The following is a 72,089-nucleotide window of genomic DNA, read 5'->3' on the forward strand; positions in this document are numbered from 1 at the left end:
GGACAGGAAATATTCTGATTAACACTCATGTCCTCTCCACAGGAGGGAGTTCAGTTCGGCTATACAAGAGCACAAAATGGAAACGTGTCCAGTACAGGACTTTGAACAGAGGTGAGGTATCTGGCTTTGTCCCCAGCTGACTTGGAACCCGGAAGTAACCAAACCATGGCCAGTTTTAATGATTTCTGCCCATGATAACATCTGGTATATGGGCAAGGGCCAATCTGTTGCGAAGACATAGAAAATATCTCTGTAATTCTTACTGACTTATTCTGTAATAAAACTAAATTGTACCATGACTATATTGCATTATGCTATAATACTGGCTTTAACAGTAAGATTCAACTGCCTTATGTAAATAAGTTATATAATAATTCTCATATTGATGATCAAATATATGGGAAGATGGAGTTAAAACCTTTTCAGAATGTAATACTGATGGAAAATGACTGAGGAAGAACTGGAAGCTAAAGCCTGAGGAAGAACTGGAAGCTAAGCCTCTGCTGATTTCTTTGCTAACTAGTTCTGCACAAGTTTATTACAAGGTACAAGTAACCAAATTAGTACAAATATATGAAAATGTATGTCATGCCTACACAGGATGAATTGGTTGCTTCTTTAAGTTTATCCCTACCCACACTGGATCCTCCAAATGTTAGGTATATTTATGCTAACAACTATTGCTATATCTGTTACATAAATGTTATCTAAATGTGGTGCTCAGAAAAATATGAATACTTTAAGAACAGATCCTAGGTCAAGGGCTACAGGTCTGGAATTTGTGGGAAAGAGATAAGTCAGCAGAGCTGGGTTACTCAAACCCTGCACAATCCCAAGAAATGCCTACTTCAGGATTGGCCCTTGGCCAGCTCCTGGGAATTAAGCTCTGAGCCTTTGGAATATTCTGCTTGATAAGAGTGCTTTTGTATGTCTGAAGCCTTGGGCCACCCAGTACCCATTTGATCAGGTAGTTTATGCTAACAGTGTGCTTTATGGTGAATGCCTATTTTTGCTCTGGGAGGCTGGGGTTCAAGTAGTTGAGGTCAGTCATGCCTATGTACTAAACCCCGATAAAAACTCTGGACACCAAGGTGCAGGCGCACTTCCCTGTGGGTACACTTTTCATGTGCTATCACACATCACTGCTGGGAGAATTAAGCACCTCCATGTGATTTCCCTGGGAAAGGATACCTGGAAGCTTGCACCTGGTTTCTTCTGTATTTTGCCGCATGTGCTTTGTTCCCTTTGCTTGTTTTAATCTGCCTCCTTTCACTGTAATAAACTACAACCATGAGTATAATCACTTATTCTGATCCCTGTAAGTTTTTCTAGTGAAGCATGAAGCTTGAGAGTGGTCTTGGGGTCTCCCAATGTAAGGGGTAAGCAGGGAATAAAGGCTACGCAGCGGAGATAGAATGTGAGCCGATACGTGAAAGATGGGTAGATATCCTAAGGAAGAACAGATAATTCAAAACAAGAGGCAAGTTGGACATGTAGAAAGTCCTGTACTGCAATTACGAATCTTGGAAGAGAATAAAGAATTTCATTTCACCTAGAAGTCTGTCTTATGGCTTCCTGGGAATCTCTTTATGACTACTTTCTAACCCTGGCAACAAATAATATAAAACTACATGTTTTATTTCCTAAATTACGTTCCGTAAGTTTGGAAGCTCATGGTGAACAACGCTCCAGTTCATTCATCCTCCCTAAAACAGCACTGAAACTTATTTCTACTTTGAATGTTGATAAGTTGTGAATTTTGTCTTTCATGGAATCTTGTTCTTTTATTTTTACAGACTAAACCCATAAACACGGGCCTCTGTTGACTGTCACTTTTTTTGAGAAAATTCACAAACTGTGCCACATGATAGAACATGTACTATAAAAAGTTATTCCACATTAGCTGTCACCAAAACCATCTGAATTCCTTTTGTTTGGCCAAGGCTTTTTGCCAAGCAGCTAAAAATGTTCTATCATGGACACTTGATTTCCTAATAAAGCTTCTAGTTCATATCTATGAAAAAGCTGTGTAAATTATTTCCATTATCGGATCCAAATTTTCCTGAGGCTCTAATCACACCAAGTTCTACACCACAAAAAACCCTCCTTTGGTGTTTCTTATCACCTCTGCCACTAGTCTTTTCTCCGACTGCCTCTTAGTTTGAAGAAATTCTTTCTTGGCTCTCTAGCTCCCCAATCTAATACTTTGAGCTGTCAAAATGAAGACCTTCCAGAGATATTTCAGAAGTTTTTTTTTTTTTTTCTCTGAAACATCTGGCTAACTTCCCATAGATATTCTTCTTCTGCATTATATATGGAAAAATATAAAATAGGAGTGAAGGGGCAAAGTAACTCTATAGTAGGTAATCAATAGAAGAGTACTTCTCTTGAGAGAGTGCTGAGCTCAACCGACTCTGATTTGCTTTCTATTTAAAGTGTCCCTCTCAAGGACCTAACAGTTCTCTTGAGTTCACAAAAGTAACAAGACTTGGAGGATCATAAGCCAGCTGGCTAAACAACAGACTGGAAACTCCAGAGCTATTAGTTCTCTTTCTTGTATTAAAATATTATAATCTGGCTCAAGTCCAACAACCTCCTTCTGCTTTTGTGTCCCCAGGTGTGGGATGGTGCCAGGACTACTAACCTATCTCACTGGGTTGCCTGAAAGATTATTAATAAGGGAAATTTCAAAGTGTTCTCCCAGCATGAAGCATTATATGAATGCTAAGTAAAAACACATGAATGATTTTAAAATACCATGGTGAAAGTGTGCTGTAGTAGAGACTCTCACATTTTGTGTTTACACTAGCAAGAATGATAATGTTGGCATATAGTCTTTGTGAAAGTAACAACAGTCAGCCAAGGGCTTGTCTTGAATCTTCAAGCAAAGCAGTACGCCATGGGTACTCTCAGCTACAATCCGTCTCTCAGCCCAGCAGATACATTAAATGTATGTACGAATTAGTTGAAATGGAGTTAATTTTACCTGAGATTTTGCCTAATTGTGTGATTTGCTCTGTTCTTTAGGCACCTGGCACCTGACAGATTCTAATTTTAATATTCTAAAATCATTAGTAAGATTGTGCTATGCTTCAATTCCAAATGCCTTTAATCACTTGGTATAATCCGTCTCAACAATTTATTTTCTATTTTTAATAATTTTTGACTCTAAGGAATGAGTGAGAAGTAGCTTCTTTGCCCAACATTTATCCAGAGCTCCTTTCATGAGAAAGATATGAAACTTGAAATGAAGCAAGCATAAGCAACTATAGAAAACAAGAATCTGCCTCAAAAAATAAATAAATAAAACCTAATGAAAATATAGGATCAGATAATCTTTATACAAGTCAAATTCTCCTTTAATGACTCCTTCATCGTTTCTGAAACTGAACAAGTTCAGAAGGATTTGATTCTGAACTGTATCTTTACAGAGCATTGGGAATGATGCTCTCTTCAGTCACATGAGAGTCCCTAAAATGACTCCCTTCCATTCAGTGCTCAGTCTCCAAACTGCACCACTGAGGACCTCAGCTGTGGCAGATAACCATGCTAACAATGTAAATGTAAAATTAAAAAGTAGCAAAGTGTCTGCACTCTTCCTGCTCTCTCTGCAGTCCCACCTCCTCCAAAAGGGGACATGTTCTGTTCATTCATCATTTACAACTTGCTTCCATGATTCCAGAAAGTCAATACATGCTCCCAACCCAAAGGAGAAAAAAGGGAAACTGAATTCCCTCTAGTCTGTACATGCGCACCGGCGTGCACACACACACAGTACAAACATATTTGTTTAAACGTGAATATGTATAAACAAAAGTTGAAATTTAGTAAGAGAAGCAAGAATCTGAGCCAAAAGTGTAAGATTAACTATTGCATTTCTGTTGAGGTTGGGGTGCAGGGAGGATCCCATGGGGAAGAGGAGATGGGTAGTAAGAAGAAAAGGAGACAGTTAGTGGGAGGTCTGTGAGCTCCTCATCCTGGATATAGTGCATCTGCCCAGAAAAGTCTGATTACACCTAAAAGCACAACTTAGCACTAATACAGAGTTCAATCCATTTTTGATATTTGGCTGCAGACAGCTTTCAAGCTCCACCAGTCCCTCTTCCACTTCTGCTCTACATCTAGGTAAGCTGGTAGGAAAGCCCAGATGCTCCTTCTTTGGTGCCAGCAAAAAGTTCAAACATGCAAGCCCCAGCCCATGTGAGGGAACCTTCACCTCAATCCCTGCCCCCAGCCACAATTAAAGCCAAGCCAATCTCCTTTCCCTAGTCTCTCACCCCATTTTCAGACCTGTTTGCAACCTCCCCTGTTCTCCCCAGAAAGCCTCAGTATGTGAGTCATAGACCATTTCATACCCCCTTGGTGCACGTATGGCATCATCAGTTACAACACCCGAACCAAATTTGGGGTGAATGGAAGAGTACACCCCGTCTCTGTGGGGGACCAGAACAAGCACCATCTAAGCTAAGCGTGGTCGTTATTAGTTGGGTGAACTATTAGTAGTGTGAACTGAGGTTCGAGTCATTTCTACTTCCACTATTCAGTCCGGCATTTTATGTGTCAAGGAAAAACTCGTAACTAATGTTCCACAGCATCGTCCATGTAAAAGTGGTTGTAACCCTTTTTATCAGAAGTGACTATGGGAATAAGGACCCCAATTTGTCTATGGGGATAGCACAAGTCCTTCAGTTCAAGCCTCCACTCAGATATCTAAAGCCTACTGGGCAGCCCAGCATTTTGGTACCAACTCCCCACACTGTAAAAACACAGGGAATAATGCATACAATAAAAGATTTGGTTAAATAAAATGTAAAACTAAGAAGTATTTTATCATATCATTCCACATCACAACCTACCATATAATATTTTCTGTACCAATTATTAAATTATTTTTAAAGAATTGATGGACCTGAGTAAACACAGAGATTATTCAGAGCTATTGAAAATCAAGGAAAATGGGCTTTTATGAAAATCTCAATCTGTATAAAATCTAATAAAAGCAGAAAAAAGTGAAAAAGACCGAAGAGGAGATACTTATGAGACACCCAGTAGCGCCTCCTGGATCTCCAGCTAAGAGTGTGTACAAAGAGGGGAGAATACAAAGGCAGAGAGAAATTGGAAGGGCTGACCCCAATGCTGTCTGTCCCCTCCTTGTGGAGGGTAGAGTTGCAGAAGTTACTGCCTTTTTTGAAAACCTGAGGTAATGGTGGGATTGAGTACATAAATCAGGAGAGTAATACAGCTCACAGAGTTATAAGCATCATACAACTTTATGTACTGAAAGTGCTTCCTAAACCTGAACACTGCATAATTAAGAGTTCGTTGTGGGGGCTTCCCTGGTGGTGCAGTGGTTGAGAGTCCGCCTGCCGATGCAGGGAACACGGGTTCGTGCCCCGGTCCGGGAGGATCCCACATGCCGCGGAGCGGCTGGGCCCGTGAGCCATGGCCGCTGAGCCTGCGTGTCCGGAGCCTGTGCTCCGCAGCGGGAGAGGCCACAGCAGTGATAGGCCCGCATACCGCAAAAAAAAAAAAAAAAAAAAAAAAAAAAGCAAATGATTATGAATAAATAAAAAGGTTGCAAACTAACTGCCAGGGACTAGGTCCAACTTGCATGCCTCATTTGGTCAACATACTGTTTTTAAAATTTTTAAATTGGAATGCCATTAGGCAGAATATGTATCTCACAATCACCATGTCACCACTCTTCCTCATATTACACCGTCCCAATTCACACATTTACATCAAATTCCTGACCCCTACAGGCAGTTGCATTTTTCACCTCCTAATGTACAATATAAATGATTAATAGCAGAAATATCATAAAATGGTATGTATATGGTTACTTTTAAATAAATGTCACAAACATGAAATACTAAAGGGGTTTAGAAGAGGAATACAGAAAGAAGAGGTAATGAATGGCAGGAGTAAAAGAGGTGGGGAAGCATGAATCATAACTGAGAAGATGTGTTGAGAACATGGAGACTAGAAGGAAGAGGTGAGGGTGAGATTTAAGATTTGATCAAATTGTAGAAGGGTTTGAAAGTCAGGTCATATTAATCAGAAATCTTGACTGAAAGTGACAGAAACCCAAACCAAAATAGTTTTCTCAAAAACAGAAATTTACTTAAAAAAAAAAAACTAGAAATTTATTGGCTTCCCCAATTGATAAGTAAAGGGTAAAGGTAAATTCAGATATGGCTGGATCCAAGCACTCAATGATATCAGCCCTTTTTCTCTCTTTCCTTTTCACTCTTCTCACTCTAGCAGTCACTTCTGATGTTTTCTATGTACTGGGTTTTTTCTGTCTTATTGCAGATGGGCTATGACCAGGAGGCCAGGGATCTTGGCCTTTCAGGAGACTCTACTTCTCCAGTTTCACAACCCAGGAAAAAGAAAGAAACTCTCCAAAAATTCATTTATGGGTTCAAGGGAAGGACTCTGAGTCTGGAAAAATGGGTTCATGGATCATATGCTAACTACTGTGGTCAGAGGAAAGCAAGTCCAATAACAATAATGATGTATGTGCACTGGACGGTCATAATAAAGGAAGGTGCTGAAATGGCTCGCCCAGGTGCTCTCAGGCTGCGGAAATCCACTGGAGGTTTTAAACCTCAAAACCACATGACCAAAATACTCTCTTAAGAAGTTTACATGATGAATTGGAGGGAGAGGAAAAGGAATATGGAGAAGTGAGTTAGGAGTCTCATCCAGGACCAAGGACATAAAGTTCAACTGAAATAGAGGACAACTAAAAATAGACAGATGCAAGAACTATTTAGGAATAAAAATTAATAGAATAGGACTTCCCTGGTAGCACAGTGGTTAAGAATCCACCTGCCAATGCAGGGGACACGGGTTCGAGCCCTGGTCCAGGAAGATCCCACATGTCGCAGATCAACTAAGCCCATGCGCCACAACTACTGAGCCTGCACTCTAGAACCCATGAGCCACAACTACTGAGCCCGCATGCCACAATTACTGAAGCCCGTGTGCCTAGAGCCCATGCTCTGCAACAAGAGAAGCCACCGCAATGAGAAGCCTGCACACCACAACGAAGAGTAGCCCCCGCTCGCCGCAACTAGAGAAAGCCCTCACGCAGCAAGGAACACCCAACGCAGCGAAAAACAACTAAATAAATAAAATAAACTTCTATTAAAAATATTTTTAAAAATTAATAGAATAAGGAAAATGATTGGATATGGGAGAGAGGTTTCATCAAAAGTGTCAGTTCTGTTTTAGATACTGGTTATACAGCAGACAAGACGTCTGCATCATACAGCTTACACTCCTCTGAGGAATATGGAGGTGGAACATATAAACTGAGTAATAAGTAATATAATTTCAGTTCCTAATAAATGCTCTGAAGAAAAACAAAAATGTGTAGATGGCATAAAGAGTGGTGAGTGGAAGGTGCTATTTTAGGTAAGGTAGTCTGGGAAGGTCTTTAAAGGAGGTGACACTGATGCAGAGAGCTGAACTGTGACAAGGAAGCAGCCACATAAGGAACTGGAAGAGAAGTGTTCAGGAAGAGGGGCCAGCAAGTGAAAAGGCTCCAAGACAGGAATCAGCTTGACTGAGGAGAGAGCCAGAAAGACGAGTGGACAAGGGGAGAATGAGAGGAGAGGAGATCAGCATCGGACAAGGGCCAGATTTGGTAGGGTCTCCCAAGCCATGGAAAGGAGATAGGATTTTATTCTAATTGCTATGGGATTTAGAGCAAGAGACATGATTTCATTTGGGCTTTACATAGACCACCCAGGCTGGGCCGTAGGCAAGAGTGAAGCAAGTTATCATGGTGGCCCAGACGAGGACATGGTGGCTTAGGCTGGGATGCTGGCAGCAGAGATGGTGTTAGACAGTCAAAGAGATTCAACATGTTGTGCCTGAGTGAAATATAGCATTACTATGAAAAGAAAACTAGAAATGGTTGAAGAATTTTTTCATACTTAAACCTGAATACATCTAGTACTCAGGCTATGTCTAGACCATTGGGTGATACTCCCTGTTCAAGAGCAAAGGCCCACGAGTGCTTCCTTCCAACTACATAGAGTGGGGAGACATGTGCCTAAGAACTGCTTTTGACTAAAAGTTTTAACCAACAGTGGAAGACTATTGACAATAGCTATTTCTGATATAGGAAAAGCCCTAAAGGACGCCCCAAAGAAAAAGAAAGGATGAGAAAGGAATATAAAAAATAAATCAAAATGAAACTTTTAAAAGAATATTATTTCACAGAGGAATTCTTGAAAACTTCACAGAAAAAAAATGAGCTCCTTTGGCCTCTGGCTTTCACGAATTTTGTACAACAAAAAAGGCACGATTCCCTATCTCTTCTTCACTTTCTTCTTTCTATTAAATTTTTGGTGGCTTTTCAGAACAAAAAAATATTACAGAGACATTTCTGTATATAAAGAGTAAATGTCTACAGATTTTCTGGAGGGGTTTTTTGGCAGAATGTAAAAAATAAAACATACTTATATGCTTTATTCATTCTATTAGTTAATTACAGAAATTTGTCCTATATAAACATAAATATGTAAAAATATTTATGTAAAAAGGTATTAATTACATATATATTTTATCTGAGATATATATATATTTAGTTAAGAATCTGAAATAATCTAAATAAATAATGACAGGGGATTGATATCAACACCATAGGTAAGTTTTCTGTATCCTTGTTGTGTTGGATTATAAACACATATGGGCAGGAGAGGAATCTGGAGAAATCTAACAGAAAGGCCCTTCCGGAGTTTCACTGGGTTAGGAGTCTCATGGAAAAGGAAAATTTTTCACCTGGTACCTAGTTTATGACCTAGAGTGGGGTCACTGAATTGTGAAACTCTGGCTTTGTCAAAAGAAATCCCTGGATCATTTGTTACTTCAGACCTCAAATTCCAGTACTGAAAGGCAAATAGCCAATAAAAAAAGAAAGAACCAGAAAATAAATTTAAAAATCCTGTGGAGCAATAGGTTCATCATTCTGGATTGAAGCCAGCAGATTAGCACCTTGAGAATGAAGATGTTCTGTCACCATATCTGTTTACATTTTGATCTTGGAATCATCTGTATTTTGCAATGCTGCTTTTCTCAGGCATTCTTGGGCCCTACCAGATATCTATTGCTATTTTGGTCCTTGACATGTCTAAAAGTTTTTAATCTCAGTCTTCATTAGGTTTAAAGAAGGGACCCCAGGGGCCACAACAAAGAGGATGCAAAGAACTAGTTGTCCCTGACTGCCTCAGTTTTATATTGAAAGAGAGAGAGAGACAGAGAGAGAGAGAGAGAAACAAAGGCATGTAAAAATGAACAAGAACATTTTACAGTTACATCAGTGGCTGTCTGTGACACCAGCATCCTGTCTCCTTTGGGCCACCTCTGAATTATTTTTCACAATTAATGGGAGAACTGAAGAAACAAATGGCAGAAAATTTAATTGCAGGTGCTAACCCTGAATACGATGCTTAAGGCAGAGAATTTAATCTGATGGCTTCATGTACTGAACCAAAATAGAAAGAAAACACCATGTGTTTATATTTTAATGATTTTCATTTTTAATTAGTGACTTCAAAGATTTTTAACAAACCTGAGTTTGGCCCCTCAAATACCATCTAACGTTAATTGAGTCCAAATTTCTCCAGTATTGTAAAGAATGCATTCAGGGCTTATTTCCCTTTGATTGACAAACATCTTAGTACCCTGTGACAAAATCCACATTAGAACTTTTAAAAACACAAATGTGTTATAAATAAGATTTATATTTCAGTGACTCTGGTTTAAGATTTATTTAAAAGGTAACCATGTCCTCTTGGTTATGATGACATTTGTACCACACTCATTTGGCAAAATGCTCCAGAGATCATTTATGTTTAACAAAACACAGTTGGTGCAATCAAAGCTGTATTTTAATGTCCTCATTTGCAGTATTTTCTCATGACATTGGCCTCTGCTTTGGACACTGAGAAAAAAGAAACAAACACTCCACATCCTATTTTTTTTTCTGTTTCTTCTGACATTTAGTAGTGTGCCATGATTTCAAAATATGACTTTTCATTTCTTTATACATGATGGTGTAGGCTCTTGCCTGGAGACTTTTTACATCAGTGAGTTTCCCAGTCAAGAAACAGTAAGAGGAAACTAACACTGCCATGGGAGTAGCCTCTGGGTCTGTCTAGGTGTTTGAAGGGAAATTTCCATCTTAATGACAGAAATGTATCCAATTCTTACATTAAAAGGAAGACTGGGGGCTTCCCTGGTGGCGCAGTGGTTGAGAGTCCGCCTGCTGATGCAGGGGACACGGGTTCATGCCCCGGTCCGGGAAGATCCCACATGCCGCGGAGCGGCTGGGCCCGTGAGCCATGGCCGCTAAGCCTGCACATCCGGAGCCTGTGCTCCGCAACGGGAGAGGCCACAACAGTGAGAGGCCCGCGTACAGAAAAAAAAAAAAAAAAAGGAAGACTGGTGTAAAAGATCCAAGTTCAGTGGGAACACAATCATCATTTAAGCTGTGTGAACAATTGTCACCAACATGATTGGTACACCAATGACCTCATTGGCTGAATAAACAATTACCCAAAGGTCATGCTGCTCCTACAGAATCATGATGGTCAAAACAATGAAAGTAATAACAGTTTGACACTGAAACTCCCATAGCACAGCTTGAGAGAATTTAGTTTGAGAAATACAGTGGTGACTGACTGTGGCCATTAGCTTTTTCCTGTTGTGTGAGATTAATTTGTGACTGAGATTTATTAGCCTAAAGGAGGCTGGGGTTGATGAGATTTTGCTGATATACTGCGTAGAACACACATCAACTCAAAGAGAAAAGATGAAAAATTAAAATGATAAAGTTGCATTGCTAGCTTGTTGCTGAAGTAATTGAAGTGGCTTGTGTTGTGCTGTGCTGTGATGGGTAGAAATAAAATATGTACAAATTTATCTAGATCATCCTTCTGAAGAAAGGAACTACAAAATATTTTCCCTCTCTATTAATGTGTTGCGGAAATCTCCCAATTCTTTTTTGACAGTGATATTGAAGCAAAACGAAAATGAAACCCATTCAGAATAAGCTCCAGAAGTGAAGCCAGCTATTATCCATGGAAATAGGCATAAGGGTTAGCGTAGATAATTGAAATACGAGCATAATGTAAAAACAGCGTTTTGTCTGTTAGGTGAAACCACAACTCCATATAATTTCTTTTTAACAGAACTGAAATAGAAAAATGAATTCAATTTTTTTAACCCAACCAACTTCCCCTCTGATGAAGATTCTAATTATCAGTGAAATGCCTAAAAAATACATACAGACCAGAATATTAAAAAAGGAATAAAAAAGCAAGGGCTATGACATTCATAAAGCACTAGAATAGAATATCAGCTCCACAAAAACAGGGATCTTTAGCTCACAGACATGTTCCATGTGCCTGGGGTTGTGCTGGCACATGAAAGGTGCCCAGTGGGTCTTTGCTGAATTAACAAAGTGCACAATCTTCTGCTGCTGAGAACTGACCAGTTAGTGTGGATAAGACCACAAAAATTTCTTCACTTTTGAGAATCATCTGGCCAATAAATGTGTCACATGGAAATCTGGTGCTCTATGGAGTGTCCACCAGAACAGGACCCTGGATGGTGGACCACAACCCAAGTCTAGTGGGCATGGATTTCCCTTGTAGGCAGTGTGACTGGCGAAGTGACAATTCCCCCACACCGACCACCTCCAGAGTTGCAGGGCTTTCAGAGTTGGGAGACCTTCTCCCTCTGAAGCCCACGATGATATTCCAGGACTGTTCTACACCACCTCGATTCTTTAGTTCTTCAGTTACTCGAAGATGTAACATTGACCAGGTATTACAGGTCCTTCAGAGAACTGAGCAAATGAGAGTCTAGACATCACTGTCTTCTCCACCCTTTTTTTAACCTAGTATTCTCATGCAACTGAAACAAGGTTCGAATCAGCAAGAGGCCATAAGAGGGAAAAAAAAAGCACAAAAAAAATTTTCAGGGAGATTTATAAAAGCTAACTTGCTTCACTTTAGTGAGTGAAGGCAGAAACTGAGTGCATGTATGAGAATCCAGCTTTTGGAGGAGGCATGGGAAAGGTCTTTCTTGTACCAATGGGAATCATTTCCTCCCACTTCAGACTGCCCTCCACATGACACTGACAGCAAACCAGCAGTCTCTATCCCCAAAGTGCCTTTACCTTCAACGCCCCAGGGAAAATTGCAACCTTAATCCTGAGAAGACTCTATCACCGTTTTAGTATCTATTTTATTTCAGTTCTCCTCACAGGAGCCTGTGTTCCAAAGTGCACCCCATTTCCTGAATGAAGACTCAGCTGGCATTATGGCCCTGCTCTCTCCCAAGACAGCCCCGATGACAACAGGGAATACCTAAGACCCTTCTCTGCATCAGTCTCTAGAAGGGCATCAAAGTCTCAAACTGCCCAAGACTAAAGAAGCTTCTCACCAACAGAGGAATGGCTAAGAGTGCCGGTTCTGGAAATTTATTAGCTGCGTGACCTTGGGCAGGTCACCTAATTATCGTGAGGCTTATTCTGTTCATATGTTAAGTGGAAATACAACAGGAACCCTTCTGAAGGTTTTTATGGTGATTAATTGTAAGATACTTGGCACAGATAAAGTACTGATACATGCTACAACTTGGATGAGCCTTGAAAACATTATGCTAAGTGAAAGACACCAGTCGTAAAGACCACACACTCTGATTCCATTCATCTGAAGGTGCATTATAGAGAAATCTGTACAGACAGAAAGTAGATTAGTGGTTGCTCAGGGCTGGTAGTTGAGATGGAGGGAGAGGATGGTATAGCTAAAGGGTACAGGATTTCTTTTGAGGTGATAAAAATGTTCTAAAATTGACTGTGGTGATGGTTGCACATATCGATGAAGAAACTAAAAACTGTTGAATTCTACACTTTAAATAGGAGAATTGTAAGTATATGAGTTAGATTTCAATAAAGCTGTTTCTAAAAAGATACTTAGCACAGTGCCAGCCACCTATCTAATATTTGAAAAATGTCAGTCATTATCATTTATTAATTCACTCAACAGGTATTTATTAAGTTTCTAACGTAACTCTGGCACTTCTAATATAACTCTGTTCTTCTTTTTCTTGTTCTTCTTATCATTCGTAGATACCATTTTTACATTTGAAACTTTGCATGTGTGTGAAACATGCAAAGGTTTTAATAATGCAGGAAAAGTCCATAATGTTATTTTGACTAAACTGCTTCCTTGAAAAGGTAAAATTAATTTAGATGAATAAACTGTTTTAGATGTAAAGTTTTTACCTGAGAAGTAGTCACTGAAACCCTGGAACCTTATAAGCACCTTGAGAATACCAACAAAAAATGTCTTAATCTATTCAAGACTAGAGTTAATTTATTTATAGTCAACTTAGACAGTTTTCTAAATGAGAAATACATAATTTAGTGACACCAGAGCAGCTCTGCTTCTGTAGATTTTAGCATTTCATATTGAAAAACACAGAAATAAAATTCTCCATTGAATGGTTTAAGCCCAATAACAAAATCTAAACGCCACATTTGAATCCCAGAAGACATGAGACAATTATTCTAAGTAGCTCTACGAATGCCATCATCCTACTATACTTCCCATGACTTTCACAAAATAATCAGATTCTGCTTCCTCTTGCCCTTCTCTCCACCCGCAATCACTCTCACGTCCATCTTCCACCGAAGACCGCAGGTAACGGGTAAAATTTGTAACCAAAAAAATTAAAGAAAAGAGAAGGGAAAAAAGGGCTCTAAAAATCTATGTCCAAATGGGAAATTCTTTTACAAAAAACATTTGGATGTGCTTCGGCAAGTGCAGAGATTTAAATGGTGTTGGGTTATTGCCAAGGTGGCATGCACTGGGGCCCTGAGCACAAAAGAGAACAAAGAAGCAAACTAAAAAGTCAAAGCAGCCAGCCGCCAGATCGCTCCCTGTGAATCCTAACTCTATTTTTTATTTCAGATCAGATAGGCTGCTCACCAGAGCGCTCCCTCAACTTTCTAGTAAATTCTCAGAAGCCAGGGCCAAATGGAAAGCATTGAAGGCACCTGTAAAACCCAATTTCTCCCAGAGATGCCCTGATACCTTGGCAGTTGCAGTCGGAACCCAGACGAAAAAGTAAGTCTGTGCTGGTGAAAGATTTTTATGTTAAAATACTGCTCTCCGGGTGTCCTCGCTTTTTCCATGAACACTCCATGGGTTTTTCCCTTCACACTGTTTTCAAACAACCAAGAGCCACTGAAATGAGGAGGAAAATTGCCCTAAAAATATAGTATTCCAGGCAGTATTTTTTCCTTATGGACATATTCAGGATTCCTTCCCAAGCAGATTCTGAAGCAAAACAAAGTAAAGAAATTGCAAAGACTAAAAGAGTAGGAATTAACTCAAGGTCTATGGACAAACGTCCATGGGGATCACACTCATTTCTTTTCACCTTGAACACATGGCTAACTTACTTTGACTGCTATATTAATAACACAGTAAATTTAAATCATTAAAAAATTTTAAATTCTTTATAGAAGAAAACTGGTAGTTTCATTTTCATAGATAGACCAGTCTATATAAAGCAAAATAATAATAATAACAATAATAATAATCAGAGTGAGTTTTTCCTTCTATTAAGACAAATTTTTTTGATAAATTTCCTGTGTTACTGATATAACTATGTCCTTGTAAACAGAACTACATTTATTTTAATACACTTATTTGTCAGGAATTTTTTTTAATTGAAGTATAGTTGATGTATAATATTATGTAAATTACAGGTGTACAATATAGTGATTCGCAATTTTTACAGATAATACTCCATTTATAGTTATTATTAAATATTTGCTATATTCCCCATGTTGTACAATATTCTTGACAAATGCCTTCTTCCTACGGTTTTAGCCTTATGATAGCTTGCTAGCTCAACCCTAAGTTTCTTGAGGAAAGTGACTGCTTTTTATTACTATTTATTTTTATTCCTCTTCCCTCACACAGTATCTGGCACATAGTATGCTTCAGAAATTGCTTCTGAAATAAGTGAATTATCATCTGAGTTACTGATGTATACTTGGCATCATTTTAGAGATCTATGATCAGTTAAGGCAACTTCTCTCATGAAACGTCAGCTTAAACCATTACAAACTTTCATAGATTGATGCCCAAATTATGATTGAGAAGGAATTTACTATGCTTCCCCTTTCATTAGGTTTTGACAGTTGCTGGGAAAGAGGAAAGTCATTCATGGCCATTTTATTCCATTTCAGCAAAATATTTCCTGTTACTTTGGGGGATTATAATGTGATGAGATTATCCTAGCTGGTCTATTAACTCCCCTCAAAATTGTACTTGCCCACTATTTCCCATTTTACTCCCAGATCCAGAACCCCACTGTCAAAGGAACCCAGAACAGGGTAGATAGATATGCAAATACAGGCCCTTCCTCTTTGCTTGCAATCGAAGCTGCTGGCAGTGAGCCTGGAATGAGTGAAATGCGTGCCCAGGGCTCCTGACAATTGCCCACATTCTGTCTCTCTTTCTCTTTCACATGCTTCATTCTTTGCTTTCTGTTAAGGATATGTATTGACTTTGTGGAACCACTGCAGTGAGCTGTAAATGATGCATTTAATGAAAAATCCTTGCCTAGCACTCTGAAAGAGAACACAGCAACGCAGGGCAATCATTGCTGGGCAGTGATGGGTGTTGGAATATCACATTCATCAGTTTCACTGGCAAGACAGATGTAGTGATTGGCAATATTTCAAGGGTGTGTAGTAAAAATATTAACTAATATGTTAATCATATTCATTATTTGCTGTTTCTCCTGTCCCTATCATGGTAATCATTTATTCTTTAAAGATTGGTGACTCTTTTGTCTGAATGCCCTAAATCCCATATCCTGAAAAGATGCACGAAAGTGTTTTGAGTGGCTACTCTTTTGGAGGAATTATATTAAAATTTTGATTTCCACGGAGCTCTGTAGTTATTGCTACCATCCTTGTATTTCAATACTGAACTTCAGGTTATTGAAAAGACAGTTTTTCTTCCAGTTTCTCTTTCTTTCTATTTCTCTCTTAAAAACAAACAAAATAAACAGGACTTGGCCTTTTCTGACAATGCCGGGAAGTACAATCTGAGTGACAAAGTCCAACTGAAATAGGCACCTGATGGTGACAGAGAATCTGCATGGCACAGCCTGGTTTGAATGAGACTGGAGGTGCTCCCCAGGGCCCCGAGGCTCCTGCCCCATCCTTTACACCAACGGTGGAGGAACGTGCTGTCGCTGGATTTCATTTTCTCCGGGATGACCACACATAGTGCCCTGGCAGGCTGAGCGTGCACTTCCTGTGGGAGCCTGACTCGCCTCCAGCAGCTGGTGTGTTAAGAGACGACCCCCGTTACTGAACAGCCCTGAGACAAGAGCGACAGGTGCAGCCAAGAACCGCCACAGGGGAACAGCCCAGGACTCTTGCAGCTAGCTCTTCGTCCTGCCATCTGGTGAGCTGGAGCTCTGCAGGCTTGGGGAGAAGAGCTGGTTTTGTGAGCCTGCAGGTGCACATGCCAGCTCACCTCTGATGGAGCAGGCTATCTAGTTGTCCCCCACGCTAGATAGAACTCACAAACATGCCAGTCACCTTGTGTTCATATTACCTGAGACTGGTCTCCCTGGAGACAGGATCTTCCTGTGATGCTCCAGTTTTGAATTACTTATCTTCTCATGAACAGTCTGTCCAAACTGCAGCCCATTATTTGTTCTTAATTGACATTACTATTCACTATATTAAGAAACAAACTTTCTAGAGGGCTTTTTTTGGCATAATCCGACCACTAGAGCACATTTCCAAGTGAAGACAAAAATATTCTCTATATGATACCTAAAGATTTGGCCAGTTCCGATGGGGAAAAAAAATTAGTCGACTATGGTCTGGGGGTCGTCGAAATGAAATAACTGGTTGACAGGATTTTGTTGTTGTTTGTTACTTTGGCTTGACATAGAGTATGAGTTATAGAAATGGTCACTCATTTTTTTCTATTTATGTCTAACTTTGACAGGTTTCCTGGAGTCTCCTGAGTGGCATGCTGTATCTCCAGTCATCCTAGAGCATGCCTGACTCTTCAGAGAAACCTAATTAAAACTGTGGTTAGAAAAATCTTACTTTTAACATATCTAATCGTAGAAATGTTATCATGTGGAGATCCATACAGGATGACTAGGATCCTTTTACATCCAAATATCAGAGGATTCCTTGTGTTTATAATTTTTTAAATTTAAATAACTCCCTCAATTTCCTATCACTGGATAAATTATAAAAATAATTCATATATAATTTACAGATTTATATTTTTTCCAAAACTGTATTTCTAGAAATATGCTGCATCCATTTCTTACAAACTCAGTATGCTCATATTCTATTTTATTTAAGTCATCACTTGCTTTATCTGTACTTTTCTATTTGTTTTACCCATCTTACTAGTACTTCTGGAGTCTAATAAATCACCATGGTCTTCCACATTTAAGCTATACCAAGCTAAAGGGATGTTACCACCTCAAATGTTGTTTTCACGTATTGTACTTTCTCTTGAAAAAGAATCTTCTTTTGGTCACTCTACGTGCCTCTTCTTTCTCTGATAATCTTGCCTGCTTGACTTGAAAATATTTTGCTGTGTGATACGTGGGGAGATGGGGTGTTGTTCCTCCTGACACTTTTCCTAGGTGAACGGAATCTCCTCAGGAGCGTTACGTTGGCTTCCTGCAGAAACCTGCTGTATAAAACACCTTCTATGACATCAATACTCTGCCCTAGTTTTTCTATTTCCTGAAGCTTTTTAAGGATGATTTGAATGTCCTCACTCTAAATCCCTCAATTTCTGTCTTATAAGTACTAACCTTCTTTGACACTTCCTTGTGAAACTTTGCTGGTTTTCCCTGTAAGAAATTCAGCCTTTATCTCCCCATTGCATCGTCTCCCTTGCCACATCCCTCTAGCTGCCTGTCTCTTCCTGCTTTCCAAAACATTTGTTCTCCTGCAGACATTCCTTTACGCAGGCAGATAAGACAAGAAGCGGGCCCCCCAGTTATCACATTTCACTCCCCTAACAGAGAATCGTACAAAATCCAGTAGCAACTCATCACTACTTGTAGCCTGTAGCAAAATGTGTCATTAAATTTGCCCAGATTTCCCATAGGGCTCAACATAAAATTTTCAACAAACAAAATTAAAAATGTGTTCTCTAATAATTGCTTGTGAATGTCCAATATTTTTTCTACATCTTTATTTCAATTTCTATTTAATTTTGCCTCTTATATCACTCTAAACTGCATGCCCAAACTCTTACTATCCTTGCCCTGGTTGAAAGAATTTTCAATACTTTCCATTTTCTTACATTTTTAGGATTTCTCTCTTTGTCTGAGGATCACACAGTCAGTTTTCCTGGCAAAATTCTTACATTTCATATACTGACTCTTCTTCTTCTCCTATTACTAATGGGATGTATGTTAATACGGGATTTAGGCTACCCAATACTTCTTTTCCACCTTTACAATCCATCAACCTTAAATGAGATAACTGGTTATCTCCCTGGCTTTTGCCTCTGAAAAAAATCCAAACTCCACAATATGACAAGGGCTATAACACACCTCTCATTCTTGTAATTTTTTCCCTCTCCACCGTTGAGAGTAAAGATGGATGCCTTTCACTTCTGTGTGTACTCTTCATACATTACAGTAACTTGGCTGGGACCCACAGCTTTGAATGATCTTAAAGAAAAACTGTGTTTGCCGGATCCAAAAGTTGTTCTCAGTCTAAACCTAACAGAATTCCTTCCTTTGGCACCTTCCCTTGTTTTTTTCCTAAGACAAGCATCAGTCATCTGTCTGCCGCCACATAAACAAGATCTGGAGAAGTGCTTAGAAACTTGTTTAACACTCTTTTGTATTGTCAAGCTTTACAGGAAACAGAAATCTCCCACAAATTCTGGGTAATCAGCATTGGAAATATCCATGAAATCACATTTTACTACCTGCCTTATCCTCTTTCTCTCTACAGATCATCTCACTTCCCTCCCCTGTGCCATGAAGAACTCTGAATGTTTGTTCTTCCCAGCTTCAAAAATGCAGGAAAAAAACAATCTAAGTTAGAATTGTTTGCCATCCCTAAGAACTTGATCACATTGCTAACTTGGAGATGAGAGTAAATGATATTTCAAAAGACAATGTCAATAATGTTCTTTGCAGAACTGTTTCAATGGCAGGAAACTAACTGGCTTCCTTTAAAACACACACACACACACACACACACACACACACACACACACACACACACACACACACACACACACACACACACACACACACACACACACACCCCTCCATACACTCAGACCCTCTTAGAACATTCTCTCTTGGTGATTATGCCTGTCTAAGCCTAGAGTATCTGGGCTTGACTTTATGAAGTAAGCTGGGTTTACCCAGTGAAACCAGTGGGATGATGACGAAAATCCCCAAAACCGGGTGCCTCTCAAGGAAACGGAGTCAGGACAACAAGGTCTAGCTGACCTTCCTCTTATGGAGACGCTACCTCTTCCTCACTCTCAGAGCTTGAAGGTTTCTTTGCCATGAACTGCTTTACTTCCTTGGTCTTTCTTCCATCATTTCTCCAACACCTTTAATCTCAGAGTGCGGCTCTTCCTGCTCTGGAAACGGTTCTTAAAAGTACTTCATTATTCACATTACTAACTCTTTCAGCACCATTTAATCTATTTGTTTTCCTCTCCAGTCAAGCACCCCCTTCTCTGCTTGCAAATCAGATGGATTTGCCGTTGCTTGACTTCTTTTCTTTCTCCATCAACTTCATCCTATATATAAATCTTCCTTTATTGCTCTTTGATTCCTGTTATTCATTCATGATCAATTTCTTCATTGCTTTCCTATACAAATAAATTTCTTCTTTGAAAGCCTTTAGTCTCATCCCGTCTTGTAAACATTCTGTCTCTCTTGCTGAATTAAGACATGTTCCACCCTTCTATGACTTTTTAAATAGAATTTCGGCTTGTATTTTTTAATTTTAACATATTCTAAAGTGAACTTATTCTTCCACCACAGATATTAACTAAATTTTCCAGATTCTTCAATTTAATTTGACTTTTATCTTTAAAATATAAGGAAAAATGCAGTATTCATTCAGAGGTTAGGAAATGTTTTTCAAAATCCCTTTATTTACTACCTATATCTAGTAGATACTGTACTAGATATTTGAGATATTCAGATGATGGAAAGACCTACTGTCCACACCCTACTGTGAAGCTAGATGTACAAAGAAACAACTGCATCCAGTGAAACACGATGGACCAGAGAGGTGGACCCAAGAGGTCTCCATTAGTAGGAAGTGATCAAAGAGGTCTCAAAAGAAGAGGAAGTGAAGTGCTGAAGATGGAGCTGAAGTTTGCCAATCAGCTAGCCACAGAGAGAGTGGGAAAGTGGACAAGAGAGGGCCATTGGTGACTTAACTCTAACCCCAACCCTAACCAGCCCATTCCTAGCCATAAACTTAATGCTACTGGCAAGCGTCATCAAACCACACGCCTAATTTCCCAGTGCGCAGGAACGCGCAGGCTAAGCACTGCCCTTACCCCACACCTGGCTAGCTCAGCTTCCAGCAGCTTCCCACCTTCCTGAATCACCTGCCTTACAGTTTCTGTAAAGGCATGCATGACTTAGGTTCCCAAGGCTTCCCCCCTCTTTTCCTGTTTCTCCTCCCCTTTATTCTTATCTCGGGGATTAGGGTCCCATGTTCTACAGATTAATCACGTTCATTGTCTTGGGTCTCCCACTCCCAGCTCATGACTGCCAAAGGTCTCTCCTTTCCTTTCTCCCATTGCGGACCTGTCCTTTCTGGAGCAGTGGATCCTCAGCTCCTTTGTTCAGCAGGAACTCCCTTACTGGCACTGTCCTTGACAGCTCTTCTGGCTCATCTTTATGGTATTCACTGCCCTTCCATGACTCTCTTCCCTCCCCATCAACCCTGTATTTTTTTTTCCCCCGTATTTTCTGTGGCCCCTAGTACTATCTCGCCTTCCACCTCTAGGTGGCGCTGTTGCACCGGTAAGGGCAGGTGGCACGAGCTTCGTCCTTTGCGGTTTCATTCCGGACTGCCCTCAGCTGCAGATAACACGCTTCTTCCTCACAAAGACTCTACACCACCTATATAAAGAGATCATTGCTGTGCCCTTGTTCGCCACACCTGAAAGACTTCTGCTAACAGTCTATTTACTGGAATAATTTCTTAAACTTCACCCATAATCCATTTGTCTTTGGACTCTGGTAAAATTAGTTAACCTCGCTAAGCCTCACTTTCCTCATCTATGGGGATAATAGTAGTAGACACCTTAAACTATGATGATACAATTTAAACGATATAATGTATACAAATGTTAGGCACCATCTCTGTGCCATAGTAAACAAACAATAAATGCTAGATATTATTATCACTGGTGTCATCGTCAACATCATCAGCTCTGTCACATACAAACTGTAGTCCTTCTTTGTTCTGTAAGTGAAAAATTCCTGTAATGTCATTCTAATTCCCTCTTCCCTGGGGTTTGATTCTCTATCCCCAAATACTCTTCTTCTTTTCCAAAAATATCACCATCCCAAAAGAAGCCTCAATTGCTTCAATCCCACTCTTTTATTTCTGGGAAGAATGGTGAGAATTTTTAGTCCTAAACATGCTAAGTAGAATCACAACAAATTTCTCCTGAGTCCTGTCCCTTTTTCTCCTATTAGATCTCCAGAATAAATCCATATTCTCTATTGATCTAAAGCTCACATCAAACTTCTTAGTGGGAAAAATTTGGTTTATTGAAAAATATTTCCCTTGGGTTCATCCTAATTGATCCGATCGTCAGGGAGCACAGCCATATAACCTCTTGTTGGACGGCTGTTCCTGCCCCTTGTTAAAGAGTCCTTGCAACAAATGTACCTTTGATGCCATGTTTATGGTGCTCTCTTCCTCTTTCACAAACTTCCCAGATTTTCTTTACTTCTCTATTTATTCTATTCCTTTCTACCTATAATACATGAGAGGCAAAACAGACAAAGCATCCATTCGGAGTGCAATCATCCCCTTCCTTTTCCTCCTCATTCTCTGATTCCTCACCCTTCCTCACCTTCACCCAGCTCTTCCACATTCTGCTGTCTTCTCCTCTTGAAGTTCCCACTGTAATGGACTCTAACCTAGCTAAAAAGTCAGATCCAAAAGCCTCTGTTCCCAAACAGGACACTCATACAGATAACTGACCCCCAAAAGTTGTAAGAACAGGACCCACTGCAAGCTCTAACTGCCTTCGTCTACTCCTTAGGCCACTTTTGCAATTTTAGTAATATCTACAACCTCTTTCTGGTACATCTCTCACAGCTGAAACTGTTTTGAGATCCTGACCACACGGGGAGGTAGTTTTATCAGATGTTAGATTTATAGATGAGAAAATGCAATCAAAAGAAAAGAAGAACTTTGCCTAAGTTCCATCTGATAATAGAAACAGCAATACCTTCATGATCCCACCACTTTTCCGATAAGAAAAAAGGGGCCCTTTTCAAATATTCTCAGTGGGATGGCTCAGTGCACGCTGCCCTCATGTGAAAAACATTCAATTTCCATTCTTTTGTCTCTCTCCCCTCTGTGTATCCCACACTGACAAAGCTTGCTCCTCCTTGCAAGAGCAATAATCAGACTGATTGGTTCTATAAAGTTGATTTGGTTCATGAATCCACATGAAAAGGAAAAATACCCTATATTCACATGGAGAGGAAAAATGGTGTGACTTTGGGCAAGTTCTTTCAACCCTCTTTACCTCAGTTTTCTCAATAATAAAATAAGAGGGCTGAATTTGACTATCTCCAAGACCCCTTGTATTGGAACATTCTGCGATATTATTATTTTAGCAATGATACAAACGATACTGAAGACAATATTTCAATCTCCTTTCTTGACAAACACGATATTAAGTGGGATTTATCCCAGGGATGCAAGGATTCTTCAATATATGCAAATCAATCAATGTGATACACCACATTAACAAATTAAGGAATAAAAACCATATGATCATCTCAATAGATGCAGAAAAAACTTTTCACAAAATTCAACACCCATTTATCAAAAAAACTCTCCAGAAGATGGGCATAGAGGGAACCTACCTTAACATAATAAAGGCCATATATGACAAACCCACAGCAAGCATCATACTCAATGGTGAAAAACTGAAAGCATTTCCACTAAGATCAGGAACAAGACTAGGATGTCCACTCTCACCACTCTTATTCAACATAGTTTTGGAAGTCCTAGCCACAGCAATCAGAGAAGAAAAAGAAATAAAAGGAATACAAATTGGAAAAGAAGAAGTAAAACTGTCACTGTTTGTAGATGACATGATACTATACATAGAAAATCCTCAAGATGCCTCCAGAAAGCTACTAGAACTAATCAACAAATTTGGTAAAGTTGCAGGATACAAAATTAATGCACAGAAATCTCTAGCATTCCCATACACCAACAACAAAAAATCAGAAGGATTCCAAACAATCCAGTTAAAAAATGGGTGGAAGACCTAAATACACTTTTCACCAAGGAAGACATACAGATGGTCAAGAGGCGCATGAAAAGATGCTCAACATCACTAATTATTAGAGAAATGCAAATCAAAACTACAATGAGGTATCACCTCACACCAGTTAGAATGGGCATCATCAGAAAATCTACAAACAATAAATGTTGGAAAGGGTGTGGTGAAAAGGGAACCCTCCTGCACTCTTGGTGGGAATGTAAATTGATATAACTATGGAGAACAGTATGGAGGTTCCTTAAGAAACTAAAAAAGAACTACCATATGACCCAGCAATCCCACTACCGGGCATATATCCTGAGAAAACCATAATTCCAAAAGAGTCATGTACCACAATGTTCACTGCAGCACTATTTGCAATAGCCAGAACATGGAACCAACCTAAATGTCCATCGACAGATGAATAGATAAAGATAAATATTTTTCATAAATAGGTAAATATTACTCAGCCATAAAAAGAAAAGAAACTGAGTTATTTGTAGTGAGGTGGAGGGACTTAGAGTGTGTCCTACAGAGTGAAGTAAGTCAGAAAGAGAAAAACAAATACCGTATGTTAATGCATATATATGGAATCTAAAAAAAAAATGGTACTGATGATCCACGTTGCAGGGCAGGAATAACGAGGTAGACATAGAGAATGGACTTGAGGACCTGGGGTGGGAGGGCGAAGCTGGGGCGAAGTGAGAGTGGCATGGACGTACATACACGACGGAATGTAAGTAAGTTGGCTGATGGGGAGCAGCAGCGAAGCACAGGGAGATCGGCTCAGTGCTTTGTGATGACCTAGAGGGGTGGGGTAGGGAGGATGGGAGGGAGGCTCAAGAGGGAGGGGATATGGGGACAGGTATATGCACATGGCTGATTCGCTTTGTTGTGTAACAGAAGCTAACACAGTATTGTGAAGCGATTATACTCCAATAAAGATCTATTAGAAAAAAAAAGAATGACACAGCCCAAAGACATGATATAAACTGATTAGAACCAAATGGGTCCAAGATGGCGGACAAGTCGACTTCCACTAGACCTTGAGCCTCAGTAGACGCTCACTGTAACACATCAGCAAGCTAAATGACACGCCCACAGGCGCCATGACAGTTCCAAGACTGACCATAAGGATTAAAACGTGGGCGGTGGCCCAATTCCGGGAAATCCCCGCCCCTTCCTGAAATGGCTGGAATACTCCTCCCACTCATTAGCCTATGAAATTACCCACCCCTATAAAAACTGACAACCCCATACCCTGGTGCCTTTTCTCCCCTTCTGAGGTGGCCCACACTCTGTCTGTGGAGTGTGTTTCTCTCTAAATAAATCCATTTCTTACCTATCAAAAAAAAAAAAGCATAGAAGCACATGTATAACTCTTTTATTAATAATAGTGGGTCATCTTTAATGTATGCTTACTATGTGCCAGATGGTGTTAAACAATTTTTGTGGGTTATCTAATTTAATCCTCATAAGAACCCTATGTAGTTCTATTTATGCCCACTTTACAGATGAGGAAATGTAGGCACAAGATTAAATAACTTGCTCAAGGTCACGGGCAAGTATCCAAGCCAAGGTTCAAACTCAAACAGTGAGACTTCAGGAGCAGCCACCACATTCCACTGCTTTCACTTTCTTAATGCTTTTCAATGAAAGAAAAATATGTAATTAGTGGCTATTAATTTTTTCAGATACAGCACTAATCCTCTAATTTAAATCATGTACAACTTTGCCTTTAGTAGGTTATCAATAAGCACTTTTAGACCTGTTTCTTGCAATTATTTGTTGCATAAGGACTTCAAAATAATGTCAAGAATAACAAATAGTTTTTACTTACAAAGGGGCTGGCAAACTGAGTTTCCTTCATCTGTAAAACCTCTCCACATAAAATTAGTCATCCTATTTTATACCTTATTTTTAGGCTGCTTTATGTTCTCTTAACATTTGGTGCAGTTGAATATCAAAAATCACAGCAATTCTATGTCTGGGGAGTTACTTCCTAGAGGCTCATATTCAAATATTAATTTATAGTCCATGCTAATTTTAGGAATTAGTGCTTTTTTAAATAACATGCACCTTGCCCAGCTTTTAAAGGATTTGTGTGAATAAGGAGTGATCATTATGCATATGTGTCATGCTGAGTGTCCATGTGAGTTGAACAGTGAATATATTTTAAACATTTTTTTCTGCCATTTACTCTCTTCTTCGAAAAAGCATCAAAACTAAATGATAGGCCAAACCCATATGTTGCTAAAACACAGAAATCCCCACTCAGTTACTGAAAATTTACATTTTTTATATGAAGATACAATGTTTAATATTATTACTACTATCATTTTTTTTTTTTTTTTTTTTTTTTGCAGTACGCGGGCCTCTCACTGTTGTGGCCTCTCCCGTTGTGGAGCACAGGCTCCGGACGCGCAGGCTCGGCGTCCATGGCTCACAGGCCCAGCCGCTCTGCGGCATGTGGGATCTTCCCGGACCGGGGCACGAACCCGTGTCCCCTGCATCAGCAGGCGGACTCTCAACCACTGCGCCACCAGGGAAGCCCACTACTATCATTTTTGAATTATTAAATCATCTCACATGACACCTGCAATACACGTAACAATAACGAAAGTAAAAAAGAAATCAAACCTGTTCTTCCAAGACATGCCACTTAAAAGTGAACTATAAAAATGAAAAATTTTAAATGATGGTTTTGTTTCAGCAAAGCACAATCTGGATGTCTCAGACAAGGTTAAAAACACACACTATGATTTCTGTGCATTCATGCAGCGTTTCACAATGGGAGATGCTAGGGGCCCTTCCAGGAGTACTATCTGAGGGACTGCCCAGAAAGCTTAATTTAAAACCATCAGCCTCTTCATTGTACGCAGAATGACATAATCAAAGGACATACACTCTGCCTTCACACCACTCAAGCTGTCACGAATACTATATTCAGGCCAAGCTTTGGGATTTTATAACAAAACACATTTCTGTAGTTGAATCTAGGACGTGACACAAACCATAACTCATGGAGTCTGGGGCATCATGTACCCTAATATTTAATAATAAATCCAAAATAGTAAGCATGCTGGTTATCCTTCTGTATTAGTTTTCTATTGATGCTATGACAAAGTACCACAAGTTTAGGGACTTAAAACAGCACCACTTTATTATCTTACGGTTCTGGAGGTCAGAAGTCTCGTGTGTCACTGGGATAAAAATCAAGGTGTCAGCCGAGCTGTGTTCTCTGCAGGATCCCAGGGAAAATGTTTCCTTGCCTTTTTCAGCTTCTGGAGTATACTCCCATTCCTTTGCTCTTGGCCCCTTCCACCATCTTCAAAGCCAGCAATGGCCAGGAGAGTCCCTCATATCACATTACTCCGTCTCCCTTTTCTACTTTTAAGGTCACTTGTGATTACATTGAGCCCATCTGGATAACCCAGGATAACCCCCCTATTAGCACACTGAATTTCCCTTGCCATGTAACCTAACATAGTCACAGGTTCTGGGGATTTGTGCTTGGACATCTCTGAGGGACCATTATTCTGGCCACCACACCTTCTAAAGAATTAAAAGGAAACCTTGATAAAATGTCCTGAAGTTCACATGAGAAGTTTTCTTCAGACCTCAGAGAGGAGACATATTCTAGGCATGAGGTTTTCCAGCTGTGCCAACCATCAGGTCCACCAAGTTTTTGCATCTTCTCAGACATTTCTATAATCAGAAGTCATCTTCAACCCCAGACATGCTCTTTTTTCCAATGCCAATTAATAAGGGACACAGGAGAATTTTTGTAGTTTGCCTACCAAAATCCAGCACTAGCCAGGATCAATATTTTGCAATTCCTCATGTTCTCTGATGCCCCACATCAACTGTTTTTTATTCCATTCAGCAAACGATTATCTCATGCCAACAAAATGCCTGGCACTGTGCTAGGTGCTGAAATATAAATACAAAGAGAAAAAACGCAAACCATACTCTTGAGGAGCTCACTGTGTGTATAGTGCATAAGCATAGATGCATGCATGTGTGTACGTGTATATGCAAGTGTGCCTATTTGTGTGCATTTGTATATGTGGTGCGTGCTTATGTGTGCATGTGCATGTGTGTGAGAGAGAGAGAGTATTGTTGAGTGAGACCGGAGCATCCAGAACAGGCAGAAAAACACATTATTTCAATGTACTGTTGATACACACACTATGATTCTTTTCTATCTCTACGTCCCTTTTCCAATCCTGCTGCCACATGCCTGGTCCAGGCCATTATCACATTTTGCTTCAGCTACTGTGAGTCTCCCGGCTGGTCCCCATCCTTTCAGTCTCCCACCTCCAAAACATTCCACACTCAAATATAAACACAGCTGTAGCTGTGTCACTCCCTGGCTCAAAAGTGATACCTTCTTCATTGTCTATGGAAAAAGATATACATTTCTCCACATGCTATCCAAGGCCCTCTGGGCTCCACCTGCCTTTCTCATTTTATGTCCTTTTAATGTCATGCGTACTTGGGCTGACTGCAATCACAGCAGTCCCTCAAAATCGTCCTGTGCTTTCCCAGGCCTCTCTCTACGTCTGGCCATTGAAGGCCACTCCACCCTTTCCCCATATCCAAATAATATCCATTCTTCAGAACCCAGACCAACCATCACTCCTTCCATGGAACATTCTTCTGTCCTTTCTCCACTGAAAATAATCTCTCTACCTGGGGCTCCAACAGCATTTCATTTCTTATTCTTTAATAAAAACGATCCATTTCTGCCTTAGATCTTTCACTTTGCTAAATATCAAGGCCCCTCTCCCAGATTATAACTTCCTTGAGAGGAGCCACTGGTTTTATGTCTCTTTGAAACATCTACAATAACTGGCACAGCACCTTGTCCATAGCAAGGACACTGTACTCAAGTCTGTCAGATTCAACGGAATGGACCAGCAGCGTCATCTTCCAGAAAGCTGTCACAAGCACTGAATGTTTTACGGCTAGTGCTCCTTGGAGGTGATGGTCGGTGGGTGCATTTTTCTCTATTATATTCACAAACGCGGTGAGACAGACAGGAATCGACAGACATCCGCAGTGAGGGAACCAATTTCTTCTGAGAATGACTTGAAGTCACTGATTAACCCACAAATTCGAAGGCCAGAATGAATGTGTATGTTACACAAAAACAAAAGTAAGGTAACACAGAACCTCAAATGGCCTTGTAAGTCAATCTAGAAGCATCACCTGATTTCTACATCAATGCTACAGAAAGTAAAGAACGTATAAAACATATAGAATTAACAGGAATTCCTGATTTTATGAATGTGCATGTGTGTCCAAAACAACTGTTTCGTAATAAATATTTATGGTAAGACAGGCTATGAAGCCACGGAAGTGTTTTTAGTTGCCATTGTCATCAGTTCTACTACATAATTATCATCTCAAATCCAAAAATATCTTGCATGGGTAATACTGAATAATCTAGATCATGAAATTCCATTAGAAGGGTATTAGCTGACTCAAGAGACTAATTATAACGAGGTATTGAGCTGCTTATCCACTCATCTCAATTGTAAAACCATAAACCACGCCATATGGGCAGTGGCTGCCAATCAGGGTCATGTGGAATAGTGAAAATAGCATCGAACAAGGATCAGGCGCCCCAGCTCTGTCATTAACTCTGTGACCTTGGGAGCCCTTAATAAAGATCATCCCACAGGAGAAAAGCAGATCCCTTCCTTAGAAAAATACAGCTATACTAGCAGCTGATGCTGCTCATTCATAGAAAACACTCTTAAGACTGCAGAAAGACTGCACACACACACACACACATTCACTCACCTTTCCCAAACTAATACCTTCCTGCTTAATGGGCCACTTTAGTACTACCATTAACCAGATGATTATAATCTGAGCAAGTGTTATCCATCCATGTCCCAAATTACAGTAGCTGACAAAACTATCAAACTGCTTTCTCACCCATGGAGTTTATCAGACAGAGGTCAAGGCTAAAATTACTGTATTTATTTCCGAGTCTACCTTTTAATAATAATAATAATAAAATCATTACATGTTGTTTTTAAATTTCCAAATCACCTGCCAATTATTTCATTTAATCCTAATAGCCCAGTAAAGTCAATGGGACACATTTTTGAAAGCAAGCAGAACTGCTGTTCGTGGGCTTTCTGAGCACCTCCAACTAAGCTAAATTTGGGGATACAAAAATGATTAAGACAAGGTTCCTGACTTCAGGTTGCTTTTGGTTAGTGGTAGAGACAAGACATTGTGTTCTAATTATTTCCTTATGCATCTTAGAAGTCCTAAGGGAGCACAAAGGAGGGGATTGTATTTCTACTGGAAAAAAGTGTGTGTGTGTATGTGTGTGCGCACAGCGGCAGAGGAGGGAGGGAGTTGGACAGAGAGAGATGTCAAAGACGGCTTCACTGAGAAGGTGACTTTGTCACTGGATTAACGTCCCTGTTCTATCTGTTCCTAGGAGAAGCTCTGAGTGTTACTGAATCTCTGTGTGCTTGAGATTCCTTCATCGATTAAATATAGATAACAGTGCTGAATTCATAGGGTTACCAGGAGGATGGACTGATATAGCATATGGGAGAGCAATGTGTAAATATCAAAGCACCCAATATATACGGTATTATTTCCACCTGGCGGAGGCACCAACTAGGTCCACTCCAAAAGTGAATGGCTGGTCCAAGGTTGCTCCACCCCCTCTACCCAGTGCCAATGTCCCACTTCAGACTTTGGAGGTCCTTCCCTGACACTGCCTGCTGCAACTCTGGAGCACATATAGAAAGCACTCATCCTGATGCATTTTATGGGCCCTAAAATCATATTAACATATTCATATAAGTAAACATTCCAACATCTGAAGACTCTTCTGTGAATTTTTGCCTCTAAATCCTAAGGGGATACTCTCCATAAAAGAAGGATCCAACAGAGCATTATAAGGGAGGAATTGTGATAAGGAAAATCTTAAATATTTAATACAGGGAAAAAACAGTATATACTTTTTTTAACAAAGGGTTTTAAACTACCCAAAATTTCAGAGAATAAAATACGGCAGATCCTCAACTGTTTTAAGTGATTTAACTGTGAACTTCAATGGAAAATATTTGAATAGAAATGTGCCTTGCATTTAACAGATACTCAACAACTGTTGAATTCAGAGATTTAACCTGATCATTCTTACCCCTAAATTTGTAATAATAAAAAATTTCCCCTCATATAACATCTATAAGTCTTGTTTAAGCCAATCTATTATAGCCCAATTTTCAGTTCTTCAAAGATAAAATTTTATTTAAATCTAATAAAGTCTCTTCCATATATATAATTATTCCTCTCTTATTAATAATGTCTGGAAAATCTTAAGTAAAAAATGTATATTTATTGTACACTATGTACCAGACAATGTGCTGAGAGATGGAAATAGTCAGACATTCATGGGAATTTCACAAATAATAGCATTTACTGAATGTATCCATCTGTATTAGTCAGGGATCCCCAGAGAAACAGAACCAGCAGGAGACAGATAATAAGGAATTGACTCATGCAGTTATGGAGGCTGGCAAGTCTAAAATCTGCAGAGCTGATGTCCCAGCTCCAAGCCCCTCAGGCAGGAGAATTCTCTTACTCAGGGGAGGGTCAACCATTTTGTTCTATTCAAGCCTTCAATTGATTGGATGAGGCCCACCCACACTGGGGAGGGCAGTCTGCTTTACTTAGTCAACCAATTTAAATGTTAATCTCATCCAAAAATATCCTCACAGAAATACCCAGTATAATGTCTGACCAGATATTCTAGCACCTTGTGGCCCAATCAAGTTGGCATGTAAAAATAACCATACCATCCCAAAAAACCCTCTTTTTTCCCCTCTAAATTTGGTAAGAAATTAATCACCAAGGACAAGTCACTTCAACAAAACATCAATTGACTGGTTCTCTTTTTAGGTAAGGAAGCAGTAGAGGCTTCCGGTGACTTGAGGGCTCAAGCATATTAATTAGGCTGCTTTGGGTCAGAATTTGTCTCCACCACTTATGACCTATGTGACTTGGACACACGATTTACCTTTCTGAGCCTCACCTTCCTCATCTATTAAAATGATGGCTTCCCTGGTGGCACAGTGGTTAAGAATCCGCCTGCCAATGCAGGGGACACGGGTTCAAGCCCTGGAGCGGGAAGATCCCACATGCCGCGGAGCAACTAAGCCCGTGCGCCACAACTACTGAGCCCGTGTGCCTAGAGCTGGTGCTTCACAACAAGAGAAGCCACTGCAATGAGAAGCCCGCGCACCGCAACAAAGAGTAGCCCTGCTCACCACAACTAGAGAAAGCCCGCGCGCAGCAACAAAGACCCAACGCTGCCAAAATAGATAGATAAATAAATAAATTTATAAAACAAAATTTATAAAGTTCTTTTTTTTTTTCTGCAGGCGCTTTCAGTGCTTTATAGTTCTCTCCCGGACAGAAGGACAGACAGACAATGCGGCCCACACCGTCGGCCCGCATCATTAGCACCTTGGACACGGCACCAGGCCCAACCCAGTCCCTGGTACCCTCCCGGGAGAATTCTGGTCCAGCCTCAGATCAGCACCTCAGACAGCTCCCGGCCCAACCCGCCCCTCCCCACTCCCTCAGGAAACAACCAAATAAATTAAAAGGAGTGGGGGTGGAGGGGGAAACAAAAACACCTAAGGATAAGGAAGAGGGGTGTCCCTCCCTCAGAGTAAGAAGAGTTTTCTGTCTCCTCCCACAAAATGGGGAAATAATAGTGTATATTGAATAGAGTCGTTGGAAAGATTAAATGAGGTGACTTGTTGAATGCAAGTCACATACTAAGTAACTGGAAAACATTAGTTGCTCTAACATTAATAATTACTGTTATTACTGTGAGCTCCAATTCTAGGCCTTACTATTAAAATATGGCACAATTGCCTTAGCCAGGATATTTCTTTCTATTGGCATATGTGGGAATCCTATCAGTTACTCATACACACAGTTTTATCAGTTGTTTATATACATAGATCATTTACTAACAATAAACTCAATCAAAATAACTTTCTGTATTTAGAAAATCGGTGATGGGCGGGGGGAGGAAATCTTAAAACCCCCCAAGATTATAGAGAGATTCGGATGCAGAACTGGGCAAAGATTCCCCCTCTCCCACTGGCTAAACCCAAGCTGTAATCAATAACTGTGAAGGCCCTGGCATTCCAGGGTAGGAGGCAGGACAAGAGAGAGCTTGTTCCTCCTGTCCACCTTGTCTGCTTGACCCCAGTCAGAGAAGCCTGGACCGTAGCTGGGAACTGCCTTCTAGAATGGCCCTGCCATAGTCACTGTGTGATTTGAGAGGCTCTCTTCATCCGAGTGTGGTCTCAGCTTCCTCCTCTGAAACTTCTGACCTTTAGGTACTTCTGCCTAATTCCTACTTCACCCAAAGGCTTAAAACTATGGTTTTGCTATGAGGACAAAGGAGGGCAATCTGAACGTTTGGAGAAAGTCCTAAAAGTAGATAATTGAAGTTTTCCTCTCCCTCTGCCAACTCTCCCCACTCCTACTGAAAAGTATTAAAGTACTCAGCATCCTCAAGGTCAAAGTTAAACCCAGGTTGATACTCATCTCCTTTCCAACCCTGCTCGCCCATCTTTTACTGTTCACATCAACTGCCTCTTCCAGAATTCATCATCTATGCAGAATAAGTCATTTCAAGTTCAGGGGGAGCTTGGGGGGTAGAAGCACCCCCTACACCTGCTTACCCATTTCCTTTCCCCTCTCTCTCTCTTAACATTTCCTTACTCTCTCAGCCAACAGAGGAGTTTAAACATGTAAATGTGGTTCTAAACTGCATTTAAAGAATTAACCCATTTTGCCCCTCACTGGTCTAAACCACAGGGTGCCAACTAGACGCTAATTGCTTTCTTCTGGTGGGGTTCCAGACAGCGCCTAGGAAGGAAGGAGAGCACATTCCTAGCACCAATTGGCTAATTCAATTTACTTCAACGGCATTAGCCTCTGTCAGAATATTCATGAGCAGGGGAATGAAGACCCGTGGCACAGGCAGGCGGCAGCCACTCGGGCTAAAGAAGGCGCGAGGGAGGGGAAGCGGACCGCGCGCCGCGCTCTGGGGACGGTGACCGCGACGAGCGGCTCTTCTCCTCGGCCGGGTGGAGCGCAGGGGACCGCGGCAGGGCGGGGCAGGGCATCGGCGGGGTTGGCGCGCCTGGCATCGCAGCTCAACTCCTGGCGACCGCGCGGAGACTTTGAGAAAGACCCGAAGGCAGAAAAGCTGTGACACTTTTGACGGAGGGGGTAGGGGGGTGGGGGGGCGGGGGCAGCGCCGAGAGCGGGGACGAAGGGACCCAGCGGGACACAGCTGCCTGCTGGGGGAGGCAGCGATGTGAGCCGGACGTCTGCCCCGGAGGAGTCTGGACCGAACGTCCCCGGAGAGTCGCGGGCCTGCCAGGTAAAGGGGAGAGCTCGGGTGGGGCCCCGCGCGTTTGTCCCTGGGCTGCGAGCGCGGGGCTGCGCAGGACGCCGGAGCCCGTTCTCCCGGGAAGCCGCCCCGGGCGCCGCGCGCGGTCCGACTCCGCGCCGCTCTCTGCCCGCAACTACCCGCCGCCGCGGCCAGCTTGAGAGCGGGTCTGAGTTGGACTTGCTCGTACTTTGGGGGAAGGGGATGTGAAGGAGCTGCCTGGGCTGGGGAGCCTTTCTTTGAAAGCTAGAGCGCAGTGGGGCAGCCTGAGGGCGCGGCGCGCTGGCAGCCGGAGCTGAGCGCCCGGGTGACGGAGACCGGAGACCCAGGAGCGCGGCCCTCTGGGGCTCTTGACCCAGCCTTCGCCCTCGCTTGCCCCGGGGCGGCTGCGCCTCTCTCCAGCAGCGGGTGGGAGAGGGCTGGCCGCGTCCCCGGCTCGAGGATGCGCGCCGGGGACGGGGACCAGAGACCTAGGCTCCAGGGAGGATCGGGCGCCCACGGGGCTGGTCCCAGTCCGCGCCTCGCGCGGCACCCACGCCCGAGTTCGTCCGTGGGAGGAGAATGTGGTGGTGACTCCTAGCGTCCCCGCCACCTGCCGGACATCGCCAACTCCTCGGATTTCCTGTCTCCAGGCCCTGACACTCCCAGGGAAAGCTCTGAATTGCGCGCGAGTTGTTTGGGCTTTGCTCCTTGTAGTTGCTGTGGAGGGAGAGCCGGGGGTGAGGGGGCGGCGAGGGGTCAGATGGGGTGAAAGTTGCAGATCTGTAGAGGAAACGCTCTCGCGGAGCTGCAACGTGCCCTTAGCAACAGGGAGAGACTGCGGGCTGGACTTACGCCGAAGCAAAAGCCTCTGCCTGGCTATCCACCTCGCGGCTGGGGGTGGGGGGGTGGAAGCTGGAACCTGGAGGGCAGCCCGGAGGCAGCGCCAGAGCTGTTTTTTTCTGCTGAGACCAGGCAGAGAGTCAAAGGGCTGGCAGCAGAGAACTGGGGGGATGGTCGCCTGGTAGATTCAGAGTGTACCGTGCCATTATTATTGCCCTTATTATTACTATTATTAATGCTGTTGTTACTGGCACGAATACCAGGAAGGATTTTTTTCTTCTGATTGTTATAGGTCGCCTGGAAACTAAGTCTGCCCCTCCCCCCAAAAAATGTCCCTTGACCCCACTCTAATCTCTGATGCTCCTCTCCACCAAGGAAAATTACTCCTCAGAGCTGTGGCGGAGCCAGGGACCCAGCTAAGGAATTGGATCTACCTAAGAACAACAGAAACAAAAAGTCGCAACTTCACAATGTGCTTGCACCAACGCTAAAGATGAATGTTATATTGCTATGGGCTCACCTTCCTCAGCCTCATCTGGCTCCGGAACGGTGGAGGTATTGCCAGTCTTGAACCCATACTTGAGCCAGCTTTTTCTTTTCATGTATTTATACAATCTGGAAATTCATTTTTCTCTTGTCGTGACCCTCGCAATCCCACTGGGCATGTTACCCGGCAGGGGCAGACTCCAGTTCCCAACACCCGAGGCAGCCACAAGGGCACCTGCGGTCACCTCCTCCTGGCTTGGCCCTGGTCAGAGCTGCTCCAGGGTGCAGGCTTGGCCAGCTGATGACGCAGAAAACAGGGCAAGAGTGTGGGAGAACAGTGTGTCAGAGTTAAGCCAAGTACAGGAGATGAGGTCAAGCCTCCTTGCTGGCCACATCCCTTCCTGCCAGAGAAAAGAGAGAGACAAATGAAGAGCAAATGGGAAGTATTTTAAATCAGAACCAAGCTCTCGGAGTCTACTTTAGGCTGTTGCCATTGACTTTGGTATGACCTTTTCTTGCCAGTGCTTCTGATTTTCCCTATTTGCCAATGCACGAGTAGCCGTGCCTTTCTAATAGGACAGTTGTGGTGGTGAGATGATCTAATTTTGTATCCCAAAAATGCTTTGAGCATCCTGGGAAAGGACAGTCTATAAAATACTCAATTTTAATGTTTTGTGGAAAGTTTGCTACACTGCAGGTTACGGAGATACATTTTTAGCATGTGTGCCATGTGGCAGTGTAAAATTAAAATAGAAAAGAAAAGTACAAACATAAAAATGACAGCATTCTTGACTTTCTTGTGCATACTTGTAGAAAAATTATCTTTCATTTGGGGAAAGTTGCCCGGGAATTTAATCAGTGTTTATACTACTGTAACGCCCCCTTCTACCTTTCTCCCCAGTAAAATTTTATGACCCAGTTCTCACAGGAAAGGCAATGGGAATGTAGTAAGTGCTGGGGGCTGAGAGGCAGGATGGAAGGGTTGTTAGGGGAACCATCACATAGGATCTGGAGACTGGAATGGGAAGAAAGATGCTATCATCCTTGCAGAGCAGGGAAATGTTCTTCTGGAAAAAAACAGTTGAGCAGTATAGGGCAATAGACCCAGCACTGGCTGTTGTCTGCTCTCTATTTCAGGACTAGAACTTGATCAGATGTTCCAAAGAGGGCTAACCAAGGTGTTTTGCCCTCCTCCCTTTGGTAAAGGTACTGCCTTGCTCTTAACTTTCGATGGCTATTAACTTCTCTCTCCCTGCCTGTACAGTGCAATAGTTTCCCTTGCCTTTGCAAAGAGATTCAGATGTACTCTCTCAGTCCCTTATATATTTGTAAATATTCCCCAAGTTCTGAAGCTTCTCAGAGACGTGCAGCTGTTGGCAAATTTAAGTACATAGCTGGAAGTAATCAAGAGAGCCACTGAAAAGTGGGTATGTTTTCCCCTGGTGGAGAAGTTATTGAATGCCTTTTGAGCCAGAAAATTAGCAGTTTAGAAAAGCAGGAGGGATTTCCTTGACTTCCCTCTACTCATAAACCAGTAGTTGTATTTTTCTTTCCCTCATAGTAGTGAGCACTGTTTGGTTAAGCATTTTCTACAGTTTGGGACTTAAAATGGGGTTCTGCCTGATGGTGTTCTATGGAGAGAGGAAAAATGTAAAGAGATACGGAAGGAAGAGCTGCAGTAGCTAGAACATAAATCAGCCAGAATATATGGGGGGGTGATGAGAATAGGTCTTTTCAACCTTAAAAACATGTCCACTTTGGAAGAAAAAGAAGTCTGATTATTGGCATCCAAGGCTGAAACCAAGGCAGCTGATGCCGAGAGGAGCCAAAGGGCAGTTCTTCTTAGTTTAGAAACAGCAAGGCAGCCTCTGCCAAAGATTGCTGTAAACACAGAATAAAGATTTCATTGTGGGCTGGTGTGACTAGAATAATTAGACAGTTAATTGTTCATTCTAATCTGGTGGTGTTGTAATCAGTAGGACAGAGCAGCGAAAAGAAGAGCAAGGGAGAAATGGAAAAGTAACACATCACTTTTATCTTCACTTGTTTTACTCTGATGGTATTTAGGAAAATCCTGGTTAGTTTTTTTTTTTTTTTTAAGTATATTCATATCCCCAGAACACTGAGAACACTGGCGATCTAAGATCCCTTGCTGCCATTTTTTCCCACTCCAGGTTCTACTCTGGTTATGGACAAAATTTCTCATCTTCTAAAATCGGCATGGGAAACTACAGTGGGAATGAGTGCATTAGGTAACTCCAGTGTTAATTAATAGATTTATTATGTGCAAACCTTAGTGTCAGCTCAATCAAAATATATGCAAATAGCACTAGATTTTTGTGCTTCTCCAACATTTTTTTTCATAGACATATAAGGCTTAAGAAGTAAATATTCCATTTTTGATGTTTAATTATATACTATTATGAAATAAATTGCATAGTGATTAATCTTTCACATTTAATTGAAGAAATAGCCTCCTCTGTATTTTCATACTAATTTAGAGACAAAAGAAAATGTATTTTAAGTGATAAAGGTGATTTTAAGCAGCTGAGCATCTACAGTTATTACAGGCAGTAGACTGTGACTTACTGTTATTTACTAAAAGATGGCACTGTCATAAATCCCTTCTGAAATGACTTCTACAATAAAGAAATGAGCAAGGGAATAGAGAGCATTAAGTACCTGGTGTCTGGGGTGGAGGAAAGGAAGAACCATGTATTCATTAAGTTCAAACCCTCCCTGAATCCCAATATTGACATAGAATATGGAGCAAATTCTCTTTATTTGAATTTTAAAAAGAAACATTTTTAAGTGTCGACATTAAGTATAATTGTTCTGGGAATAAATCAGTATGTTACAAAGAAAGCATAATAAATTACATAAGGTCATAAAGTCTCATAAAGAGAAATACTTAGTCTCCAAGATATATTCATTTTGTCTCAGTTTAAGAGGTACAAAACTGTCCTTACTAACCTTTAGTTTCTTTTATCCATCATGAATCAAAAGGGACTGCAAAGGAAGAAAACTTACTGAAGTGTTAAAAAAGCATAAGTGGTACAAAATTACAGAACTATTGAGTTTTCCGAAGACGAAATTCTACTTTACAAAATGCACTGTCTACAGCAATTAAAAATAGAAAATCATATTGCCACATTAAATTATGGAAACAATCCATTTTAAAGAGAAATTTAGCCTTTTCTCATTTAATTGCTATTCATGGTTTGCTAAATAGTTTTTCAGAATAAACTGCCAATCTCCTGCTAACCAGGACTGTCTAGTTAAGAATATTCCTAATTACATATGGATTAACTTAATTTTAGAACCCTAAGAATATTCAAATCAAAGCATCATTCAAGTGCAGTGTAAAACAGAAATGGTCCAATTTGCCTCAAGGTATATATAATTTTTTTTTAAGTTTAAGGAATCATAAAAGAACAAACATTTGGTGTGGGAGTACATCAATGAATAACTACAATAAAAGAGTAAGGGAAGCTATAAACTGTTATATCTTTTAAATATATGCAAAGTAAAGTTATAGCAATACAGCTCATTTCTTCTTCCAAAGCAGTAAGGGCTGGTCATGCAAATACCATGCAAAGTTCAAATGTCAAAGACATGCACAGCATTGCCTGATATGGGAGTATTTTTGCTATTTATAAGAATGTTTGACAATCTGATCAAAAGTTTAAAATTTATTCCAACAAATGCCATGACCACGTTAAGAATAAAGAGGTATCTTATATGGAAGAGATATTTCTTTATAGTTCCATAGTTCCTAGCTGGAATCTTACACATAGTAGATTCTCAATAAATATGTATTGATTTCATTTTTTATAAGGAAAATAAAATTGAATTAATGGAATTTCCAAGATAGATGAATTTATAATATGTCAAATAGTTAATGGTCTTTGTTGCTTCAAATTCTTTCTCTTAACTGGCAATATATGCCTGTGACCAGTAGTCATAATTATTGTCAATATTCTGGTCTGGGTATGAGGGAGGTAAAAAAAGAGGAAAAACTTAAAGGCTTTCCTTTTCTCTAGTCTTACCTAAGCACTGAATATGTTTATGTATACCTAAGTTGATAAAAATGCAGAGTATCTCTTCATAACAAAGATGGCACTTCACCAAATGGTTATTATTTACAAGAAGCCATCACACAGATTCCACCTTTGAAGTACTATTAGACCTATTATGACTAAAAGGCTGCTATGGCAACTAATTAAAGGGTAATTAATAAAATAATAATTTCATTCCAAGGCAATGGCTACCTCTGGTTGTCACAGAAGTTTGTTTGACATACGGCCAAATGGTCAAGCCCAACCACGCAATTGCAGTGGTGTTCACCCTCCTGCAGGAGGACAGAAACCTACAATGAAATTACTTCTGCCCAATATACTTACACTTATCTGCCCCTGCACCTGATTTATAACTAAAATAAGCTATGTTGACCTTCCACCAAAATGAAAAACATGTGCCCATAAGGCACTGAAATGTCTATAGGTAAATCATCAGGCTGTTTTCTTTTTCTTTTAGGTCTGACCTTAGTTGAATGAACAAGGTGGTCTTAGTGTTTTCCTAGAGAACAGAACACAGTGTAGTATGTTGGCATAATTGGGAGCTAACAGTCAAGAGAAAACCAGGCTAGAATTAGCATGAAGATTCAATTACCCCTTGTTCCCAGAGGCAGTTGTTTACCAGGATTAGTGCTAAGGTTGAGGTCAAAATAGGATGGGAAGATGTGCAACGCAGCTTGTTTGTTCCCTAGCTGATATCCTTGGATGGAACCAAACTTTCGTTTCCACTTTCCACCAGTAAATTGAAACAGAGTCTATTAGATAGTAGCTGATGTAAATTGCTGGATACACATTTTTCTTTGTGTGTGTGTGGGGGGGGGGTACGCGGGCCTCTCACTGTTGTGGCCTCTCCCGTTGCACAGCACAGGCTCCGGACGCGCAGGCTCAGCGGCCAGGCTCACGGGCCCAGCCGCTCCGCGGCATGTGGGATCTTCCCGGACCGGGTCACGAACCCGTGTCCCCTGCATCAGCAGGCGGACTCTCAACCACTGTGCCACCAGGGAAGCCCCGGATACACATTTTATGAGTACAGTTGAGCATAAGTATTTTAGATGTATTTATTAAAATTTGTGGTTAAAGATACTGTATACATAATATTTTTCTGAAGGAATAATGTATATTTTAGATCATATTCATTATTACTTTCTTTCATTTTATAAAGCTAATGACTTTGAATCCCTTATCAATTCCTAATATGGGGTTAATTTTCACATATTATAAATAATCAATGAACTTACCATAATTTGTTTTCAAAAACAACAGAAGTGATTTCATTTAGCAATTTATTTAGAAACTGGCTAAAGGAATTTCATTTACATGTAATTTCTAAAGGCAACCAAATAGGTGTTTTTTAATTTGAAAAATTATTAGCACTCTGATAAGAGTATCAAACAGATGGAAGTGAACACTCAATCTTCGCATCTAATATCTTTTTCTATGCAAATGTTTTGAGTAGACATGTAGAATGGGCAGCACCACCTACTTCCCACTTTTTAAGTTTGGGGAAAAACCAACTGAACATTACACTCATCTCTGTGCCCACCCTTACACAGACCCAAAGGTTCCCTTATCTTCATTTTATTTTTATTTGTATGGACATATATACACTACCAAACGTAAAATAGATAGCTAGTGGGAAGCAGCCTCATAGCACAGGGAGATCAGCTAGGTGGTTTGTGACCACCTAGAGGGGTGGGATAGGGAGGGTGGGAGGGAGGGAGACGCAAGAGGGAAGAGATATGGGAACATATGTATATGTGTAACTGATTCACTTTGTTATAAAGCAGAAACTAACACACCATTGTAAAGCAATTATACCCCAATAAAGATGTTTAAAAAAAAAAGAAACAAGACAAGTTCCAGTATCTCTCTTTTTCAAATCACTTGATCCCCTGCATCAAAGGCCTCATCTGAAGTATGAATTTGCAAAGGCATCATCATCACATCATTGAAAGAAGCCACACTTGAGAGCATGTGTCTTGTAAGCTTTTTTTGGATATTAAATAATACTCTAAATCTGTGCCGTACTTTTTGCACAAACTGGCAAGAACTCCCAAGGATACTCATCTTATAAATAAATATTAAATAAGATTTGTTATTATTTGCTGTCGTTAATCTCACTACAAATTGTATTTAAAGCAAATAGAATATAGCAGTCAAAGCACATCTTCATTAAAATTATAGTTTTGAAGTGTTATAGTTGTATCTACCTTTATCCTTAGGCTATGCATTCATCTCAATAATATTGGGAACATTTATTCAGTCTAAAAATATGAGGCATACTCACATTTGGAAATAAAATCCTTGAGTAGTCATTAAAAAATTAATCCATTTAGCAGTTCAACACCTCAGTGTAATACTTCAGGCAGCTAAGCACAGAGGCTATCATCTGATTCATGGGGCTGGCAAACATTTGGAGATCAAATTGCTGAGGCTCGTTTCTTTAAACACAGGAAAACAACAGATTTCTTCATGATATAGAAATGCTGCCCATGTCTTCAGATACATCTATATAGTTCGCTTGGGTCGATTAAAATGTGTAGCATTCAGAGAGAAAGCAGAAAGGGCAATAAAAATAACTACCATTTATTTAGTCCTTGTCTCTGTGCCAGACAATGTGCTAAGTGCTTCAGATGCATGACCCCATTAATCTTCTTTGTGAAACCAGTATAGTTATCAACTTCATTTTGCAGATGCAGAAACTGAGGCATAGGATTAAGTGGTCACCCCAGGCAGATTTCAAACCCAGGACTCTCTGGCTCCCAAGTTTGGAGTCCTAACCACACAGTTACACTGCTCTCCCTACAGCAGGGTTTCTTAACCTTGGCACAAATGACATGTTGGGCCAGATAATTCTTAATTATTTTGTGTTTGTGTGTGTGTATGTTTTAACTTCACTGTTTTTTGTGGGGGGTTTTTTTGTATTTATTTTTTTAACATCTTTATTGGAGTATAATTGCTTTACAATGGTGTTAGTTTCTACTTTATAACAAAGTGAATCAGTTATACATATACATATGTCCCCATATCTCTTCCCTCTTGCGTCTCCCTCCCTCCCACCCTCCCTATCCCCACACCTCTAGGTGGTCACAAAGCATGAGGATTCTTTGTTTTTTTTGTTTTGTTTTGTTTTTGCGGTACCCGGGCCTCTCACTGTTGTGGGCTCTCCCGTTGCAGAGCACAGGCTCCGGACACACAGGCTCAGCGGCCATGGCTCACGGGCCCAGCCACTCCGCGGCGTGTGGTATCTTCCCAGACCGGGGCACGAACCCGTGTCCCCTGCATCAGCAGGCAGAATCTCAACCACTGCACCACCAGGGAAGCCTCTCTTGTTCCTCTTAATATCCCTTGAACCCAACATTATTCCTTGCACATAGTCAGTGCTCAATAAATGCTTCTTTAATAAATGACTGAAATTATGGTTAACCTAGCATAGGTTTTGGATGCTCTATCCCAGGCCTCTGTTTAGACTTGACAGGTATTACATTTTCCTTTAATTAGAGGCATTGATGTGCACCTGACAGTATGCTGACCGTATTTATAACTTCAGTGAAACCAGAGGAATAGATAATACGTTACATGAAGAAATATGATCAAAAATTGGCTGATGGGATGGGCTGTATCTAATAAGATGAAACTTACGGTGAACAATGCCAATGAGGACAACAAACCATGCAGGGATCGAGTGGCCTGCCCAAGGCCTATCTCAGCTAAGGAAAAGCAGAGCTGAGACTCAAACTCAGGCCTCTTGACACCTACATTTTCCAGGGATGAGTCGATCCTGTCTTTGCTTTGTCTTGGTCAGGGGCACCTGAAATGTCCTATTCTGTTCCATGCATCACGCTCTACCTGCATCATATCTATAGAAAATAGCCACTGGCCTTTGAGGGGCTCAAAAACATGCCTTTCAGATGAATGGCTGAAGGTCTTTAAAATGGCAGTCCTAACATAGAAAAGACTTAGAGGGACCATAATAGTCATCTTCAAGTATCTGGAATATCTTTATGTGACAGAAAATAAGTTTATTACACATTGTCATGGAGAACTGAACCAGGGCCCCTGAATGGAAACCATGGAGAAGCAAATGCTATTGCAGCATAATGATGAGCTTCCTAATGATGAACTGTCCTACACTGGAGTGAGCTCCCCTGGGAAGTAGTGAGCTCTCAGTCCTCAGAGGGGGGCATGCCGATGACTGGCCCATGGGAATTTGAGCCCAAACAGGTGGGAGAATGTACCAGACATTCTCCAGCATTCCTTCTAGCCCTCAGTATATATGAATTCTTTCTTATAGGCTATTATTCACCTTGTAAATTACTATATGTAGTTCTGTTAATAAAAGCAAGATCTATGTTTTCTCTAATGCACTCTATTCAGAGTCACTGGAGTAAACAGAATAGAATGAGTAGGAGAAAGAATCTTACCACGTGCCATATAGAATAAGAATCACTTCCTATATGCCAAGCACTGTGTAAAGCACGTCACTAGCATTATCCCATCTATTCCTGATAAGAACCTCATGAAGTAGGAACCTGTACAATCACTACTTTGTAACTGAGGAAACTGAATCACAGAGAAGGTACATAACTTGTCCAGGCCCACACAGCTAGTAATTCCAGCCTTACTACTTGAACCTGAGTCAGTCCAAAGTTACAAAGTCTGATTCATGACTACTGTAGCACACCACCTCATCCTTTCAGGAGGAGTACACTATTTTGTTTGAAACGTTGGCAATTTCTAGAGTTTGAGACATGTGGCTAATTTAAACGCAAACACCTAAAACACCTTTCAAAGACTAAACTACGTCATTTAAAAAATTATTTGCTTTTTCTATTATCCATGATGTTGCTCCCTTCAACTAGTGCAAGGCTATGAGTCAAATTTAGTAAATAAGCAAAATAGGGTTTTAGGGTTTGTTTGTTTTTTTTAGATGTTTTTAGAAGAAAGATTGGTATTGGAATTTCAGACACTGTTCTGTAAGTTAGAGAATTAGAACTCAGGTCTCCAGGCTGAAAGTACTAGTGTGAAAACGGGACTGTGAACTTCCATAAATTTGGAAATTCTAATGGTCAAGTTATTTGACCCAATTATATCATTAAAGATCATGCTCTCTTCTGATCACGATTATCTTGTTGGATGATCTTCTGTCTTATGATTATCTTATTGGATATTTCATAAAACCAAACTGATTTTAAAACTACTTTCTCTGCCTTTATTATTTCAGTGCCAAAATGATGCTGAAAAGCTCTAAATCATTCTGCCAGAGAGCAATGGATTCAGTTACAATGGATTTGTAACTCAGATTTAGTTGAAGATAACTTCAACTTTGCAAATTAAATCTGGTGACTTCCTGTTCTTAGGAAGTACTGCTTCATGCCCACCATTCCAGACAATAATTGGCTAAAGACTTAAAACACTCTTCTGCATTTGCTCTCTAAACTTATTGCTACCCTAGTGCTTACATGACTTCAGCACTTATTGAAGTCCATAATTCTATGTTTATCTTTCTTGCAAAACATCAAGGCCATTGTAGGCGGGGGTCCAAGCACTTATTATAGAACTTAAAGTGGCATTTTATGCAGCTCTCTTCAGGGCAGCTGTTTTGCCAAAAGGAAGGAGGCTTCACTGAGCCCTGTGGCTTGCAGTGCCAAGAAGGGGATGATCGAAGTCATCTGCTGATAATGAAATAGTCTTGTGCTGTATGTTCACAGCCCAGCAAGGCTCATGCCTAAAATAATTGCCTTGCTGAGCCTCTTACCATAACATATTCTCATCAGGGTGTCATTCTACCATGTCAAATTGTGGCTTGAAAAACATTTATATGACTTTGTGAAGTGGAATGGAGATTAGCGCACTGTTTTATTCACAAATTTCCCCACGGGTTTTTACATTATTCCATAAAGGGAAACTCTTATAAAAAGAGTGTTCTCAATATACTTCATGGTGGGAAATATTCTAAATCAAGAACCAAGACATCTCCTAAATGAACATGAGTCATGGGAAACATCTCTACAACTCGAAGAATTATGGAACATAGAGAGTGAAACCATGAAACCATGTCTTCAATCATATGTGAGCTACCCAGAATGTAGGATCTGATAGGTTATTCAGGGGATTTGGACAGAAAAAATTAGGAACTGACCTTGGAAGGAGACATCGACAAGCACTGAACAATGTACCAGGCAAATGCTGCTGCCAGTACCTGACCCTGGACTTCAAGCTCCTTGAGTCAATGTGTGTCAAAAGCCAAGTGGCATCAATCTGTACCCTCATTTACAGCTCTGAGAAGCATAGATGGCCTTAAGTCATGGCACCTTTAGAAGTCACTGGCTAAGGGATCTGAATAACTGGGCCAGGAGTAAAGGAAGTACAGAGGAGAAAAAGAGTGACTACAAAGGCATGGCCTTATAATATCATAGGGTAGAGAGGAAATGTGTCATTTTAGGAGTTTGTTTCATTATAATATGCAGCCTTCAAGTTAAAAGAGATGTTACCTTCCCTTTCCTATCCCAACCCTACTATTATTCACGTCCTACAGAAGACACCAAAGATAACTCTTGCACCTTTAAGATAAAAGGAAAACTTTCATACATTTGGTGCTGGGTAAAAGAAATATTTAAGCCAAATTAAAGACATCAAAAATAAGTAAGTGTGTCGAAAAGTCACAGCCATATTGAACAATAAACAATTTATGGAAGGAGCCCAGAAAAATTGTTTTTTAAAATATTGAAAAGCATAGCTTCTGACAAGTATTCTTTATTTATGAGTGTAAGTAGAATTTTTCAAGGAACACAAAAATACTAAAATAAAATGCAAGTTTGACACATACATTTCTCTTTGAGGCTCGGCATAAAAGGGAAATCTAGGTAGATATGAGGTTAACTGCATAGTTTAATTCAATGACCATTAGCTACCCTAACTGAGAGAATAGGAGGTCAGGATTATGCAAAATTGTAAATGATTCCAAATCATTTATAGTCCACTAAAGAAGAGTTTTTGGCCTTTGACTTGAATACAGGTAAGCCTGAGGATCTAGCAATTCAGTTTTTAAAAAGATAAAGAAATCTCAATGGGAACACTGAAGATGATTTTTTAATGTATTCTTGAAGGAATAAATAAACTCATTTTACTTTAAAAAAATAAATAAATAAGCCTATATGGAAAAAAAAAATAAGGAAATCTCGTAAGTGAAGTCTAGATGCCCAAGCTTAGAAACTTCTCTTTTTCCCCTCCTTTCTTAGCTCAGCTCCTCCCTACTTGTCCTGGGGTGCTTGTGGGCCATACTCACCAGACCAGAGCTGAGCTTACTTTCTGCTGAGTACGCCAGATAACTGGATGGTTCATTGGTTGTATTCTTGCTCTTGCTTCCTATTCCCTTAGAGCTCCCATGATTTTATAAATGTGTGGGTTGGAGGGCAAGAAATAGGAGGAGGTGCTGAGAGGATTAACCCAGGAAGAGTTGCCCTAGTGACACAACCCCAGGTCTGACAGACCCCAGACTCTTTACCACTATCAAAAACACAAAAACAAAAAACACCATCTCTCTTAAATATTTCTCTGGTTCCAAGGCAAGTTGGAATACAAATTGTTTCAAAAGGATCCTGTGCATGCAAAGTGAATAGCTGTCAACAAAGCTATAATTAAGGAGATGAGATGCTGTCAATAAACTTGAAATAATGATCTTCCTCGGAGCAGCCACAGTATGTCTTATCTCTTCTCTACCCTCTCCTCACATGGCCTCCCTCCAGGATAATCTAGAGTTTTCTCAATAACATTTAGAAGGGGAAACATAGCTTTTTAGAGACTGAGAAATTCCACAGACCATGTTTCTCTTCCTTTTCAGGTGGACATGTTGCTAATGTTTCCTTAAAATTCACGGTGTATTTTTTAGCCAATTATTATTATTTGTCCTCCCTCCAGTGTTCTATGCATTTAAAGAACCCAATATAGTTTCATTAGCTGATGACTATAGCAATTAAGATACCTCCTGGGTGAAGAGAGTTTTGCCTTTGCAAATTAATTCCACATGTGCTAGTTCATGTTTTCAGCAGCATCTGCCAACAACCCTTCTCTTGGCTACAATTGATTTCATATTATTTCTTTGGTCCACTGGAACATTTTAGGTCTCAACAAAAGTTTTTAAATGAAAATACAGAGCTTCCAAGCCAAAGAAGTCACTTTGCTTAATCTTCCTTTGGTCCCCTGTTTCTGCCACAGCCTTGCTCATCACCCCCTCTTCTTGAAGAAACCACATTTTTGGGGACCTATGTCTGATCCTTTTTCCCAAAAGATGACTCAAAACTTATCTTCCTGAAGGAGACCACCATTAGCTATAGATTTTTCTGCCCCATCCCCAAGACTCTGTTGTTCTCCCCTACGCCAAATTACATTTCTGCACCACGTTAGATGCTGTTTTTACCAGTGATGGTTCTTGTCTCAGGTGTATATTTTCTCTCCCCCATAAGAGTCATAACTTCTTCAAAGGAGAGATGCGGTATTTTCCTTTTCTACAGCACAGAGCTCCCTGCTCTGAATGGTGAGGGCTCATCAACACCAATGGCCTGGTGCTTTATGATATCCCTGAAACATTTTTTCTTTTCTACCTTGAAACATTCTGCTGTGCCAGCTTGATGCTGGGAATGTTCTAAGTCCACACTCCCCTCAGCTCACTGAACGACACAGCCACAGAAAGATAAGAACTCCAGAGGGTCATTGCCATTTCAGGAAAGGAGGAGCCACAAAGGTAGAAGGTGAGGGGCACAAGAGTACAACTAGCACTAGGAGAGAGAAAGGAAAGTTGGGAAGGGTGTTGAGAAGGAGCAGTAAAGTAGAATTGTGTGGAAAAGGGAAAGTTTTCAGCTTTTAAAAAATGCATGTGAATAATTACATTTATGTTTACTCCTTGGAATATAGGTATAGCTTTGTGACATGCTGGTGAAAGAAAATTTATTTTTAAACGGCATGTGGGCTGTGCTTTAAAGGTTGAAGACTGCAAAAGTTGAAACATGTGCTCTTTAGGCTTGGCTGTGAGAAACATCGGAATTACCAGAACAACTAGCCATGGTCTCCATCTCTGAATTCCAGGCACGAGGTGGCATTCTGGCAAATATGTTCTCTGTATCCTACCAGGTAAAAAATCTTCTGTTTGACCTTCACCATCTGCCTCCTACGAGCAAATCCAACCCAAATCCAAAATGAGCAGGTGGATTTAGGTCCTGGAGATTGGCACTTCCCAGGGAAAACTGGAGAAATTTATTAATCATTAGCAGTTTGAAATACTCATTTACAAGTATTTCTCTGAATATGTCTTCCCAGGATGAGATGTCTGAATATGAGACATCCAGGAAATAGGCTAATTTAGAAGGAATCTGAGTTCGTAATGAGTGTTTCCTACAGATTCTGTAATGACTCCATTCTGTTTTTGACCATGTAAAGAAGTATACCCTTTTCAATGTTGTTAGCATGCACTTTTTAGAGATTTGCTCCTACACAGTACAGTGACTATAATTTTTCTGTGGATATCTACAGATTCAGTACCTACAGGTTCTGCACCGAGAATTAGAACGTGTTCATTCAAGGCATACCTCTCCAAACCAATACTAAAAACCAAATGCAGCAACATCCCAAATAAGACCAAAGTGCTATATAAACTCCTAAATAGCCACATGCATGTGATAAAAGAAAATATCAAAATTGGATGTTTTGATCAATCTCACACCATAGCTTGCCACACTGTAATCTGGTTTATATCTTCACAAATGAACATGAGCTGATGATTTAAGTGGATGACTAGAGAATCAGGGCAAAGGTCACATATCAGACTGCTCAAGCTGCCATAACAAAATAGCACAGGCGGGGGGGTGAAAATGGAAGTCCAAGATCAGGGTGCCAGCAGAGCTGGTGTCTAGTGAGGGCTCTCCCTTGGAGACCTCTTCTTTGTGTGTGCATGACGCGCATGCGCGCATGTATGTGTCTAGAGACAGAGAGAAGTAGAGAGAGAGAAGGGGAGAGGAGGGGAGGGGAGAAGAGGGGAAAGGAGGGGAGAGTTCTAGTGTCTCTTCTTATAAGGACACTAATCCTATGGGATCAGGGCTCCACCCTTATGACCTCATTTAACCTAATTACTTCCTTATTCCAAATATAGCCACACTGGGTAGTTAGGGTTTCAACATATGAATCTGAGGTGGACATATACATTCAGTCCTTAAAAGTGACATTTTAACCAATAAAGCTTATTATTGTTTTGTCACATTTAGATTGACTCCCTGAACGCTATTTGAACCCACTGAGTTGAAGTGACTTCCCCAGGGGTCACACAGTAGTTGGCTAACCTGAGACTGGATTCCAGGACCACATGCCACTGTTCTTGCCAATACCATTCAGTGCCCCCTCCCCACTCCCTGCCAAAGTGCCTCTGTACTGCTTAGGTGGCCACTGAACTTCATGTTGTTTAGCCATGTCTATTGCTGTCAAGCCTTACAAAATACCTGAAGAATCTAGGTTTTTCTCTCCATTCTGCTGCTTTATGTTCTATCCCTTGTCATTTTTGTTTAAATTTCTAGCTTAAACTTATTGGTGGTCTCCATGCCTGTATTCTCATCTTCTAGCAGGCCACTTAACTTTCTAACAAGACTGTACTCCCTTCAATCATCCCCTCGGTTCTAGAGCTGGACTCCCAGGTGTCTCAAGTTGATATGTCAAGGTAGCTATGGAGTGGACAACTGAAGCTTGTTGTGCATTGGAAAGAGAAAGGGTGCAGTGTGAAGGCCCAAGGCCATTGCTGTAAGTAGAACCTAGGGTAATATCTGCTAGGTGCTATAACAAAAACACCAAATGTTAGTGATTTAACATAGTAATAGTCTATGTCTTACTCACATCACAGTTCAAGTTCACGTCAGGTGGACCTTCTGAGGACTTTCTCTCCAAGCAGTGACCCGGAAACTCAAGCTGCTTCCACCTCGTAGCTTTGCCTCACCTAGGGGGCAGAGAAGTTTGCCCAAAGTGAGCAGAGAGGCAAAGACAAAGTGTGAAGCATGTTTCAGAATGTTTTCTAGTTAGTAATGAAAATGGTGATGCCGCTTCCAGCTGCCTTTCTTTGGCCAGAACCCTGCCACATGACCCAAAGATAACAGTTAGGGAGACTGGGAAATGTACTCTTTCTGTGTGCCCAGGAAGGGGAAATGGGACTCATGAGCACCTGGTCAGTCTCTGACGTAGCTCACAACCCTTTCTTTACTACTAAGAAGGATTTTGGTGTTTAGGTGAACTCCCTGATTTGGTGGCACTGCAGAGGGGTAATAATTGCCAGTAATTCCACGTTACCTATACCATGAAATGCAAATTCCTTGGTGACTCTCAGAAGACACAACATAGCAATGCTGTGTAATTATTAAGTGCATTGTCTCAGGAATCAGACAACCTGGGTACAGCTGATACTCCTGGTTCCAGGATCATACATCCAGAACCACTGACCACAACCCATCCCACATTCTGTGAACGGGGGTGTCCATCTCTCCATCTGATGATAAGCTCCTGCAGCATTGGTTGTAGGATGAGTCAATAGCGTTGGAGTCTGGTTGCTTTAAATCACTGTTCCTGACTCTCCCTGAACAAGTTACTTAAATTCCTGGACAAGTTAACTTCATCTTTCTGAGCAAGCTCACTCATTTGAAAACTGGGAGTAATAATGCCAGTCTCAAAGGAATAATATTGAATTATCTATATAAAGTATTTGCACCTTCGCTAAGACACAGGAAACACAATAAATGCTAACTGCAAATGTTAGCAGAAGAACATAGGGACTATGTGTAGTTTGCCTCTATACAATATCTAGCCAACAAAAATAGTATATCTTTCCATTTGTTTGTGTCATCTTTGATTTCTTTCATCAGCATCTTATAGTTTTCATCTTTTGTTTCCTTAGGTAGGTTTATTCCTAGGTATTTTATTCTTTTTGAGGTGATGGTAAATGGGATTGTTTCTTTACTTTCTCTTTCTGATCTTTCATTGTTAGTGTATAGAAATACAACAGACTTCTGTGTATTAATTTTGTATCCTGCACCTTTACCAAATTCATGGATGAGGTCTAGTAGTTTTCTGGTAGCATCTTTAGGGTTTTCTATGTATGGTATCATGTTATCTGCAAACAGTGACAGTTTTACTTCTTCTTTTCCAATTTAGTTTCCTTTTATTTCTTTTTCTTCTCTGATTGCCATGGCTAGGACTTCCAAAATTATGTTGAATAAAAGTGGCAAGAGTGGACATCCTTGTCCTGTTCCCAATCTTAGAGGAAATGCTTTCAGTTTTTCACCATTGGGTATGATGTTACCTATACGTTTGTCATATATGGCCTTTATTATGTTGAGGAATGTTCCCTCTATTCCCACTTTCTGGAGAGTTTTTATGATAAATGGGTGTTGAATTTTGTCAAAAGCTTTTTCTGCAACTATTGAGGTGATCATATGGTTTTTATTCTTCAATTTGTTGATGTGGTGTATCACACTGATTGATTTTCAGATATTGAAAAATCCTTGCATCCCTTGGATAAATCCCACTTGATCATAAATCCCTTGGATAAATCCCTTGGATAAATCCCACTTGATCATCCCTTGGATAAATCCCACTTGATCATATGGTTTTTATTCTTCAATTTGTTGATGTGGTGTACCACACTGATTGATTTTCAGATATTGAAAAATCCTTGCATCCCTTGGATAAATCCCACTTGATCATGGTGTATGATCCTTTTAGTGTATTGTTGGATTCAGATTGCTAGTATTTGGTTGAGGATTTTTGCATCTATGTTCAGCAGTGATATGGGTCTGTAATTTTCTTTTTTTGTGGTGTCTTTGTCTGGTTTTGAAGAATCAATATTGTCAGAATGACTATACTGCCCAAGGCAATCTACAGACTCAATGCAATCCCTATCAAACTACCAATGGTATTTTTCACAGAACTAGAGAAAAAAATCTTAAAATTTGTATGGAGACACAAAAGACCCTGAATAGCCAAAGCAATCTAGAGAAAGAAAAACGGAGCTGGAGGAATCAGGCTGTCTGACTTCAGACTATACTACAAGGCTACAGTCATCAAGACAGTACGGTACTGAAACAAAAACAGAAATATAGATCAATGGAACAGGATAGCCCAGAAATAAACCCATGAACCTATGGTCAATTAATCTGCGACAAAGGAGGCAAGACTATACAATGGAGGAAAGACAGTCTTTTCAATAAATGGTGCTGGGAAAACTGGACAGTTACATGTAAAAAAAATGAAATTGGAACATTCTTTGACACCATACACAAAAATAAACTCAAAATGGACTAAAGACCTAAATGTAAGACCAGATATTATAAAACTCTTGGAGGAAAACATAGGCAGGACGCTCTTTGACATGAATCGCAGCAATATCTTTTCCAAGCTGTCTCCTACAGTAATGGAAATAAAAACAAAAATAAATGAATGGGACCTAATTAAACCCAAAATCTTTTTCACAGAAAAGGAAACCACAAGCAAAACAAAAAGACAACCCACAGAATGGGAGAAAATATTTGCAAACAATGCAACCGACAAGGGATTAGTCTCCAAAATTTACGAACAGCTCATGTGACTCAGTATCAAACAAAACAAACAATGCAATCAAAAAATGGGCAGAAGACCTAAACAGACATTTCTCCAAAGAAGACATACAGATGGCCAAGAGGCACATGAAAAGATGCTCAACATCTCTAAGTATTAGAGAAATGCAAATCAAAAACTACAATGAGATATCACCTCAGCCAGAATGGCCATCATCAAAAAAATCTACAAATGCTCGAGAGGGTGGGAATGTAAATTGGTACAGCCACTATGGAGAACAGTATGGAAGTTCCTTAAGAAACTAAAAATAGAGCTACTATATGATCTGCCAATCCCACTCCTAGGCATATATCTGGAGAAAAACATGGTTCAAAAAGATACATGCACCCCAGTGTTCACTGCAGCACTATTTACAATAGCCAAGACATGGAAGTAACCTAAATGTCCATCGACAGATGAATGGATAAAAAAGATGTGGTACATATACACAATGGAATATTACTCAGCCATTAAAAAGAACGAAATAATGCCATTTGCAGCAACGTGGATGGACCTGGAGATTATCATAGTAAATGAAATAAGTGAGATAGAAAGACAAATATCATATGATATCGCTTATATGAGGAATCTTTTAAAAAGATACAAATGAAATTATTTACAAAACAGAAACAGACTCACAGACTTACAAAAGGAACTTATGGTTACTAGGGGGAAGGGTGGAGGGGAGGGATAGACTGGGATTTGGGGATTGACATGTACACACTGCTATATTACTGCTATGGGTAATTACAGATTACCCATAAGGACCTACTGTATAGCAAAGGGAGCTCTGCTCAATTTTCTGTAATAACCTAAATGGGAAAATAATTTGAAAAAGAATAGATACATGTATATGTATAACTGAATCACTTTGCTGTACACCTGAAACTAACATAATGTTGTTAATCAACTATGCTCCAATATAAAATAAAAATTGCTTTAAAAAACTGCAAAACTGAATTTTTAAAAAATAATTTTTTAGGTGGTATGGGGTAGTTTAAAAAGCAGCAGTTTTGGCATGCCTAAATCTACGTACAAGCTGTGGACTTTGGCCAAGTAACTTGACATATCTTTCTTTAAAATATATTCCTATTATCTATGTCACAAGATTGAGGTCATGACTACCTACGTCATGAGATAACACGTAGAAGCTTCTTAGCAGAGTTCCTGTAACACAGTTGGTGCTCAATGCGGTTACCAAGTTCCGCTCAAAATGGTTCTACAATGGAAAGTAATGTTTCAAACTATGTGAGTGAGAAAAAGCAATCTTAGAAAGACATATTTTGGGAGAATTAAATGATTATAGTTTCAATCAGATGCTTATACAGGTGATTTTTTTATCTTTGACCTTCAATCCCATCTGAGAACAGCTTCTCAATGCTTTTATTCAAATGATAATCACTGTGCAAAAACTCAACATCTCTTCATTCGGGAACTTACAGTACCCATCTTAATAAACCACAATGAACTGAAGACGTGAAGAATAACTGGATAAACAGGTCTCTCTCTCCAGCTGTCAAGTCTGTTTGTGATAGCAACTGGTATTTCATTGTAAAAGATGCTAATTTCAATTTGAGCTGTGGCAGTGTTAAGAGAAGCATAAAAGGAATTCTTGATTATCTATATCAGTAACTGGTCCCTGGGGATACACCTGGAAACTTCAGATCACATATGGCAAGAGTGCTGTGATAAAATATGCATCAATGAAGCTTCAAGATTTATGATAATAAAGAAATGGATAGTTTTGTCCTCTATGATAACTATTTGTGGCTGGTATTTCTCTCTTTTTACTATTTCTGGAGGCTTTATAAATGACACTTGTTGTACTAATTATTACACCATTCTGTACCTGGACCACCATTTCATTTCTGTAACTGCCTTGTCAAATTCCTGGGAGCTTATCGTAATACTGTTTCAATAATAATGATTTTCCCAATCTAAATTTAAGTAATAGTAATTACCTTAGCTGCTGGACCGCATTAGCTGCCTCTCAGTTAAACAAACACTAATTATTATTTCAACTTAAATATCACTGCTTACTAGCATTAGCCAGACCACAGAGGAGAAGAGGGAGGTAGAAGTTCTCAGAGATGCATAGTATCATGGGGGGAAATGGGTGTAGGGGTGAAATCAGGGTAACCACTATCTTTTCTTGGGACTAAAGAATAAAAATTCTTTATTTTAAAATTATGTTCTTCCTATTTTGGGGGCCGGGGGTGTTGCAATGTCCTTTCCTAACTTAAATAGTGATAATACCACATGCTTAGGTTGGGAAGATGTTTCATATCCTTGCTTGGCAAAATTAAAACTTAGCAACTCTAACTCCTCCCTTTATTGGTTTTGACCAGCCCTTGAAATCTCAAAATCTGGAAGCCAAATGGACTCTTCCCTATAACATCCCAGCACAGAGTCTTCGGTGGCCAAGGGCTTACTCACCATTTTACAAGTTATCTGTTCCATTCATAGAAGTGCTCATTATTTACTAATTTTATTGATCCAAAATCTACCTTCATATCCCACAACCCTATCTCAGTCCTCCCGTGCTACACAGAATATTCTCATCCCTTTTGCTATAATTCAAATACATAAAGAGAGGCAGCATGGTCTCCCAGTTGGCCTCCACTGAAGTAACCCTCATCTGCTGCCCATGGTTTTTACTCCATGGCTTTCTCACTTCCAATCACCTCCACGATGTGTGCCTCTACAAAAGAAGGGTCTGATACATCAATTTAGAAACTTAGAAACATTCATTTAATTGTCTAGAGAACAAAGCCCAATGTGTTTAGAGCAGCATTAGCATCTCCACCATCTGCTTCCAAACAAGCTTTCTCTCCCACAGCGTTCTCTATTGTACAACACACACCAGTACAAATCCTCTCTCCATTCCCATACTCTTTCTGACCCTGGGCCTTTTCTCATCAAAATGCTCATCTCTGTCTCTTTGACTACTTTTCAAAGCTCACCTCTTCCACAAAACCTTTTCAAATCCATAGGTTGGTATTCACTTCTCCATCCCCTGGGTTCCCTTAAAATGGACGTTGTATTGCAATACCACCACTAATGATTTTTTTACTTGTGTTCCTATTGGTTTCAGTAGGACATTATAAGATTTATAATTGTACAGACAACCTTACTTGCTTTTGAATACCCTGTAGTGTCTACCACAATGCTTTGCACATGGTTTAATGTTCATTAAAATTGTGTTCAGTTGAATTAAATGGTCCCTCAAACGCACACAAACTATCAAAAACCCTTTAGCCACTAGTCTCCAGTTTTCCAACCACAACCCCCATTGAGATCTCTCTTGATCTTGACCTATTCTGTCCAATACAGGAGCCACCAGACACATGTGGCTATTCAATGTTAAACTCGCATCAATGAAAGTTAAATGAAATTAAATCTTCAATTCCTCAGTCTTACTAGGCACATTCCAGAGCTCAATAGCCACATGTGCCTAGTAACTACCATACTGGACAGCACAGATTTGGAACAGTTCCATCACTGCAGACAGTTCTGTTGGAGAGTGCAGGTCTAGACACCATTCCTTGCTGTGTGATTAGCCACATCACACTGTTGGCAAACAGCATGCAGGCCTCTGGCTAATTAGAATCCCCAGATCTTTTTTTAATGAACAGCTTTTAAGTTAAGGTCCCTTCATATTGTACTTAGATGATTACTTTTAGGGATCTAAAGGCAACCCCCTTCCCCTCATTAAACTCTAATACATTTTATATCTTCTGTTTTATCCCATCCATCTAGCTTATCGAGATATTCAATTTTTAACTCTGGCATCTTTTGAGATATCCTATCCTAGGTTTGAGTCACCTACACATCTTTAAGTACTCCTGATTAAAGTGTTGTCTATAAATTGAGTGACTATATAATTTGTCATCCAAACCAGGACAATTTTCAGAGTGAAATGAAATGCTATAAAAATTATGCTGAGGCACAAGTATTAACTGGGACTATCCAAGGCTCACCGGGATGGATAGAACTTTGTCCATAAAAGATCACATCCAGAACTATTGCCCCATCACTAGAGAACGTCCCCCAGATTGACTGAGCTATTTTCAAAAATCTGGTAATATGTTGACTAAATTTTATATCATTTCAGACCATATTACTCCATTTAATTCACGAGGCTATCATGAGAAGCAACAAATATCTTACTTAAGTTCAAATCATCTTACTGCTTTCAGCACTCAATAAATGGACCAATACAGCAGTTTTTTATTTCAGAAAAAGAAAACACAATACAAATGGAAATAAAATTTATGTATACATTATATAAATATGAGCAGAATAAATGAGTTTACAAAATTTGGATATAGTATCTTTCTTATTATTATATAAGGACTCCTTATTGTTATATATGGACTTTCTTATTGTTATATAAGGATGTTCACAAAAGTCTTCCTTGTACGTGAAAAGCTCACAATGACTTGAAGCTCCATTTTAAGATTCCAACAAGAGGAAAGAATACATGTAGCAATTTTACTTGGGAAAGTTATCCAACATATATCACTTTATTTGTGAAAGTGTCAATTTGTAGGAAACCTACAGCTCCTAGAGGTCTTGAACTATCACTTGCCATTCATCTATGGCAACTGGGCCAACAAAATCCCTGTAAAACTCTAAAACATAGAACATGAGCCCTTACTTTTTAAAAAAGGAAAGACAAAATCAAGTGCAGATGCTTAAAAAATGAAGATGATGTTGTAGCACTGCCAAACCTACATAAAAATAAAATAAAACAAAGATTTATGTGGAAGTCTGTTTTCATGGATTTTTATCTTCAGAAATATGAATAAATTTGGGCAAAAATCAGACCAAAAGTCCTATAAATTAATGTAGCAAAAAATTAGATAAAGATCATAGCATAAGATTGAAAGAAAGAGATGAAAGAATAATATTAGACTGAAACCAGGAGAGAGGGACCAAGTCTTGGCTCCACCTCTACCTAGCCCTGGAACCTTGGTCAAGTCCTTCCTGATCTCTGCACTTGTTTCATCATTCATCCAGGGAGCAATCTTTGTCCCCAGGGATGACTTGGGTGGGAGTAAGGAGTGACATGACCCCTCAAAGACTACACAGATAGACTGGAACCCAGGAGTTCTCCAGCTTTAAAATTCTGTAATCCTAGATATAAGTTTAGAAGGAAATACTTAAGCTTCTTCTATTCATTGAAAATATAATTATCAATTATGATTGAAATAAACTTTTTGGAATTGTCATTTATTTCTTGAATCTCTACAATGTGTAGCAAGTGTATACCATCCACCTTCCACTTTTAAGACATTTTAAAGACACTCTATAGTATTATCCTACTCATGTCTTCTGCTTATTTTTTCATGTTTTTCTCATGTAGATTATTTTTTCCTTAATCTTGAAATCAGATATTTGTAATTAGGTATTTATAAGTTAAATATTATTTCAATAAAATCTTACTTCTATTGACCTATCATAATAATACTAAGATGAAGCATATATTATCTCTTAAGAAAATACTTATTTTCCTCTGCAGCCTAGATATATATGAAAAAAAACAACTTTCTAAACCATAATTTGTGGTATTAATATATGTTATCATTTTATTGGGGGCATTAATTCCCAAGCTCACAGCAATTCACAGGCAGTTAAGAAACCCAATTCGATCAATTTTCAAAGTTCCTTGTTTTTCATTAGGATGATCCTTAAGGCAGGTGGCCTTCAATTAGTTTGGCTGAAAGCTCTGGCTAATGTTTTAATGATCCCTAGCAAGGGAAACAAAAAAAGAGAAAAAAAAAATAAGGAGATTTACAATGGTGAGGATAAGCTAGATCAGGCAGGGAGACAGAGTACATAACCACTAACTAACTCTCGTCCTTTAAACGTCTGCAAGCCAAAAGGAGATACCCAAGTATTCCTGAACTGCTCACAAGTCCTTGAAGCATATGCTACAAAGAGTAGCCTCTAATCCTATATTCCCAGACATGTAGGAACCTGTCAAACAGCCTAGCTAATAATACGATTACAACATCTAATTTTTGAAGGTGTAACTATACCAAAATACTTGTCATAAAACAAATGGAAGGGACAACATCATCTCTTACTACAGCCTTCTAATTGTTCCCTCTGTTTCCATCTTGCCTCACTGCTGTCTAATTTATACACAGCAGATAGAATACTCTCCAAGAATAAACTAGATTATATCACTCTTTTGCTTAAAACTGTCTAAAGGCTTCCTGTTGCAATGAGAATAAAATGCAAAAATATCTTCTGTGGCAAATAAACCCTACCTGATCTGGCCCTGACCACTTACACTTCACTTTTAGCTACATGAATTAAAAACCCAACTATAATGGCCTCAACACTGTAACACTTTGACAAGCAAGTGATGTAAGCACTTTACCCTTAACCAAGTAAGAGGTTTTTTTTTTTTTTCTCATGTAACAAAAAGTCTAGAGGTTGGCAGCGCAGGCCTGGTACAGCTGCTCAACAAAGTCATTGAGGAACCAAATTCTGACTTCCTGCTCTGCCATCCTTCGCATGTGGGTTTTTGTCCTCATGGTTACAAAATGGCTGCTCTATCTCCAGGCACTGTGTCTATATGCCAGGCAAGAAGGAAGAGAAACCGCAAAGAATGAAAGTACTGCATGCCAGCTGAGTCTGTCACTTTTAATGAGGAAAACAACCATTTTCCCAGAATACCCACCCAGGAATCATCATCTTGTTTAGGACAATTTCACAAGGCTACTGCAACACAAGAAAATCAAGTGTTGTGGGATTTTTGTTACTCCATTTCCTAATCTCTTCACTCCATCCTCCATGCTCCAGCCATCCTAGCCTCTCTGTCTCTAAAATACCTCTTCCACATTCCTATCTCTTGATCTTAACACTTGTGGTTCCCTTTGCCTGACTGTTCGACCGCACGGGCCATACCTTCACATCGAAGTCAACTCCTTCAGGCACCTTTATCTGATCCCTCTAGCAAACATAGCTTTTACCCCATCTTCGGTTGCTCTCTTTCTCTTTATTTTGTTTTGTTTTTGTTGTTGGTATTACTTTATTTTCTTCATAGTATTTTTGTTATTTGAAATATTTTATTGTTTTTGTTTTGGTGCTTATTATCTACCCGCACTAGAACATAATCTCATAATTGTGAGGTTTTCCGTCTTTTGCCTGCTACATCCAGTGCCTTGAACATTGCCTAGCACAGGGTAGATGCTGAGTTAATAGTTTGATTCTGGCTTAACAAATGGATCGGTGGTTTTCCTGACCTATCCTGAATTTTCAACCCTTCTCTTCACTGCATTCTTAGACACTCATCTTTGACTCTGAAATGAGTCATAGCATAATGCTGCTTGATTCTATCTGAATTTTTAAATTACATTTCATGTTTTCTTAAATTACTATATTGTTTAGTTGGCTTTTGTAAGCATGATTTTCTTGGTCATAAAAAGTATTTGAGAAAATTCTTTCCAACTGTTTTGTATATGCACTGGAACTTTGATTCTCCCATCATTTATAAGCCTTCATTTACAAGCCTCTGCTTTTAATTATTCTAAATATTTGTGCCATGAAAGATTCTTTCACATTTTCCGAGTGACTCTGTATTCTAGGGACTATTGGTCCTGCACCCTCTTCTGTCTTAAAGTCCAAGAGAATACACTACATAATTCTTCACAAGCATCTCTAGATCCCTTATGAAGTAAACAGTTAAAACATTCAATTTCCACATCCTCCTGTCAAACAAATCTCTAAACCCTGGAATACAAATATTTTTGACTGTCTGATTTTTGTCCCTGATTCAAACTTGGTAGATATAATAAATGACTTTAATGTGAATTTTCTATTCTATCTCTTTTTTGCATCCCCCCATAATGCATTTTGCAGAGCATTACAGAAGGACTCAATTTTCCTTATCCCAAAGATTTAACACTTATTTTGCGCAAAGCTTCTAAAGATTTTTTTGGTGTAGATTTTTCCTTTATATTCACTTGTCCCACTGCAGGGACAAAAAGCTAGGAGAGCAGGGGAAAAAAAAGAAAAAGAAAAAATTGCACCAAGCTTAGAAATCTTTTTCCCTTTTCCTCATAGGCATAAATGAGAACCTTTCATAACCAATCTTCTAAGAATTCATGTTTCTTTTCACTCTAACTTCACTGAATAAGGGTGGAGAGCATGGATTATCTGGGTAAAGTAGAAATAAAAATAGTGCTAAACTCAGATAGGTCCTTCTTGAGAAACCTTGAGACGTACATTTTTTTTTTAATTGTCCAGTTGTCCTAATGCTGGGGTTTCTTTCTAAAGAGACAAGAACATTTGGATATACTGAGAAGAATTAAACACATGTGAAGACAAAGGCTGTTCCTTACAGGTGAACCAAAATTGATCTTTCTGGCCATGGGTTCTAGTCACTGGTAATCAGGCATCATCCGTCATTACAGCTAGTTCTCTGGCTGCGCCAACTCCATGGTTAAGTGCTGGGCTGCCCTGTTGATGCCCTGAATTTAGCATCGGGCCCTGGCTCCATCGCTATGCACAGAGTGACAACAGACACAGGCAGCTGTCCCTTGAGCAAGGTAAACTCTGCCAGAGATAATAGAATAATGGTTAACAACATCCCAAAGAAAGGAGTGCCTGTCAAATTTTAGAGGGTGCAAGAATCACCGAAGAGCTTGTTGAAAATGCAAATCATTTTTTTCTTTTCACTCTACTCTCACTGAATAAGGGTGGTAGCATGGAAGTAGAAGTGAAAATGGTGCTAAACTAAGATTGGATATTCAATAGATGGGATGTGGAACCTGGGCACGCACATTTAACAAGCACCCCAGGTAGTTTTGATGCAGATGATCTGTAACCAACACTTTGAGAAAAGGTGCCCCAAACGATTAAAATGGGGAAAAGGGAGGAACATGGCTCATGCATTGAAAATTAAGCCTGTTCTCCAAATTTGATGATAATAGATGGGTGTATGAATAAATGAATGAATGAAATGTTTTATTCACTAACATTTATGAAGAGAATACAAAATGAAAGAAACAATGCTTGCCGTAGAAGTTCTCAGTCCCTTGAACGATGCACAAGCAGCCTCCACTGCCAGTGGCGAGTGTGTAATAGAGGAATGCAGAGCAGGGGCCATGGGGAGGAGGGCTGAGATTTATGGAGCAGTTAGCCTGTGCCAAGCATTTTGGAGACAGGTGTCCTACAAGCTCTGCTTGGTGGCACTGAGTCAGGCCTCAGAAGAGAGAGAACATCTGAAGAATGAATAAGAATTTATCTGGTGATTAAGGTGGGAACGTTCCAGGGAGAAGGAGCAAAGAGTACCAATGCACAGCCAGGCAAAAAATTCCAACACACTTGCAACTCTGCTTGCCCCAGGGCTGGGTGCAGGCAGAGAAATGGTGGGAGACCATTTCCTTAAGCTGCCATCAAAACCATGAATGTTTTTCTACATCCAAAACTCTCCCTTACCATGTCAGTTGCAACTTGCAGAAATCACACCATATTTGCCACACTCATGTTAGCAATGGAGAAGCTACCATGATTTGTGTCTCAGAATTTTCAAGCAAGTGTGCATGATAAATCTCAGTCTGGGTCCGTGGCACTAGATCATTAAGGTCTAAGGACAATTCATATGATTGTCATTCAGACTATTTCTCAGAATGTCTCTAACAAGCCCTGTATAGTGACTACAAGTGTTTCCATTAGTTTGCGAAAGCAAATTCCACTCACTTTTCCCCACTGCTTCGTGGTTATTACCCTTCTCCTTGGCTGGAAGCATGGTGGTAACAGAAGCCTATAGAAGAAGCTAAGGAGAAGGGGGTAAATACCTGTGCTTAAGGGCATCCCCCAACCATATTTAACAGATGCCAGCATTGTCAATGCTGTACACGTGAATGAAATTTTAAAACTAAGGGGCAAATTGTCCTTCTAGAAGATTTTACAGGGTTTTTTTTTCTATTCGTACCTTTTTTCTTTTATCTCTTTTTCAATTTACTTGACTTTTATTTATGAATTTTATCATCTAAGTCAATTAGCCTCTTGAAATATCTGTATAAAGGAAAATCTAACAACCATTGAGCTAAGAACAGAAAATAATATTAAATAAAATACACCTCTCTGATCAGTCATTCATTGGTCACAGTAATAAAACCAGAAGACTCATTAAAGGCCGCCTAAATGGCAGCCAGCAATGGTTCTTGACCACCTAAGTACAGAAATCGGGAGTGTTTATAAACATTTATAGCAATTTGACAGAGAAATATTTTGTGTATTAGCTCTAAAAATAAATTTTAAATTGGGGCTTGTATTTTCAATTTTTTTCCATTTCATTTTTCTATCATCTCTTTCATTGTATTATATAAAAGCATCAGAACACAATAGATTAGAAAATAAAAGCAACTGATCTATCAGCACAGATAGTTCAAAATGCCCTAAGATAATCCTCAGACCTATAATAATAGTAATTACAATATTAATTTACAGTTGCACAGAGCTTTATGTTTTTCAAACATTCCCTTGGTCTTGAGTGCAACCTTTCTAATTGTTAATCTCCATTTTACAGAAGAAGAAATCCATCTCCAGAGGTTAAGTGAATCATTCAAAGGTCAGACAGCCAATCTGAGGTACACCTAGTACAAGGACCTGTGGCCCCTTACTCTAAGAAAGCTTTTTCTCTCTTTCCATAACTCAAAACCATAACTTTAAAAAAAAAAAGACATTTCAGAAAACTTAAGAAAATCTACCAACATGAGGAAGGAATATTTTTTTTAAATTTTAGGGCGTGGTTCAATTGTAGGGTTTAAAAATACTTTTCTCTTGATGCATGACTTTCACGCCAGCAGGGATATTAAGTATCCATAACGTACACACCTCTCTTCCCATTACACAGATGGGAAAAACAGAGACCTAAAAATACAGGTATCCCTGGCTTTTCAAAAGTTCTCTTTAAGCTGTTTCACTTTTATGGAAGACCTACATTAGCATCTGTTTTCACTAACCTAAAAAAAAATCCAAAGAGGATTTTCGCTTTTACAAAAAAAAGGTGAACATCAAAATTAGCATTCAGCATTTGTTTTGCAGCCAGCAGTTACAGAGGCATCATGCACCCTCAGCAGTAAGAATGGCACCACCAAGCTCCCTCCCCAGGAACTACACTCAGCATTTCACCATCAAGCCACAGTAGCTTTCAACTGTGTGAGCATCTGTGCTTTATCTCAATTTATTTCGCACATCTGCTGGCAAGATAAGTCTTAAGGTAATTGCTCCTCCGCTTTATGCCATTTCAGCTTACTAAAGGTTTCACAGAAACACTCTACTCTGGTATAGCAGGGGGCGGGGGGGTGGGGGGAGAACCTCTACAAGTGCTATTTATCGACAGAGCCAAGGTTAGATGGATGCTGTAGGTCTCCTGACCCTGTGTCCTTTCCACTTGTAAACACCGCCTCTTTCATTATTTACAGCACATATTTAGTGAGCACCTACTGTGCACCAAGGGCTATCCTAGGTGTTAAGGATACAAACAAAAATTCCAGCCCTCTAGTAGCTTACATTCTCATGGGGATGGACAAACGATAAATACAAAATAAGTCAACTAAATATGTTAGACAGTAATAAGCACTATGCAGATTAAGAGGAGGAAGGGGAGTGTGAGAGAGAGGGAGACAGCAATTTTAAGTAATCATGGAAGACATCACAGAGTAATCTTTGCTCAAATATACATATTAATATAATATGTACATGCATATATTATTTCTTTATTCAGAGTTTCTCAAAATGTCATCAATTTTGACCAATGATGGAAGTGCATTAGGAGCAAAATCATAGTTTACCAGCCTTCGCAGAAGGTAAAACCTTTGAGACAAGAGACTTTGAAGGTGTGAATGCCCTGGAAAAGTTCTATGTCTGTTCTTGCCTCGTCATGATCCAAGGGGCAGAAATGAAAGAAAGCAGATGCACCTTTTATGATTAATTAACAAGTGTTTATCCTGCTCCCCTAACATGCCCAGATCTGTGCTTGAATTGGGGAGAAAACAAAGATATGTGGCCTCCTCCCTCTGGGGAGTTTACAGTCCAGCTTGGGTGATCAGAAAGAACATACTTAAACCATTCCAAGAGTCATCTGGGATGAAGGTAAGCAGTAGTGGCTGTAAGACAGAGCAAGGCTGCCAGGCACGTCCGGGAAGGTTTTTACCAAAGCCCTGGGTTGGAATCTCTTTATTAAGTGGTGTACTTTCTATGGGACCCCCAAATTCTCAAACTAGGGAATTCTACTCTCCAACAAATAACAACGTAACAAGCAGGCTGTAATATCCTTTCCATTGTAGCTAATTAATAGGGGGCAGAACAAAAGAGTATTTCTCAAAGTTAAGAATTAAGATTAGGAAAACGTAAGAGACATCAGTAAAATAACATAGCAGCCCTTAATGTATTATTTAATTAACAAATGAAATGGCATGCTTCAATACATTTCAACTACTTTTGTTCTTTTAGCTAAAAAACTGTAAATCTTGAATATTCATGTGGCTTAAGGTGATGCTTATTTTTCTGGGCTTGTGCTACATGTCACAGAGAGAATACGACTTATTGTGGATTTATGAAGAAGGTCTATAAAATTTTATTTTATCTTACTTAAATCAAGAGTCAGGGAATGTGTCCCACTGGATGGTAGTAACAGACTTTTATTACATCAAAGGTGGTGGTAGCTTACAGAGGAAAAATTGGTCTTCAATGGTGTATAACTTCATGATCTAAATGAAATGAGATGGATAGTCCTCCTCTGGGTGATTCTTTATGTTGTTTTTGAAAAAGACGAAAGAAAGAAAGAAAGAAAGAAAGAAAGAGAGAAAGAGAGAAAGAGAGAAAGAGAGAAAGAGAGAAAGAGAGAGAGAAAGAAAGAAAGAAAGAAAGAAAGAAAGAAAGAAAGAAAGAAAGAAAGAAAGAAAGAAAGAAAGAAAGAAAAAGAAAGTACTAGTAAAGCTCATCTTCATACAAGGCAGTGTTATTGAGATTATACAGTGCAGTGCCAAAATGTGATCGTGTCAGAACGGCTTAGAACTGCACCTTTAGTCCAACTCACAATGGTCATCTCTATAATTACTTTAAATTAATTAAAATGTCTTAAATTATATTTGTAACTTAACTGTTAGGGGAAAAAACAAACCAATGAAAAAACATGATAAAGCTATGACTACAGGAATGTCTGGGGAATGAGTCATTCTGAATAGCTAAGCAAGAGTTGAGGTTTTACATCCATCTTTAATCTTTAAGCATCTAAACTATATTATTTTAATGTGGATAGAAATCCCATTTCTTACTAGGGAAAGCCTGTGCTTCCACAGTATTTTGTCTCCACTTTCAGGGCACATAACCTTCTATCTAGCAGAAAGTATGTTCCATTCACCTTTGTTTCGCACAGAGGAGGTGATCAATAACCTTTGTGGAGTGAATCAGCAGTGACCTCACCATAACGACTGCAGTGCCTTCACAAAGATTCTCTCAGTGAAGAGTCAGACGCCATTTTGAACATCCATTATTGAGATTGGACTACAAGACAGAGATTCCCTCGGGTTCTACTCAGGATTGCAGGACTGTTTGCCTCTAATAGCTGGTCCCAGACGCTGTGGGTTTTTTTAATTCCTATATCAAGTTTTGGAGTTTTAGCTATTTTTAATCTGTAGGGAAACCAGACCACCACACTTTTTTCAGATGCTTTGGCATAGTGATGTATTTCCAGTGATAATCCCATGAGTAAAAAGGGTCCAGTGAGTAAAAATATGAGCTTTAATGAAAGAATTTTTTAAACTCTCTCCTGGAAACTCAGAATCACACCCCCCACCTCTTTTTTAAACTTATTTTTTGGTTCTCAAATATATATCAGAGAAAGGAGGTTGTTGATTACATAGTTGAGATGTTACATTTTCCAAACCTAGAAACTCTTGTAGTTATAGTCCGTTTACAGGTTCCTGGAAATGGAGTCTCTTAGCAAGTCAATGTTTTCTTGGAACTCATGGATTCTACAAACCTCTAAGCTACTTAAGTAGTAAAAGTCACACTTCAATGTGATACAATGTGTGACCACACACTAGATATCACAAATCTTCAACTCCTTACAAAATGGAATTGACCTTGGAGGATTTATGTGTTTAATATTTATAAAGTATTTAAGACTCCTTAAGTAAAAACTTTCTGGTAGAAATATTGTTTTATTGTTACATTTACAACTTAAAAAACAAAACAACACTACTTGAAACACTGCACATTTTAAACCGCTTACAGTTTTCATACACATGATCTAATTTGATCCTCACGATCATTCAAAAATATAAATGACTGTGAGATCTGTATCAATAAATCTGTAATACTAAATTCTCAAATTTCATTTGGTTCTAAAACTAGCCTCCTGAATTTTCTTATCCTAGATATTATTCATTTCTTGTGTAAATGTCAGAGGCCAGAGGAAAATAAACCATTCTGCCATTTGGTATGAAGCAAGGAGTCTAAACCAACATCATTAGTGTACTTAGCATTTATGGTAAGCACTTCAAATACTGAGGATGTTTTTTAAAGTTAGAAGGAAAGGGCTTCTGCTGCCCTTATGGCCTTCTTTTGACCATTTTAAGTTTCCTTAGACTTTATTAAAGTACATGAGTTATGTCATTAAGAAATTTTAAATTAATGTTTTAAATATGAATGTGGCATACATTATTTCTCCAAGATATGCATCAAAGAACTGGACATGCCCATAGATTCTTGTGTTTTTTAATAACAGATATTTGATATTTTTTAAAGAATGGCAACTGTCACTGCTGAGGGCCTGGGTTTGATCACCGGTCGGGGAACTAAGATCCTGCAAGCCGTGCGGCACAGCCAAAAAAAGAAGAATAGCAACTGGTATAGGTTACAACAATAATGGGAGTTGTATTTCTTAATTTTTAATGAAATTAGTCTATAATGAGGAGACAGCATCTCTGATTTAGGCATGCCTTAATTATAATTTTAAAGCTTTTGTTATACAGCTTTCTCTAGAAAAATGTGAATGCTGTTTGGAAATTTGTAACGTTGCTGCACACACACACACAACTTTTCATAATTCCTTTTTCTACTTTCATTTCCAATAGTGAAACAAAGCAGAAAGAGTGAAAAAAAATCTCTTCTGGCATGCTTGTATTTTACCTGAAGATTATCTATTAACTGTTACTCTACACAATGCTAAATTACTGTGAAAAACTGTGGAATTACTGAGGAGGCTTGTGAGAATACAGGATGAATATATTAGGGCTCAAACAGGTAAAATCAATTCCTAATTCTAAGTATACTAATGGCCATCTCTGGTGTGACTTAAGAGGTACATCAAGGATTGTAAAGTAATTTCAGAGAAGAAGAGAGGAATAAGAAAATGGGTCTATTGTGTGTCTTAGTAAAAGGGCTTCTCTAGCCTTTTTAGAAAAGGTGCACATTTTTAAAATATTTCCTGTTATGTACAGCAAGTGAACATGCTAAAAGAGTTTGCAATTCTTAAGGAAGTGAGAAGAGAAGAGGCACAATGAGTTCCTTTAAAAATGTTTTACATGTTCTCCAAGATAGCAGACAGGGAAGAATGAGCAAGAGCCCAAAAGCTTTGAATCCACAAGAGACAAAACCAAAACAAAAAGAGGCCAAGCAGGATCCTAAGGAAATCAAATTTCACACTTACGAGAAATTAAACTTATTCGCCGTATAAGGTTTCTGTGGCTGTTATAACAAATTACTACTTAGTGGCTTAAAACAGGGCACATTTACTGTCTCACAGGTCTGTCGTTCAGAAGTCTAAATGGGTCTTGCTCGCCCAAAATAAAGGTGTCAGCAGAGCTGCCTTCATTCCTTTCTGGAGGCTCCATGATAGTATCCGTTTCCTGTCTTTTCCAGCTTCTAGAGGCTGCCTGCATTCTTAGCTCATGGCCCGTTCTATCTTCAAAGTCAGCAGTGGCTGGTCAAGTCTTTCTCACCTTGAATCACTCTATGACTCTTCTGCCTCTCTCTTCTGCATTTGAAGGACTTGAACTCGTTTGCAAGGGCTGCCATAATGAAGTACCACAGGCTGGTAGCTCAAACAACAGAAATTTATTGTCTCACAGTTCTGGAGGCCAGACGTCCAGGATCAAGGTGTTGGCAAAGTTTGTTCCTTTTGAGGGCTGTGAGGGGATGATGTGAAGACACAGGGAGAGGACTGCCGTCTACAAGCTGAGGAGGCAGGCATGGGCCTGTCTCCTCATCTTGTAGACGACAGTCCTCTCCCTGTGTCTTCACATCATCTTCCCTCTGTACCTGTGTCCAAATTTCCACTTTTTATAAGGACACCAGTCATATTCAATTAGAGCCCACTTCAATAACTTTATTTTAACTTGATTACCTCTGCAAAGGCCCTATTTCCAAAAAAGGCCATATTTTGAGGTAATGGGGGTTAGGACTTCAGCATATGAATTTTGGGGGGGCGGGGAGGATACAATTCAACCCATAACAGGACCCTTGTGTTTGCTATGGGCCTACGTGGGTATCCAGGATAATCATTTTATTTTAGGCCAGCTGATTAACCACCTCAACTCCATCTGCTTCCTTAATTCCCCCTTTGCTATATAATGTAACCTATTCAAATTCTGGGGATAAGGCTGTGGACATCTTTGGCCAGGGAGTTGCAGTGGGGGGAGTTATTCTACTAATCATACTTTCTCTTTTTTATTTAATGTCAAGTGTTTGTTAGGAAATCTGATATACTTGCTCTATGTTGATGCCTCAGATATTTTAGATAATTGATAATAGAAAGAACTGCTGTTTCAGTGAGGAGTGAAGCAACTAGTAAACATAATTAGAGCCAACATACATTTTTAGGGTTAAATAAGTAATTCCAGAAATTATAAAGATAGATGTAATATATATATATATATAAGATTTTTAAAAGTTAAAATTTTAAGTATGTGTGGATATAGCAAAAAGTCCTAGAAGACTACTTTATGTTTTAGGTTAATATTATTACATCTAAAAACCAGATAATGTTAAAAAAAATGTATTGTGCTAATATTACATATCATATCTCTTAATAACAAATTAGTAACCAATTGCATTTAAAGTATAAGTACACTATTTAATAAACTTTACTTCCAGAACGTTCTTCTGGGGAAGAAGGCAAGCCTTTTTTCAAATGTCAACAAGGAGGAAAAACTGATAACAAAGATGTGGAGTTCACACAAAGCCATCCTGGAAAAAAAAATAAAATAGGGACTAATTCTTTTCCAGGAGACAAATAAGTTCCAAATTAGTTGGGAATTCTGTAAATTATGTTTTCCCATTCTATTAGTCCTACAGAAAAGCTGTGCCACACATTTAATAATTTATAAGCCTAATTTATAATAATTTTCCTGAAAATAAGTCATAAAATACAGGTAGTTCTTAGGACTTGAAAATGTTCTATAGAAACTATAATTTGTGGGTTGAATCCAAACAAAAAAGCAAGAGAAAAAAGTGAAGCAGCACCGCTTATTATGAAAGCCTACCAAGCATGAGATGGTACATATATTTCAAATAACAAGGCTATCAAATAACAATGCTATAAGGGTAGGCAGAATTTTTAAATGTGGAAACAGGCTCAGAGAAGTTGTATGATTTATCCAAGCTCAAATAACTTGTAGAATTTGAAGTCAGGTTTGTTGACTGCAAAGCTCATGCTTAACTCCATGCTGCTTCCCTGAATCAGAAGAAAATATATTCTATGGATTTCTAATCTCTTTAGTTACAGGATAAACTTCTAATGTGAGTATATAACTCTTCACATAATATATATTCAAATTAAGTATTCTATTTAAAAATATCCAGCTTATATGTTAGTGGTTATATGCTAAGTTTAGTAGTTTCAGGTAGTATAGTTTAAAAGGGATATACGTCCTATGGTTTAAATTTTCATCTCCAAGAGATGTCTCTTAATTGTGAATTTGTGTAACTAAGGGTTTCTACTCTTATCAGGACAGTTAAAACTGTACAGAGTGCTTGTTCTGTTGTTTTGTTCTTTTGATTTTCTCAGTAAGTTCTTTGTGCTAAGGAAATAAAACACAAAGTCTCTCATCTTAAGTGTAGCGTATCTTATCTAAGGATGCCCTGAGATTGACAGAATGCTTGCTTCCTCGCATGTACTTCTCCACAAGGCATTTGGAGTATTATTGATTTAGTAATTTAGATTGTTTTAAAGTGGGTACATCTACACTTCAGGTCCAGTTAAGTCTAATACCTCTAAATGTAGGACAGTTTTCATAACTGATGCTATATGATCACCATATTACTTTTTTCTTCGCAATATTAGCTGCTCCAATAGTGCATCACCATCGAAAGTATCTTCTTTAAAATGTCATTGAATAGTTATTCAATGACAGACCAATTTTCAACTTGAAAACCATCATCAGGACATTCTTTTAAAATAACAGAGGAATCTTCTCCAGTTAGAAAAATATTAGACAAGACAGGTAGCTCCAGCAGTAATTACTGATGGGTAATAAAATCTACTGAACAACAAAAGCACCCTTTTTAATTCAAGTCTTTATTTATAGGGCTATAATCTCATATCAGATCTTCTGGATTAAGGATGAATTTTAAGAGCGAGAAATATTCATCACAAAGAGACATCTTCCCTTGAATTTGTGTTTTCTAGGTTTGGGGGAAAAAATGGGAATTAGTAATCTGCAATTAACTTGCTGTATTTGTGCTCTTCTCATTAGTCAAAGTGCCTTCCATTGTAACCGATGAGAGAGCAGAGGGCCAGTATTTCTTCACTAGAGCTGGTTGGCTTGTTTTGGGTTTTTGTTTCCTACTGAAAAAAACTTAACTGGTGATAATGAAATGGTTTCTGTCTTATTATAGGTGTTGTATAGTGAGTCACTACAGCCTTCGTCGGGACTGCCGTCCATATTACTGGAGCACGGCGTTTACTGAACTGAGGAGGCTAGACTCAAGGAAATGAGGCCACACAGGTGTTGCAATCCATTTATACACATGGATATAAAA

Source organism: Mesoplodon bidens, assembly GCF_964165515.1.
Source record: "Mesoplodon bidens genome assembly, chromosome: 13".
In the NCBI taxonomy this organism is placed as follows: Eukaryota; Metazoa; Chordata; class Mammalia; order Artiodactyla; family Ziphiidae; genus Mesoplodon; species Mesoplodon bidens.